We start from the raw sequence: 64,515 nt of genomic DNA, 5'->3' as shown, positions 1-64,515 counted from the left end.
GGCCCCTGAGTTTTGTATGTGTAGGTGTTTAAGTCAAAGACTTACTTTCCAAAATGCTTTATAACCATTTGGAACACTGGTGCCAAATGTCTCGAGTTTTAAGACTCCAGAGAGTAACTGCCAGCAGAAAAGCTGGCTCTCCAGCAAAATTCTTCCCAATAAGTGAGGAAAAATGGCTATAGGCCCTTTGGAAGGAAAAGTCTTTGAATTGATGTTGAAATTAAGTTGAGACTGCATGTAGACCAACAAACACCCTTTTTTTTCTCTTTGCAGTTTTTCTTTCTTCCCTTTCTCTTGTTGCAGGTACTGACGACGGCCGGGACGGGATGTTCTCTACTGAGGGTGCTGTTGGCGGTTTCCGAGTTGAGTTCGTTCCATGTTTAATTTCATGTGTTTTTTTTTCTGGTGTTTTATTGTATCGTGGGGCCCCTGTGTTTTGTAGGTTAGGTGTTGAAGTCAAAGACTTACTTTCCAAAATGCTATATAACTATTTGGAACACTGGTGCCAAATGTCTCGAGTTTTAAGACTCCAGAGAGTAACTGCCAGCAGAAAAGCTGGCTCTCCAGCAAAATTCTTCCAAAAAGTGATGGAAAAATGGCGTTATGGCCTTTGGAAGGAAAAGTCTTTGAATTGATGTTGAGATTAAGTTGAGACTGCATGTAGACTAACAAACACCCTTTTCTTTTTCTCTTTGCAGTTTCTCTTTCTTCCCTTTCTCTTGTTGCAGGTACTGACAATGGCCGGGACGGGATGTTCTCTACTGAGGGTGCTGTTGGCGGTTTCCGAGTTGTTCGTTCCATGTTTAATTTCATGTGTTTTTTTTTTTCTTGGTGTTTTATTGTATCGTGGGGCCCCTGAGTTTTGTATGTGTAGGTGTTGAAGTCAAAGACTTACTTTCCAAAATGCTATATAAATTTGGAACACTGGTGCCCAATGTCTCAAGTTTTAAGACTCCAGAGAGTAACTGCCAGCAGAAAAGCTGGCTCTCCAGCAAAATTCTTCCCAAAAAGTGAGGAAAAATGGCGTTATGGCCTTGGAAGGAAAAGTCTTTGAATTGATGTTGAATTTAAGTTGAGACTGCATGTAGACTAACAAACACCCTTTTCTTTTTCTCTTTGCAGTTTTTCTTTCTTCCCTTTCTCTTGTTGCAGGTACTGACGACGACCGGGACGGGATGTTCTCTACTGAGGGTGCTGTTGGCGGTTTCCGAGTTGTTCGTTCCATGTTTAATTTCATGTGTTTTTTTTTCTTGGTGTTTTATTGTATCGTGGGGCCCCTGAGTTTTGTATGTGTAGGTGTTGAAGTCAAAGACTTACTTTCCAAAATGCTATATAACCATTTGGAACACTGGTGCCAAATGTCTCGAGTTTTAAGACTCCAGAGAGTAACTGCCAGCAGAAAAGCTGGCTCTCCAGCAAAATTCTTCCCAAAAGTGACGAAAAATGGCGTTATGGCCTTTGGAAGGAAAAGTCTTTGAATTGATGTTGAAATTAGGTTGAGACTGCATGTAGACTAACAAACACCTTTTTCTTTTTCTCTTTGCAGTTTCTTTTTCTTCCCTTTCTCTTGTTGCAGGTACTGACGATGGCCGGGACGGGATGTTCTCTACTGAGGGTGCTGTTGGCGGTTCCGAGTTGTTCATTCCATGTTAAATTTCATGTGTTTTTTTTTTCTTGGTGTTTTATTGTATCGTGGGGGCCCCTGAGTTTTGTATGTGTAGGTGTTGAAGTCAAAGACTTTCTTTCCAAAATGCTATATAACTATTTGGAACACTGGTGCCAAATGTCTCAAGTTTTAAGACTCCAGAGAGTAACTGCCAGCAGAAAAGCTGGCTCTCCAGCAAAATTCTTCCAAAAAGTGAGGAAAAATGGCGTTATGGCCTTTGGAAGGAAAAGTCTTTGAATTGATGTTGAGATTCAGTTGAGACTGCATGTAGACTAACAAACACCCTTTCTTTTTTTCTTTGCAGTTTTCTCTTTCTTCCCTTTCTCTTGTTGCAGGTACTGACGATGGCGGGACGGGATGTTCTCTACTGAGGGTGCTGTTGGCGGTTTCCGAGTTGTTCGTTCCATGTTTAATTTCATGTGTTTTTTTTTTCTTGGTGTTTTATAGTATCGTGGGGCCCCTGAGTTTTGTATGTGTAGGTGTTTAAGTCAAAGACTTACTTTCCAAAATGCTATATAACCATTTGGAACACTGGTGCCAAATGTCTCGAGTTTTAAGACTCCAGAGAGTTAACTGCCAGCAGAAAAGCTGGCTCTCCAGCAAATTCTTCCCAATAAGTGACGAAAAATGGCTATATGGCCTTTGGAAGGAAAAGTCTTTGAATTGATGTTGAAATTAAGTTGAGACTGCATGTAGACCAACAAACACCCTTTTTTTTCTCTTTGCATTTTTTCTTTCTTCCCTTTCTCTTGTTGCAGGTACTGACGACGGCCGGGACGGGATGTTCTCTACTGAGGGTGCTGTTGGCGGTTTCCGAGTTGAGTTCGTTCCATGTTTAATTTCATGTGTTTTTTTTTTCTTGGTGTTTTATTGTATCGTGGGGCCCCTGTGTTTTGTAGGTTTAGGTGTTGAAGTCAAAGACTTACTTTCCAAAATGCTATATAACTATTTGGAACACTGGTGCCAAATGTCTCGAGTTTTAAGACTCCAGAGAGTAACTGCCAGCAGAAAAGCTGGCTCTCCAGCAAAATTCTTCCCAAAAAGTGAGAAAAATGGCGTTATGGCCTTTGGAAGGAAAAGTCTTTGAATTGATGTTGAGATTAAGTTGAGACTGCATGTAGACTAACAAACACCCTTTTCTTTTTCTCTTTGCAGTTTCTCTTTCTTCCCTTTCTCTTGTTGCAGGTACTGACAATGGCCGGGACGGGATGTTCTCTACTGAGGGTGCTGTTGGCGGTTTCCGAGTTGTTCGTTCCATGTTTAATTTCATGTGTTTTTTTTTTCTTGGTGTTTTATTGTATCGTGGGGCCCCTGAGTTTTGTATGTGTAGGTGTTGAAGTCAAAGACTTACTTTCCAAAATGCTATATAACTATTTGGAACACTGGTGCCAAATGTCTCAAGTTTTAAGACTCCAGAGAGTAACTGCCAGCAGAAAAGCTGGCTCTCCAGCAAAATTCTTCCCAAAAAGTGAGGAAAAATGGCGTTATGGCCTTTGGAAGGAAAAGTCTTTGAATTGATGTTGAAATTAAGTTGAGACTGGATGTAGACTCACAAACACCGTTTTCGTTTTCTCTTTGCAGTTTTTTTCTTCCCTTTCTCTTGTTGCAGGTACTGACGACGGCCGGGACGGGATGTTCTCTACTGAGGGTGCTGTTGGCGGTTTCCGAGTTGTTCGTTCCATGTTTAATTTCATGTGTTTTTTTTCTTGGTGTTTTATTGTATCGTGGGGCCCCTGAGTTTTGTATGTGTAGGTGTTGAAGTCAAAGACTTACTTTCCAAAATGCTATATAACCATTTGGAACACTGGTGCCAAATGTCTCGAGTTTTAAGACTCCAGAGAGTAACTGCCAGCAGAAAAGCTGGCTCTCCAGCAAAATTCTTCCCAAAAAGTGACGAAAAATGGCGTTATGGCCTTTGGAAGGAAAAGTCTTTGAATTGATGTTGAAATTAGGTTGAGACTGCATGTAGACTAACAAACACCTTTTTCTTTTTCTCTTTGCAGTTTCTTTTCTTCCCTTTCTCTTGTTGCAGGTACTGACGATGGCCGGGACGGGATGTTCTCTACTGAGGGTGCTGTTGGCGGTTTCCGAGTTGTTCATTCCATGTTAAATTTCATGTGTTTTTTTTTTCTTGGTGTTTTATTGTATCGTGGGGCCCCTGAGTTTTGTATGTGTAGGTGTTGAAGTCAAAGACTTTCTTTCCAAAATGCTATATAACCATTTGGAACACTGGTGCCAAATGTCTCAAGTTTTAAGACTCCAGAGAGTAACTGCCAGCAGAAAAGCTGGCTCTCCAGCAAAATTCTTCCCAAAAAGTGAGGAAAAATGGCGTTATGGCCTTTGGAAGGAAAAGTCTTTGAATTGATGTTGAGATTCAGTTGAGACTGCATGTAGACTAACAAACACCCTTTTCTTTTTCTCTTTGCAGTTTCTCTTTCTTCCCTTTCTCTTGTTGCAGGTACTGACGATGGCCGGGACGGGATGTTCTCTACTGAGGGTGCTGTTGGCGGTTTCCGAGTTGTTCGTTCCATGTTTAATTTCATGTGTTTTTTTTTTCTTGGTGTTTTATAGTATCGTGGGGCCCCTGAGTTTTGTATGTGTAGGTGTTTAAGTCAAAGACTTACTTTCCAAAATGCTATATAACCTTTGGAACACTGGTGCCAAATGTCTCGAGTTTTAAGACTCCAGAGAGTAACTGCCAGCAGAAAAGCTGGCTCTCCAGCAAAATTCTTCCCAATAAGTGACGAAAAATGGCTATATGGCCTTTGGAAGGAAAAGTCTTTGAATTGATGTTGAAATTAAGTTGAGACTGCATGTAGACCAACAAACACCCTTTTTTTTCTCTTTGCAGTTTTTCTTTCTTCCCTTTCTCTTGTTGCAGGTACTGACGACTGCCGGGACGGGATGTTTCTATACTGAGGGTGCAGTTGGCAGTTTCCGAGTTGAGTTCGTTCCATGTTTAATTTCATGTGTTTTTTTTTTCTTGGTGTTTTATTGTATCGTGGGGCCCCAGTGTTTTGTATGTGTAGGTGTTGAAGTCAAAGACTTACTTTCCAAAATGCTATATAACTATTTCGAACACTGGTGCCAAATGTCTCAAGTTTTAAGACTCCAGAGAGTAACTTCCAGCAGAAAAGCTGGCTCTCCAGCAAAATTCTTCCAAAAAGTGACGAAAAATGGCGTTATGGCCTTTGGAAGGAAAAGTCTTTGAATTGATATTGAGATTAAGTTGAGACTGCATGTAGACTAACAAACATCTTTTTCTTTTTCTCTTTGCAGTTTCTCTTTCTTCCCTTTCTCTTGTTGCAGGTACTGACGATGGCCGGGACGGGATGTTCTCTACTGAGGGTGCTGTTGGCGGTTTCCTAGTAGTGAGTTCGTTCCATGTTTAATTTCATGTGTTTTTTTTTCTTGGTGTTTTATTGTATCGTGGGCCCCTGTGTTTTGTATGTGTAGGTGTTGAAGTCAAAGACTTACTTTCCAAAATGCTATATAACCATTTGGAACACTGGTGCCAAATGTCTCGAGTTTTAAGACTCCAGAGAGTAACTGCCAGCAGAAAAGCTGGCTCTCCAGCAAAATTCTTCCCAAAAAGTGACGAAAAATGGCTATATGGCCTTTGGAAGGAAAAGTCTTTGAATTGATGTTGAATTTAAGTTGAGACTGCATGTAGACCAACAAACACCCTTTTCTTTTTCTCTTTGCAGTTTTTCTTTCTTCCCTTTCTTTTGTTGCAGGTACTGACGACGGCCGGGACGGGATGTTCTCTACTGAGGGTGCTGTTGGCGGTTTCCGAGTTGAGTTCGTTCCTGCGTTAATTTCATGTGTTTTTTTTTCTTTGTGTTTTATTGTATCGTGGGGCCCTGTGTTTTGTATGTGTAGGTGCTGAAGTCAAAGACTTACTTTCCAAAATGCTATATAACCATTTGGAACACTGGTGCCAAATGTCTCGAGTTTTAAGACTCCAGAGAGTAACTGCCAGCAGAAAAGCTGGCTCTCCAGCAAAATTCTTTCCAAAAAGTGAGGAAAAATGGCGTTATGGCCTTTGGAAGGAAAAGTCTTTGAATTGATGTTGAAATTAAGTTGAGACTGCATGTAGACTAACAAACACCTTTTTCTTTTTCTCTTTGCAGTTTTTCTTTCTTCCCTTTCTCTTGTTGCAGGTACTGACGACGGCTGGGACGGGATGTTCTCTACTGAGGGTGCAGTTGGCGGTTTCCGAGTAGTGAGTTCGTTCCATGTTTAATTTCATGTGGTTTTTTTTTTCTTGGTGTTTTATTGTATCGTGGGGCCCCTGTGTTTTGTATGTGTAGGTGTTGAATTCAAAGACTTACTTTCCAAAATGCTATATAACCATTTGGAACACTGGTGCCAAATGTCTTGAGTTTTAAGACTCCAGAGAGTAACTGCCAGCAGAAAAGCTGGCTCTCCAGCAAAATTCTTCCCAATAAGTGACGAAAAATGGCTATATGGCCTTTGGAAGGAAAAGTCTTTGAATTGATGTTGAAATTAAGTTGAGACTGCATGTAGACCAACAAACACCCTTTTTTTTCTCTTTGCAGTTTTTCTTTCTTCCCTTTCTCTTGTTGCAGGTACTGACGACTGCCGGGACGGGATGTTCTCTACTGAGGGTGCTGTTGGCGGTTTCCGAGTTGAGTTCGTTCCATGTTTAATTTCATGTGTTTTTTTTTTCTTAGTGTTTTATTGTATCGTGGGGCCCCTGTGTTTTGTATGTGTAGGTGTTGAAGTCAAAGACTTACTTTCTAAAATGCTATATAACTATTTGGAACACTGGTGCCAAATGTCTCGAGTTTTAAGACTCCAGAGAGTAACTGCCAGCAGAAAAGCTGGCTCTCCAGCAAAATTCTTCCCAAAAAGTGACGAAAAATGGCGTTATGGCCTTTGGAAGGAAAAGTCTTTGAATTGATGTTGAAATTAAGTTGAGACTGCATGTAGACTAACAAACACCCTTTTCTTTTTCTCTTTGCAGTTTTTCTTTCTTCCCTTTCTCTTGTTGCAGGTACTGACGACGACCGGGACGGGATGTTCTCTACTGAGGGTGCTGTTGGCGGTTTCCGAGTTGAGTTCGTTCCATGTTTAATTTCATGTGTTTTTTTTTTCTTGGTGTTTTATTGTATCGTGGGGCCCCTGTGTTTTGTATGTGTAGGTGTTGAAGTCAAAGACTTACTTTCTAAAATGCTATATAACTATTTGGAACACTGGTGCCAAATGTCTCAAGTTTTAAGACTCCAGAGAGTAACTGCCAGCAGAAAAGCTGGCTCTCCAGCAAAATTCTTCCCAAAAAGTGAGGAAAAATGGCGTTATGGCCTTTGGAAGGAAAAGTCTTTGAATTGATGTTGAGATTAAGTTGAGACTGCATGTAGACTATCAAACACCCTTTTCTTTTTCTCTTTGCAGTTTCTCTTTCTTCCCTTTCTCTTGTTGCAGGTACTGACGATGGCCGGGACGGGATGTTCTCTACTGAGGGTGCTGTTGGCGGTTTCCGAGTTGTTCGTTCCATGTTTAATTTCATGTGTTTTTTTTTCTTGGTGTTTTATTGTATCGTGGGGCCCCTGAGTTTTGTATGTGTAGGTGTTGAAGTCAAAGACTTACTTTCCAAAATGCTATATAACCATTTGGAACACTGGTGCCAAATGTCTCGAGTTTTAAGACTCCAGAGAGTAACTGCCAGCAGAAAAGCTGGCTCTCCAGCAAAATTCTTCCCAAAAAGTGAGGAAAAATGGCGTTATGGCCTTTGGAAGGAAAAGTCTTTGAATTGATGTTGAAATTAAGTTAAGACTGCATGTAGACTAACAAACATCCTTTTCTTTTTCTCTTTGCAGTTTCTCTTTCTTCCCTTTCTCTTGTTGCAGGTACTGACGATGGCCGGGACGGGATGTTCTCTACTGAGGGTGCTGTTGGCGGTTTCCGAGTTGTTCGTTCCATGTTTAATTTCATGTGGTTTTTTTTTCTTGGTGTTTTATTGTATCGTGGGGCCCCTGTGTTTTGTATGTGTAGGTGTTTAAGTCAAAGACTTACTTTCCAAAATGCTATATAACCATTTGGAACACTGGTGCCAAATGTCTCTAGTTTTAAGACTCCAGAGAGTAACTGCCAGCAGAAAAGCTGGCTCTCCAGCAAAATTCTTCCCAAAAAGTGACGAAAAATGGCTATATGGCCTTTGGAAGGAAAAGTCTTTGAATTGATGTTGAAATTAAGTTGAGACTGCATGTAGACTAACAAACCCCCCTTTTCTTTTTCTCTTTGCAGTTTTTCTTTCTTCCCTTTCTCTTGTTGCAGGTACTGACGACGGCCGGGTCGGGATGTTCTCTACTGAGGTTGCTGTTGGCGGTTTCCTAGTTGAGTTCCTTCCATGTTTAATTTCATGTGTTTTTTTTTTCTTGGTGTTTTATTGTATCTTGGGGCCCCTGTGTTTTGTATGTGTAGGTGTTGAATTCAAAGACTTACTTTCCAAAATGCTATATAACCATTTGGAATACTGGTGCCAAATGTCTCGAGTTTTAAGACTCCAGAGAGTAACTGCCAGCAGAAAAGCTGGCTCTCCAGCAAAATTCTTCCCAAAAAGTGAGGAAAAATGGCATTATGCCCTTTGGAAGGAAAAGTCTTTGAATTCATGTTGAAATTAATTTGAGGCTGCATGTAGACTAACAAACACCGTTTTCTTTTTTCTCTTTGCAGTTTTTCTTTTTTCCCTTTCTCTTGTCTGTCTGTGTACTTGCAGGTAATGACGACATCCTGGACTGGATGTTCTCTGAAGGCGCTGTTGTCGGTTTCTGAGTTGAGTTCGCTCCATTTTTAATTTCATGTGTTTTTCTTAGTGCTTTATATTGTATACATTGTAGGGCCCCTGTGTTTTGTAGGTGTAGGTGTTGAAGTCAAAGACTTGCTTTCCAAAATGCTATATAACTATTTGGAACACTGGTGCCAAATGTCTCAAGTTTTAAGACTCCAGAGAGTAACTGCCAGCAGAAAAGTTGGCTCTCCAGCAAAATTCTTCCCAATAAGTGACGAAAAATGGCTATATGGCCTTTGGAAGGAAAAGTCTTTGAATTGATGTTGAAATTAAGTTGAGACTGCATGTAGACTAACAAACACCCTTTTCTTTTTCTCTTTGCAGTTTTTCTTTCTTCCCTTCCTCTTGTTGCAGGTACTGACGACGGCCGGGACGGAATACTGGTGGAATACTGGTGCCAAATGTCTAGAGTTTTAAGACTCCAGAGAGTGAAACCCAGCAGAAAAGCTGGCTCTCAATCAAAATTCTTTGGTGTGATCCATGGACAGAAATTTCAAACGGTGGTTGTATTTTTAATTCCGTAACTTGAAAGGTACCTAGTTGATTTGAATAAAAGAAAGCTTATGATATTACATATCCTAGATTTTGACAGTTCAACATGCAGAACTTCAATAAAACAATAGTCCTGATATTTGGGTTTCGTGTTTTTGACTCGCCCAGTATTTCGTTTCTGTACTTTCTGTGCCGTAAGGCCTGCTGTTATGGTTATTCACATTAATCTAGACAATCATGACAATGTGAATATCCTAAGATGTAATATTGTACTTAATCCTCTGACATGTCTGATGACCATTTAAAATGTAGAGTAGTTCATGTTCGATGACAGCCTGTATATATATTTTCTGTTCCTGATAGACTGTGTTTGGGGCCATTCAATGAGGAAGAATCAGGGCACTGTCGTATAGAACTCCTTCATAGCTCCTACAGGGAATTATTAAGGTAACAGCAGCTTCTCTGTTACTTGTGCATGTAACATGTTTAGTATATCAAATATTTCTACACGCTCACTTAAAGAATGCCTAATGGATTGAAATCTTATTTGTAAAAGTAACTTTTTTTCATTCTCTTAGAGAAATCGAATCTAAAATTGGTGATCTAAGGGTAGTTTGCTTCTATACAGTATGCAAGATTGTGCTAATGGCACCATTTTACTATCATGCATTAAGTTTCATCTGTTTAATACAATTAAAGGCTGGATTGTGTGCAAGTGTTCTTAAGTGTTTTATTTCTGACTTGGATACAAACTACTAACAGCCCGCATTTCAGGTCTTATTATATTGTGGCTCATGTTTAGAAATGATTTGCTTTAATTGACTACAAAAACACATTTTGTATCTACTTCTCTGTCTACATTTATACATGTTTCTATGGAAGAACACTAGCTACGCTAGGCATGTTGTATCAGCCTTTGGTAAACTGTACTGGAAGTTAATTAATGATTTTCATAAACATACATCCCACATGTTCTTTCATTTGACAGCCCTTTGAGTAACCACATATTTGTTTTCCTGTTTTTGTTGTTAAAAATAACATCACATGTATAATGATAACTTGTGTTTTATGTATATGCTTGAAATTTGCTTCAAGAACTACTGCGATTTATTTTCTAAACATATTTAATCCTCTTTAAGCAATAATACTTTTTACATGTTTTCCTAAAATATGACTTTGTATTGTATTCCTTGATTTTGTTATGCTCTAAATTATCTCATTTGGCAGGCTCCATAAACATTATTATAACTGTGTCCATGAACATAAACGACCACTAAAATGATGCATACATCGGAGACGTAATCTTATAAATCCCACATTTTATGTATACAAATACCCAGGCCAATACTGCTGGCACTTTCAATGAATTCAGGTTCAAGGGTATACATCAAATACAATACTAAACTGACCTTTTCATTTTAAATTTGTAAAATATTTTTGGGAAAGATACCACAATAAAGCCAATGTGTTTATGAAATGCTTGTTTTTCTTGTCAAAGGATATATGTTGATTAAAAAAAATTCAAATTCAAATTTTAACAGAATTTATCATCCAGTGTTTAAATCTTTTTACAGAAGATGAATAAACTAGCATTTATGTGTACATCACCTCAAATACATGTGACTCAAATGTTTATTCTTTATTAATGTATGGTGTTATAGGAGGAAATCAACACATGCGTCTGTATGATCCATGGGTTACCATTCACTTGAACCGATGGTATGATCTATTGTATACCATGTAGCGTGTCACCATTGGTGTTATCAACTAGTGGTATACCATTGGAACCATTGGTGGTATCAGTGCAATACTATTGATTTTATCTATAATTATGCATACCATTGAGTGGAACCAGTGGTTAAATCAATGGTATACCATTCAGTGAATCAAATGGTGTTATCAGCAGTTCAAATGGTAAACTCACTGGTATTCCAATGGTAGCGTTCCAATGTCATTAACATAAATAAGAAACAATAACGGTCCTAGAACTGAACCACCACAAATTGTTTTATGTTGCGATGTTAAGGAATCAAATACGACATACTGCTTTCTGTCTTTCAAATAACTCCTAAACCAGTTCAAGGCAAGGCCTTGGAAAGGTCCAAGAAAATTCCCATTGAAAATTCTTTATTTTCAATTTAGCTTCAGTGATTGTGTTGATAACACTTGTAAAAGCCAGCTCAGTTGAGCGTTTAGCTCTGAAACCATACTGTGAATCTGTTATACTGTATTTCTTTTTACAATAAATTCCATCAGTCGTTTGTAGACAATTTTTTTTAAAAACTTTAGACAACACAGATAATATTGATATTGGTATATATAGTAACAAATACTATATTTACTACCATTAATATATATAGATACTATCTTTGGTATTTTCATATTGTCACGCATGCCTTACTTCTTTGATAACAAATGAGCTTAATCCGTCATGGCCTGGAGCTTTCCCATCGGGAAGTTTCGAAATGACGGTTGCCACCTCCGCTTCAGTGACTAGGCAAACGCGAATCTCTTGTTCTCGCGAAACAGAATCTGGGGGTGATGAGGTGTTATAATAGCATCTATAGACCTTTCTGCGCTTGGTTGGCAAACTGCATTTTTGCTAACCACGGCCTGCAAAACTATGGAAGGTCCTACACTGCAAAAATGAAAAAGAGTTATTATACAGATCACCAAAATATTATTTTTTACTATGTGTTGGTGGCGTTATGAGGACTTTTTTGGGAAAATATGTTGCCAACCACGGCTTCAATTTATTCGCTTAAGGCAGCCCCTACAAAATGGCGCCAAAGTTTACAAACAAAAGAAAGGCCTATAGGCCTAGACTTGAGGACAGGTCATTAGGCAGTCGTGTTTTGTCCGCCGGGCCCCCCATATTTACTAGCACGGGGCCTGCTGTGTATCGTGTTGACATTAATTCCTAGTCTCGACATGTCTAACGACTAATATGAATTCGGATGGTTACTCACTTATGCACCCAGCGAAATGATTAAAATATTCAATTATAACGGAAGAAGACATTCTAAATTTCATGTCGGTGAAAAAAAAATGTCGTCAAGGATGCCGAAAAGTCAATATGATAAAGCTGACCTTAAAGTCAGGAAGAAATCGTTCGAAAACGTCCCCAAATCTATGTATTTATCTCAGTATCTGGGAATCTCCTCAAGTTCTTATTTCACGAGTAGTTGAACAATTATCATCTTAGCATATTCCAAATTTCAGCTTGATTTGTTGAACTACCTTGAACTATCTCCAAGCAAAATTTTGTCGAGGTTTTTTTTTCGACCAAACTCATGTGCATGTTTTTTCTAGGTTAGCTTGCATGCTTGGCCGATTTTGAGGCAACAATGACGAAGCGATTATTAGCATATTCATTAGCGTCACTCGGCGTGACTTCGTGTGGGTCTCGGTATCGACCAATGGAAGCTGGCAAAAGGGTGATATTTATTAATAATTAACTTGTGAAGGAGGCTATTCTGCAAATTTTCACTGTATACCATAATTGACAGGAACCTTTTTAATATTCGTGAGGTTTTGAAAAAATTGATAGATGTTGCAAACACCAGTTTTACAACTTTTAAAAAAGCACGTAACCAGGCCTATTTTTCCAATTTCAACGAAAAGTAATAACATATCAAAGCGATATTTTAGCACATAAAGTTGCATGATGATTCGGTCTCCCAAACGGGAGAAATTAATTTTCAAAGATATCGCCCGTCAACGTAAACATGTACGTGTGCATGTTGTTTTATTCAAAATAAAGTGTTACGTAACCTTTACAAATTAGCCTTCGCAACCACACGGCGTTTGGGAAGCATGGGAAAGCATCCATTATTAGAGTGAGATATAGTTCGCATGCATGATTGAACAATGAGCGCTTCTTCTTTTTTCTCTCTCTCTCTGTTTTCGAACGATTTTCGTTAAAATATTGCACTCAGTGGTAAATAAAAAATGAAATGTAAAAATCTTGTTTTCCAAACGACCATTAGCTTTCGAAGCCTCGAGCAAATGATTCGCTATACGTGTTGCATGGTAAAGGCATTCACCACGCAAGTCACGTGTACACGCTTGCGCACGTTCTCCGAGACGTGTAAATGTCATGTGTAATAAAAATATTCGTATCCTTCTGATTCTTAGCCAATCAGAGTGCTCTGTCCAATTTTGGTAGCACGTTCCATGGACTTGTGCAGTCATTGTTAAGCAAAGCTAATCCGATTACGTACGTATAGACGCTATAGCAGAGCAGTGAAATTCATTCATCACATACAAATGGCCCTTTGAACGTTGTGTTTCTCCGGAAATATGCTCAGTATGATTGAAATGTTAAATTATAACGGAAGACAACATTCTAAACTTCAGGTCAGTGAAATAATCGCCGTCATCGATGCCAAAACGTCAATACTGCTTACTGGTAAAGCTGACCTTCAAGTCTGTAAGAAATCGTTCAAAAACTTCCCCAAATCTATGTATTTATATCCATTTCTATGCATTTTCTAAATTGTTATTTCACGAGTAGTTGAAAACTTTTATCACCAAAGTACATGTATATTCCAAATTTCAGCTTAATCTGTTGTTGCAAACGCTAGTGCTACACCTTGAACTATCTCTTAGGAAAATGTCGACGATGATTTTCTGCCGACCCAATTCACGTGCATTGTTCAGCAAAAGCGCCGTAGGCGCTACGGTTGACCGATTCCGGCCAAGCTACATAATAACGTATGGTAGATTAGCATATTCATTACTATCACTCGGCGTGTTTTGGCGTGGGTCTCGGTATTGACCAATGGAAGCCGGCAAAAAGGGTGATATTTATCAATTAATAATTCGTGAAGGAGGCTTTTCTCCAAATTTTCACTGCACACCAGAGGCTTGAAAAGATTGACAGATATTTCAAACGCCAGTGTTACAACTTTCAAAAATGCACGTAGCAGGTCTGTTAAGTCAGAATGCTCTTTTTTTGATAAATAAATTATTTGTTATATTTCATCGATAGAGGGCGCTGTTAAATTGGACCGTCATCTAGAACTTTGCAGTCACGCTTTTGCAGTCGCCATATTTCATGTTTTGTTAACACGTCATCCCAAAGTCGTAAGTGAAATATACATAACTCATCATTTATAATCCCTTTATTTGGTTATTATGGACACGCTTTGGGTTCTGGGATAAGTTTAAGGTATTGAATTTGGAGAAAAACACACACAAGTATAAATAGAGACAGTTTATAATGCACATGTATGTGCATTGTGGTTAATTACATGTGACAATAGGGTTATTGCGTGTAATGGTACAAAATGTACATGTAGACCCACAGACAAGGCTGGTGTCATCGATCCTGTTAATTGCCTGATATTATGTGATTAGTTATGATTGCTTAACTTCAATTATAAAAAAAAATTGTTGTTGATTCATACTTACAATTTACAACTGTTTAAATTAAATTTTGTATTTGTTATGGACAGATTAAACCGTGTTCACCCGATTACACATACAAGCCGTTCAAGTCTGAAGTTGAGATTTGGTACCCGACACCCCGTCACAAGGCCTATTTTTCCAATTTCAACGAAAGTAATGAATGTATCACTACGATTTTAGCACATACTTGGATCATTAAGGGAAATAAATCCTGAAAGTTGCATGAAGATCCGGTCTTCCAAACTGGAGAAATTAGTTTTCACTCGCCAACGTGAAGATGTCTGTGTACATTTAGTTTTATTCAAAATAAAGTGTTATGTAACCTTTAGAAATCTCCCTTCGCAACCACAAGGCTGTGTGTACAAACGCGGGTGCAGATTATTCAAGTCGGTATTGGAATCGACGTACGCGTATATTGGGGCCGAGGATGAATCCCGTGTGTTATTATACCGCGCGCTACACGTAACCCCGGAACGGTATGCGGTAGTCAACCCCGGTGGTTTCGCTCGTACCCCCACCCTGCAAACAGGGCGCTGGGAAGGGCTGATGAGCTTCACAGAATCTTGTGAAGGGAGTGGGGATGGCATTCTGGGTAATTTATCATGACCTATGCATAAAGCATGTAGCTGCAGCTGTTTAAGACCGTATAGTTACCCAATGCGCGCAAGTGCTATCCGAAAACCTCATAGAAATTAACACATTCCATACCGGATGTGATTTCTTTTTCATTGCAGACCATGCACGTGGACAAAATTTGAGCAGTCGCATGATATGCAAGTTGACCCTTCGTGAATTCAAAACGGAGCCGAGCGAGTGACGGGAATTGAAAATGTACATTACATTTGAAGATCTTTCTATACATTATTACGCTTTTCAACCCTAAAAGAATGTGATGACCCAGTCTTAACGGCCGTTTAAAACCTTGCAGGGTCGTGGCCGCGAAGACTTGCATGTCACAGGTAAGGCAAAATCTATCCAATCAGAGCGTAAATTAATCAGCCCTTCCCAGCGTCCTGTTTGAAGGGCGGGGGGGGGGGGGCTATACGCGCGGCCATCTTTATTTTTGCCCATTCAAATCAACGTAACCTAAGCGAGGCTGGAAGGAATCATTAAGAGCCTTTTGCACAAACAAACCCCGTATCATTCAGTACTGTTATTGGATACAGAGAACATGACCCAAACTGAGCAGACTTCGATCTCACATTGGCAAGTCAAACAAGATAACATCTCATCTGATGACCTTGTGGATTTGTTCAGTCTTTTTTGAGGAGGGTAACCCACATAAGCAGCAATAGAACTGGGATACTGATCCACACTTTGTAACGGGTGGGTAATGAGTTGAACCTTGGCCGGTAACCGGAGTTCCAGTAAGCGAGTGAATGTTACCACCTGCCCGACTTTTATCTTTTAGTTTGCCTATTTTTTTTTATTCTCCTCTCGAAACTCCCACCGTGAGGTATTAGCCTGTGAGTCATGGAACGTTACGAAACGCCTGATCTACGAGTAACTCTTTATGAAAATGGAACCTCGATTCGAGACATTGCTAACGAGAAGGTTAAAGACGAAGACCAAGATGAACCAAAAAGAGAGGTAAGAAATGAGAGCAGAATACAGTGGCGTAGCAAGGTCAGTTGGAAAGGGCACTTGCACCTCCGTGCTGAAATGTAGACACATTTTTATTCTACAAACATAACAACACACACAAACTCCAAAGCGAGCAGTGACTGGGAAGTGTTGAAAACAAAAGAGTTAAAAGTCCAAAATCCGGCAGCTAGGCAGCTAGCCAGTATAGAGGGTCAGGGATTGGTTTTTAGACTTTATTTGAGTGGTAGAAGGTTGATTGCGAGCAAGTTGAACGTGACCACAGCTTTGCAACCAGCTACCCGGTGGTTACACGAGTTGCGGGGTATTCTGAAACGACGTTTTGAGCTCACGCACACTCACACACACGCACGGCGGAAGCTCACTCACACGACGTTTAAGCTCACGCACACGATGTTTCATACTCACGACGTTTGCCTGTCCCTTTTAATAATTCCCATAATTCTGAGTTCAGGCAAATACAATTTTTTTTAACCAGAATTAATTTCTTGGGCTGAAATTTGGACTTAATATTACTTACATAAAATACTTCAATTTGCGACACATCAACACACCTTGGAAATTCCCAGGTTTTTCTTTAGTAAAATCCATATAAACATTTCATGATAACCTTGTGGAGACGTATTCACCTATAGAAATTGCTCTGTGGAGACTTACACAGTCTTTTGTTTCCTATTGTGCACATGTCTCCAGAGGGTACCGTGTAACAGATCACGACGTTTGAAACTCACACACAGGACGGAAGCTCACGCACACGACGTTTCAAACTCACGCACACGACATTTGTCTGTCCTTTTTAGAACACCATAATAATTATTCTGAGTTTAGGCCAATAAAATAAATAGGCCCGAAATTGCCTACGCCGGAAATCAAGATTTGCATGCCCTCCAATTCTCCGTTATTATTAGAGTATTTTGAGGGCCATGACTCTTGAGGGTTTGTACAACAGAAGGCTGGAAGCCAGAGGACTGCGAGCTTTTATTTCTGTTAAATTCGGATGAAATTAGCCTCCAACATTGGTCTATTTTGCAAAAATGGTTCGAGCGTAGGCGTCATTTTAGGGTTGATCATCTTTGGATGGAGTTGTCGCCCAAAAGTAATATTTGTTCAACCCTAAAAAACGAACAGAAAATGAAAGATGATGAAATAAGCTTAAATTTGATGTATATTTCAAACACCTTGGAGAGTTGTAAGTATTCCTAAGTGCGCATAACTATCATTGAGGTCTATAGAAGTTTATTTACTGGTCTGTTTATTTACTGGTCTTTTAATTTAAAATAAAATGACGTACCGGTAACGATTTAATAAAATCGACTCCGATTGGTCGCGGAAATCAGAAAAGCAGATTGAACGTTTTGTTGAAGTGCACTTTTCTACTTTTTCTGGGTTTTTTTTGGCTACCAGAAAAGCAGATTGAACATTTTGCTTAAATGCATATTTCTACTTGTCTGCTTTTCTGCTACAAGAAAAGCATGTTTAGCTTTTAGCCCTTCCCTGGCGGTTCAAAATGGAACATCTGCTTTTCTGCTACCAGATTGAACGTTTTGTCACGGTGGTTCAATTTAGTGGCCATCTGCTTTTCTGCTACAGAAACTGAGCAGATTGAACGTTCCCGAACGCAACTATGCCAATGTAGTACCCACCAAAAATGGACAGTTCTAAATATCACAATGTTATCATTGTTCACATATTTTCCATTTGGTTTGAATAGGGAAACTGGGCCAGTTAGCAACTTAGTGAATTTGAAGCTCATCAATACTAAGGTTTGGGAAGACTTCTTGATGATATCTGGAGACAACGTAAATGCGCACAATTTTCGGGTCAAAAAAGTTGCCATTTTGGATCGTTACAATGTCCTCATGATTATTAAGTCACTTATATGTTTAAGAAAATGTTATTTAAGTAAGGTTTTTTATTAGAATCACCAAAATAAGGCTTTTCAAAAAATAAAAAATAAAGAATATACCCTAATATGGGAATTAATATAGGCCTATTACACTGCAGAGATTAACAATTTATGCAAATTAGGTATATTTAGGGTCAAAATTAAGGGTGGCATCCACCTACATTGTCTTCTCCACCCTTTGACTGATTGATCTGACATGGTTGCCTGCTATTACCACAAAATGCCGTCCAAAATGTAATATTCCACTTTGGCTGGTCCACTATAAGCCACGAAAAGACTAGAGTTTGTTTAGCGACAGATGCAGAAACCCCTTCTAGGCCTTATCGGTAGTTGGCACCGATTTTACTACAGTATAAGACATTCTATTTGAAACGTCTTGGTTTTTTTTAAGGACGTAGATGATCCATTCTACCTCTACGACCTCGGCGATGTAGTGACCAAAGACAAGTTGTGGGCGAAGTTATTGCCAAACGTCGAAGTATTCTTTGGTAAGTGGACTTTAAATACGCACCCACGTGCTTCATATGCTACACGGTCGCTCTTCTGCCTCCCTCGTTTGTTGCTCGAAATATTTACAAAATTGCTCGAAATATATATAAGGGTGTATGAAACTAATTTGTTGATGTTTTAGCTTAGCTGTACTAGACATCTCGTAACTGAGTTCCGTTACTTTATTTCATTGTCATGTTTTCACTGTGAGCAAGGCTTTCTCATTAAATTGGTAAGTATACATTTGGAGGATAATTACCAAAGTTCCTACGTGCCTTTAATTCCAGTCCTGTTTTTTTGTTCCTTTAATTGCTGTTGTATGCATTTTTTCCAGCCGTGAAAAGCAACCCGGATCCAGTGATCATTCGTCTCTTGATTGGACTTGGTAAATCGTTTGATTGTGCTAGCAAGGTACGCATCTTAGATTTTTTTTTGTGTCAAAAGTAATTATCTGAACTTCGAGCGTACAGATATATATCAGGGGTTGAAAATAACGTGTTGACAACAACCCTGATAGTATAAAGATACACACAAGTACTTAGAAAGTTCGTGATTTCCATCAGATTTATTTTAATGGTTGGCCATGATATTCGAAATGTTCAAGAATGATAAGTAGAAATGTTCCAAAAGATCTAATTTCATCAAACGGGCACTCAAAATCACTGATCATCTCTTCACCACATCTAAAATGTAAAACTTACAATCGTCAAAGACCAAACGGTCAAAACCGCTTAATTCGAATCTGCAGAATACAATGTTGCCCAAGAATATGATTGAGCTTCGAATTCAAGTTCATCTGCCCAAGTAACAACATCAGTTTATCGGGATTTACTCGCTTTTAACGATGGGTATACTTATAGAGGTTTTCAAGCCGAGAGGATTTATCGCCTTGCGTTTGAGTTTGCAAGTGGTATTAGTCATTATGCGTAACGGCCATCTTACAGGGCATCTGTTGTTAGTTATTTTCATTCAGTAACTTTGAATGCACAAACAGTTCTCTCATGCATATCCCAGCAAGACAAAGGCATTGCCCTCTAAGATGGCTGCTATGTATAATGTCTATTTGTTGTAAAGTTTACTAATCTCATTACTATAGGTTAACCGGTTGGGCCTATACTATCCAGTAATGTATTTTGTTTTAACCGTTCCTTGAAGAAAGAGATCAAAATGGTTCTAGATCTAGGAGCAAGCGCTGATCGCATTATCTTCGCTCATCCCTACAAACAAGAATCACATCTTCGTTTTGCGAAAGAGAAAGGAGTACGACTCATGACATTTGACACGGCGGAAGAACTGCAGAAAGTCAAACGGGTTCACCCTAAAGCGCAGTAAGTTTTGACTAAGGATTGTAACCCATAAATGACATTTGGATTCATCATAATTGCAAAGTATTCACAAAACATCGTATGGAATAGAATTAACTACGCTTTACATAGGCCTACCAACGTACAGAGTGAGTCATAAAAAGCCCAAAAATTATATTTCATATCTAAAAAATATGTAGCACTAAAACAAAATAATGACTGGAAAGCCAATTTCATTAGCTACTTTAAAATAACAAAATTACTGAAATTGTTCAATACGTTCTAAGAATATCACCATTTAAACCCAATGACTCGAAAATCTCTTTCGTCCATAAATGCGATGTCAAGAATCGTCGTCACAGTGTCTTCAAACATCACCAGCGATAAAACCTCCTTTTAAAAAGCAAAAATATTTAGCCAAACCCTTTTGAAGGCCCGTCTTTTAAAAAAAAAGGTGGATTTTATAAATCATATGGTTTGCCTAAGCAGGGTTGTTAATCAAGATATTGTGTACTACAGTTATTGACAGTTGTTGAAACAAGTATTCTGTGTCATTATTGTCGTTGTTTGAAACAGTAAGAATGCACAATAAATTGCTTTTTTCTCTTTTTTTTTGCTGGACGAAAGAGGTTTTAGGGTCATTGCGTTTAACTCTTGATATTCTTTGAACGGATTGAGCAATTTCAGTATTTTTTTCATCTAAAAGTAGTGTATGAAATTGGCTTTCCAGTCATTATTATTTTTGGGAAAATATGAAATATAATTTTGGGGGTGTGGGTTCCGCTTTTTTGACTCACCCTGTATTATAATTATTGTGTTCATTTATTTACGCGAAGCGAATAAAAGTTGATTCAGACAAATGCACCAAAGCCCTTTCAAGGGTCGGCTGTGAGGTAAAAACAAAACCCTGGTTATGCTGATGTTTTTTGGATGCCTTTTCCCGATACTTTTTATTCTCTTTGTACATAGGCTCGTACTTCGTATACGTTATGACGACAGCACGGCTACATTTAATTATGGATCAAAATTTGGTTGTCGCGGGGAAGAAGTACGCCCCCTCCTGGAGATTGCCAAGAAACTAGGACTAGATGTCGTTGGTATCAGGTGAAACTATTTTACATGTAAATTATCAGAAATTTGCTGAATATTTCAGAAGGAGGCAACAAGAAAGAAAAAAGGCCAGCATGTCCTCTATCCAATGATATTAATTTCAATACGTTATTGTCATGGATGGATGAGAAAACTATGAAAGAGGTCAAAATCAGCATTGTGACAAGTTAGTGCACATTGGAAAAGTGATGATATAGGGACAATGATTAGGTACCTCATGGAAGGAATGAAAATGAAAGAATCTTTCTGATCACTAATAATACACGTAATCACTGGTAATACACAGCTCACATCGTCGTCTCTGACCGCACGTTTTACCATTCCTTGGTCTTGACTCTGATTCACCTTACCCACTATCCCGGTACTTAACTCCTGAAAAAGGCACAAGGGGAGAGATCTGGTGATCTTGGGACCATTTAACTCGGTGGGAAAAAATCACTCTGTCACCATAAGCCGTATACAGTTTCCATAAAGAAAACACTAACCAGTTAACCAAAGATATTTCACGTTTAATTTTATACTGAGAAAGCAAAAGAGAGCAAAAAAACAATCAAAATACAACCAGAGTACAACTTGGTCCGTGGGTTAATTGCCGGTTCCGAAAATCGCCAATTCTCGATGAATTTGTACACCGTCCTGTTTACTTATTAAAAGCAGTTACATGCTATCCCAGTATTTTCCCAAACATCAGTGGGCTTAAGCGGGCCACATTAAAGAAAAAGTTCCGATTAGGAATTTAGTTGGACGCGAAGCAATGTTTTTTTCAGGTACATGTACCGGTATAAATTGTTAAAGTTATTCCGAGTTAAACCTATCGCACTTCTTTTTCAACAGGGCATGATTTAGGCATGCCATAGCCTGGCCAAGCTATATGCGATTTGGTATATAACAAGAAATAATTTACGATTTAATAATAATTTATTAATAATAGAAATAATTTATTTCAGTCGGCATGTATAGCCTTAGTCGGCATATGAAACACCAAATGAATATACCACTTAGCACAAGTTGGTTTTTTTCATGGGTGCCGCTAAAGACGTGTCTTGGGGTGTCACACCCCCACCCCTTTGTCGTTTCTGTTGGCAAAAGCAACATGTGTCCTTTCGGCAAATGTGCTGCAAAGAAGAGCGCTACCTTTTGTCCCTGTTTATGATCATCTTGAAAAATGCTTGATTTTTCATAGTGAAGCTACCACTTGGAAAAGTCTATCATCTTTTGTTTATTTATTAATTAATTATTTTATTTATTTATTTCAAAATCGTTATACAGAATACAAAAATATCAGATCAAAGGCTGTTTCACATTATGGTCCTGTGATAGGAAATTAAAACACTAAAAATAGTGAGAGAAAAAACAGCAATTTAAATGATAAAATAGAAAAATGAACAATTAAGTAATTGTAATTATGTTCTTTACTTTTCGTTGAAATTGGAAAAATAGGCCTGGCTGCGTGCATATTTGAAAACTGTAACACTGGCGTAAGCAATGTCTGTCAATCTTTTAAAGCCTCATAAATATTAATAAGGTTCCTATCCATTATGGTGTGCATTAAAATTTTGCATAAAAGCCTCCTTCACGAGTTATTAATTGATAAATATCACCCTTTTTGCCGGCTTCCCTTGGTCGATACTGAGACCCACGCCAAGTCACGCCAGGTGACGCTAATGAATATGCTGATATAGGCTACCCGTCGTTATTGTGCTGTGCCAGGCCGAAATCGGTCAACTGTAGCGCCTACGGCGCTATGAAAACCATGCAAGTGGGTTGGGTTGGAAAAGATTTTCGTCGAGATTTTCCTTATAGCTAGTTCGAGCTGTAACACAAGCGTTGGCAACAACAGATTAAGCTGAAATTCGTAATATACTTAGATGATATAAGTGTTCAACTACTCGTGAAATAACAACTTTCGTAAATTCATAGAAATTGATATAAATATATAGGTTTGGGGACGTTTTCGAACGATTTCTTCCAGACTTGAAGGTCTGCTTTTCCAGTAACCAGTTTTTGAGATTTCGGCATCGATGACGACGATTTTTTTCACTGACATGAAATAACATTTCAATCATACTGAGCATATTTTCTGAGTAACACAACGTTCAAAAGACCATGTTTTGGGGGGTTCACGAATTTCACTGCTCTGTTACAGCGTCTAAGTACGTAATCGGATGGACTATAAACGCATCAATTAAAATGGTTATAAGACACTTACACATGCATTCGGTGCACATTATCAGTATTAAAAGCAATATATAGGCCGATAAACATGTCTAGGCCCAATGATTTTTTTTTTTAAATTGAGTCAGGTCTACCTTCACAGAAGAAGGCCTTTTCAATTGTTTTCTCACCACTTTGTTCTTATCAATATTCATGTTTTTTTCCTGCTACAGTTTCCATGTAGGCAGTGAGTCTTCCAACCCTCAGATTTTCAGCGATGCAATTCGTTTCACTCGGCCGTTGTTTGATATTGGCACATCTCTCGGATTTAACATGAAGCTGCTAGACCTGGGTGGTGGGTTTCCCGGAAGATTGTACCCAAAGGCAACCTTCGATAAGGTAAGGGATGAAATGTATGCTTTCAGAAATGTGACATTCGAATTATCAAGTTTTCCTGCAAAAGAGAGGCACGTTTAATTTTCCTTACTCAAAGTTTCCTACACAAAAGGTTTCCTTTGGGCAAAATATATGAGTTGCGAACGTTTCGATGAAGTTGTCTCCTTACATGCACAGTTATACAAGTTTCACGATACGGTTCCATTGTAGAATACTCGTAGACCAAGTTCACTATTAAAAACATGAACTTCTTCAGCATGGCACCTAGTCTATGTAATAGACCATGGCTAAAGCAACCGTCGAGGCAACCGCATACTGACCAACCTCGTCCCCAGGGTGTCGAGCAGTACGCGCCCACCACTACCTGCTCTCTTACCCTGGTATTGGATCATTTGCATGTGTAAGATTTTTGAACACGTATGCAAATTAGAAGTAGTCTGGTGCCTGCCTGTGCGTTACATTTGCGTTTGTTTTTGTATGCGGTGTCTGGGGTAAAACAAAATCAATTCGTCGCAGCGCGAGCATGGCGTGAGTTACGAAAACATGATTTTATTTTAATTAAACTGTTACGATCTTAACGAGACAACATGCAGTATCACATTTCATATTAATATTAACAAACTGGAAAGGAAATTAATATTTTCGAGAAGGCGTGGACGAATGATCGCGAAAACACGTACTGCACGTTGTGAATAACAACACCAAGTACACGATATAAATCCATTTCTAGCCAATTGCGGTATCGAATCAGGATGCAGGAAGGAAGTTTCCTATCCAGGGTTTACTATTGGAAACAACATTGGAAATAAAGTAAGCACTGGGGACGAGGTTGCATACTGACCGCTAGATTTTGCCTAATCAGCGGGCGCTTTCTGTATTGGGTCTACAGTCATTCACCCGGCTGCTGTTATATTATAAATCACTGCATTCCGACCAATCACATGTTTAGTCCTGATTTGGGAATGAAATGACGGCACGATTTAGTAAAGTCGACTCCGCTTGGCTGAAGCACGAGATCGCTTAAATCTGCATGCTTTGACATATCAGACGTTATACAGGAGACTTGGCTCTGTGGATAACGGGTGATAGTCAGAATACATGGCACCCCGGTTCATTGGTAAAAAGGTTTAAAAATTGTGGGTTTTTTTAAAACACTCAAAAAAGTCAAGAGACGGGCAGCGAGGTTCATCACAGGAAACTACAGGAAAAAGGAAAGTGTCGCATGCATGATAACCAACTCAGATGGTCATCCATCGAGGAAGTGAGACAACCCATCAACACAGATGACTACTGCAAACCAAAGCCGGGAAATTATAGGGAAATTTGAGATGATTGGAGTGAGACGACGGACCCTAGAACGTTCACCATACGTTTTCAGTACAGATTTGAGAAACTAGTCATTGTTTGATACTGGTTTTTATTAGTATTGGTATAAAAGATTCATTCATGCATGCGCACATTTCCTTTCAAGGGAATTTTTTTCTGTGTGTGTAAGTCCCCCTTTGTAGGAAAATTTCACCCGTAACTTTTAAGGTTGGAATATATCATGTAGTATTGAAGTACCGTGGCCTCGTGGTCTGGAGCATTGAATTCGTGGTCTGCGGGCAATTCTGCAGGTTGTGGGTTCGAGTTCAGCCTGGGGTCATGGTGCGTGTGCCCTTGGGCAAGGCACTTTGTCACCCATTGCTTCTCTCTACCCAGGAGTAAATGGGAACATGACTGTGAGGGCAGAGATGGTTATTGTGATCGATTCTAGCTTCCTTGCGCCTAACAGGCTGCATCCAGCTGTATACTCCCCATGGAGCTGGGATGGTATTTGGAATGTTTAATTGGCCCAATGATCAGGGGTAATAATAATGTAGAGCGCTCTAATCATAGTTAAAAGCGTTATATATAAAAACCCGTCATTTTTGTTATTATTAAGTAACTTGATTTCGTTGTTGTGTTGCCAGTTTGCAGACGTCATCACCCGGGCACTAGACGAACATTTCCCCGCCAGCAGTGGCGTGCGAATTATTGCCGAACCGGGAACATTTCACACTCGTTCAGCAGGATACCTAGTGGCGAATGTCATTGCCAAACGTGTGAACAAAGTTGACATCAATGAACGGCGTGAAAGAGTATCAGGTAAGCTGGCCTCGAGTCCATTGGTAGACATTGTACTATTTTTGAGAAGCTATCGTTTAGCTGTCGTCTTGTCTATCATTCTGTAAGTTGTTTCCGTGTTAACTTCTGTTATTCTAGTCCTCCATACCCCCAAACGTTAGTTTCCGTACACCACTTTTGCTGTATCGCGTAGAAAGAAAGCACATAGTGATAACGTTACTCAGACGTGAAAACGGTAAGGATACCTGAAACAGCTAAAAACGCCCTTGTATAACAATGCTTTTGAACGCTTGGACAAGAAACACTTGGCATTCTTATATATATATTTTTTGCTATATATTAATTTTTTTAATTTACCTATCACCATATTACATCTGCAAACAAAATATCATTTCATATACATCATTCATCTACGGTTTTGGAAAGCTGGCAGTTCTGGAATAACAAGAAGAAGATTCCTAAATATTTGCTTTGTCTTTATTTCAGATGGCGATGAACCGTTCATTTGGATATACTACTTGAACGTTGGTGTTTTCAATGGATTGATTGGGAATTTGTTCGACCCCGAATATTTCGACCTTCCAGAACCCTTACACGTAATGTATAATCATAACATTAGAAACGGGTTTAATGTGATTTATGCATGTGAATTTCGGCAATAGTTGTTCAAAAACACTTTAGGCGCATGCCCCAAGTTCACGTCCCCTTCCAAATTCACTATGGCTACGAGCAATTTTAAAAGATGTAACACTGACATTTGCAATATCTGTCAATCTGTTCAAGCCTCACGAATACTAGGCGGGCTATTTTTTTGGCAGTATAATATCAGACGCCTGCTGGGAATCCATCCATGACATGTAATTTGAGCTACCCGGCCCTCAAAGTTCACCATTCACCCCAGATTAACCCCTGGTATCCCTCAGGCCCTAAACAGTCAATAAAACCAGACACTAACCTCCTCAATGCCAATTGACAGTTCCATTTTGGTTACAGGGGTGATCGAGGTAATCCCTATGTGAACAATGCATTTGTACACAAGCCTATGTAGATGCGCACAAGCACACTAGGTTTTCCCGCCAACTTCCAACCCCTCCAGTAGGATCACAAGACTGACACCCCCTCTGGTGGATGTACCATGGTCCATACTAGGATCTAGTGATAGATGACCTGGACATGGCTACCACGTGGCTGGGACAATAAAAGAATTTTAAAAAATGTGGAAGCGATTTTATTCACACCGACTCCAACTAAGGTTTTTAATAAGGGTCCTATCCATTATGGTGTGCATTAAAAAAAATTGAGAAAAGCCTCCTTCACGAGTTATTAATTGATAAATATCACCCTTTTTGCCGGCTTTCATTGGTCGATACCGAGACCCACACCAAAACAGGCTGAGTGACGCTAATAAATTTCGCTCGTACCCCCGCCCTGCAAACAGGACGCTGGGATACGCTGGTGAGCTTTACAGAATCTTGTGAAGGAAGTGGCCTATGACCCTTGTATAAAGCATCTGGCTGCAGATGTTCAAGACCGCAGTTAGACAATGTGCGCAAATGCTATCCGAAAACTTCCCATAGAAATGCACACGTTTCATACCGGATGTGATTTCTGTTTCATTGCGGGCCATGTGGACAAAATGTGGATTTTGTGGACATTATGTGGACATTATGTGGACATTATGTGGACAAAATGTGGACATTATGTGGATTGCATAATGCAATCCGACCGTTCGTGATTCGAAACGGAGCCTGAGCAAGTGACGGGAATTGTAAATGTACATCAAAGATAAACTTTACAGGATTTCCTACAAATTACGCTTTTCAACGAAAAAAAAAAATCTCTAAACTTGAATAAAAGAGTAATGAAAGTTCGTCTTAATGGCCGTCCAGTTCAAACCTTGCAGAGTCATGACCGTGATGACGCGCAGATTACAGGTCACGTAAATTCCAACTAATCAGAGCTTGAATTCATCAGAGTATTCCAGCGTCCGTTTTCAGGGCGGGGGGTACGAGCGAACTAATGAATATGCTAATCTACAATACGTTATTGTGTGGCTTGGCCGAAATCGGTCAATGAACAATGCATGTGGGTTGGGTCGGCAGAAATCATCGTCGAAATTTGCCATGGAGATGGTTCAAAGTGTAACACTAGCGTTTGCAACAACAGATTTAGCTGAAATTCGGTGTATAAAAGTTGATATAATAATTACTCTTTTCGCCACAATAGGGTGACTTTCCCATAGACTTGTGCACAAACCTAAACTGTCACCTAACCCAAGTTTACCTTACCTTCCACGAAATTTAGTATTTATACTAATTGGACCATGAGGAATCGATCTAGATGGTTAGCGACAGCAAAATTCCGTGTCCTAAGGGTCGTTTTCATAAAAGGGCCACAGTCATTTTGTCGCCTCAATAAGGTGTATCGCCCTATTGTGGACGGAGTTCGCAAAACCTGTCGCCCTATGACAGTAATAGTAGTAGTAAGTGTTCAACTACTCCTGAAATAATTATTTTGATATAAATAGAGAGAAGTTTACAAACGATTTCTTCCAGACTTGGAGGTCAGCTATACCAGTAACTACTATTGACGTTTCGGCATCGATGACGGCGATTTTTTGACATGAAGTTTAGAATTTCTTCTTCCGTTATAATTTAACATTTCAATTATACTGTGCATATTTTCTGAGAAACACAACTTTCAAAAGGCCATCTTTTTTGTGGTGCATGAATTTCACTGCTCTGCTTTAGCGTCTAAGTACGTAATCGGATTAGCTTTGCTTAACAACGGCAGACGCTTTGCCTTAGCAACCACATGACTGCTAGGCACCAGTGTTGCGTAGGCCCTTCTCCGCCCTAGTAACCGGCAACAAATTCAGCGTACAAAGCACTGTACAAATCAAACCAGACCAAACTGGTATAGGTCCTAGCTGTAAAAGCCTGTTGGCACCAACGGCGTCAATCGATTCTCAAAAGTGGGGGGCGGGGGAGCGGGGGGGGGGTACAAACGTGTATCATGATGAGAAGTACTTCGAGGGCGAAGCCTAAACGGCGTGGGGTTAGATGAGCAAAGGTGTTGGCCTTTATTTATTCACATCATAATTATAAGTAATATCGGCCCGAATTATTTTCATTTGCACGACGAAACTGGGCCAATGCTACCAAAACAGGCTCCAAAAGGAATGAAAACTCGCCTTAATTAAAGGAGAAAAATATTTAAGGTTGAAAATGATGTAAAATATTTGCTTTATCAAAATTTAGAAACTTCAAAACCTACAAATTCTGAAAAACACATTTTCAAAACCAGAAACGTAGTTGCCATGATTGGGAGCCACCTTTATTTCTGTCTGGTCTTAAACACTTCCAGCCCAGCCAGTGTTTTATAAAACCGTTTAAGACCCGCCACGTGACGGGCTTTCGACCAATAGGAATGGGTAAAATATCTTAGGTATTTATGAATAGCCTATAATGGGAAGACCACAACTATTATTAATGTTCGTAGGGCCTCCTTGCATCAGTCCCGGCTTCGTTCCGAATTCGTGTTAGTCGCTGCTGCCAGAAATATTCCAAACAGAAAGACTCCAAAATGTTGTTTCGTATTCAGAGGATTTCGTAGCAGAATATGTACCGACAAAGTGATCAATATTCTCTCAAGGCAAGGGACCCAGTGACGTTAAAGCTCGTTCCCGGAACGAAGCCCGTAGTTGAGAAATGGGGGGGGGGGGGGGGGGGGGGGAGAGAGAGAGAGAGAGGGGGAGGGGGGGGGGAGAGAGAGGCAAAAGTCAACAGTAATAACCACAAGTTGGTGCAAGGAGTATTGGTCTCGCCGAAGTTGTTACGACCTCTCCGATTTCATATGACGTTTTCTCCAATGTTACCTAATCAACACACAGGAACCACTTAGAAACCGCGATTTGAAGCCATCTACAATTTTCGGGCCGACTTGTGATTCTAATGACGTCATCATGGCTAACTGTATGTTTCCTGAGATGGACACCGGAGAGTTTGTCTTGTTCCATGGTGAGTATACGTCTTTCTTGGAAAAAAATGGGAATTATGTTCTATAAAAGTGTATAATGTTCACGTTAGGCATATTTGTTCTTGTCTTGTACAGTGAACAATTCGCCAAAGATGGCCATTTTTTCTGATCACTCATTGGATGTATTCTGCATGCATTATGAGAGGGACGCACATAATCTCTGCCATTAACATACATTTTTTATGACAAATAAGTGATGCGCATAGGCGTAAATAATGCTTGCGACACCTTAAAGCTGGTACGAGATTTTTTCAAAATGTTCAAGACCTATAACACATTAAAGACATAGTTCATCATTTGTAATTTGTGCATTTTGTTCGTTTGACGCAACAAGTGTTCAAAATCTAATGAAGGATACTGAACAACTAACCTGATGAAGTTGCAGCTCAGCTTCAGCTGTATATTCCGAGAAAAACAGTATTCTATGATCTTAATTTCAAATCAAAAGTTGCTAAATCATGTTTTGAATTGTTTTGAACTGCAGCTATACGTGATGTCGCGCACTGATCCGACGAATTATAGCAACCGCGCGCGCCTGTACTTGCGTCGTGCCAGTGCTTGCGCGCACTGCGCCGAATAACAAAACTAACTACTATAGTTTAAATTTGCCTACCGTGCTTCTTAAGACGCACCGTTGGAAATGCCTTCTTTCGTTGATTTCTTCAAAATGAGAGCTTGCCAGAAAGAATAATTCCACAGGGAGTTTGGTCCCCTTACTATCTTTCAACGTTTTTCAACAATAATTACGCCAGTTACTTTTTTGGATAGCTGCAAATGATGGACTCCGGCTTTAATGTGCTTGTTTGCGTCAGTTTTAAATGGCGCGCTCCATTTCAGAAAGTTTTGAGCGAATATTCATATCTATAGTGACGTATAAGCTCATCTATGTTGATTTTGGAATCACGCGAAAAATATTCGCGTGTTCCGATCGCGGCCGGTTCACCCACAACTACATATAAATCTTTTGCCAATGGGGCACACCTTAAAGGGGCTCACTAAACGCTCGAAGTTACTTTCAATACGCAAAATCATGTGATTATGAAACTCGAGCATGGGCGTGACCAGGTTTTTTTCTTGAGGGGGGGGCAAACCCTCACCAGAGCGAAGTGACCGGCCGTGGAAAAATCGAGAGTGTACAGATTCTGACTCTTCGACGCTTTGTAAGAAAAACGTCCATCATGTCCATATTGTAAAATTTACATTAAATTAACAATAATATGCTTTGCCCTTCGTTTTTTTTTCCCCTCTTTCTCCTTTCCCCTCCTTTTTCTCTTTCTGTACTTTTTGCTTTTCTAGCCCCGCCCCCTTACTGCAACTTTGAACTCAAGGCATTCTTTACAAGTAATTTGTCAACCCAAGAATGTTTTACACAAACAGTAACTATGATAACCTAGGTATGCAAAAGGAACGCCTATTAACGTAGGTAATCAATCGACTACACCTGTCGGATGGGGCCAAATAAGAAACAGCTAACTTACCAGTATACATAAATTCAAAACAGTAAATTCTGGTTAGTACCGTTTTGAATTTATTTCTAATGCAGCTACATAATATTGGATGATAGATTACTTGTTTTGATCTGAAATATTTTGCCCAATTTTGTGTATTTTTTTTTCTTCTGTCATCAGATATGGGAGGCTATACCGCTACGTGTGCATGCGATTTTAACGGTTTCAGCCTGCCGCCAACGTGGTACATTGCACCCAAAGAGATCCGGTAAACTATACAAATCGATCTTTTCATTCAAGGAAAGTACTTTAGACTAGAATTGATTTGTTACGGAGATGCTGCATACAACCTTTGCATGTCCTATTCCCGGCATTTCTGCAACGCTGAAAATGCAAGGTCAGACGCGGTTCTACGAAAGGGGGGGGGGGGGGCTATATCCCCAAACTTTTGTCTAGCGCCCCCGAAAAAAAATTTCATATAAAAAATGGCAGTAGCAAATGTTAGAAGGTGACGTCACATGTTAATGGTCTCCCCCTAAAAAACATAGTTGTGAAAAGGGTGCATTTTGTACACTATTAGGTAAAATAGTGTGCATGATTGTACGAATTTATCAGCGCTCCCAATGAAAATCTGGCAAGAGCCTACCCCCACCCCAACTTCCCTATTGATTTTCGGAGGCCTAAGTGTCCGGAGGCACGCTTCCCTGCACATATTTCTGGAGCCACCCTGCTAACCCCCCCCCCCCCTAAAATATAGGCTCTAGAACTGCGCCTGTGCAGTGGCGTCACCAGACTTTTCAGTCTGGGGGGGCACGGGGGGGGCACCAGCATTTGATGGGGGGGGGCACTTAGGTGGATACGGATCGCCGTCCTGGGGGAGGGGTCTAAGGGGAGGGGGTGCCCCCTCCCTTTGGAAAATTTTCGCATACGGAGGATGGGCTAGATGCAAAATGGTGCCACATTTGATGCTAAATTCGATCTGAAGATATCTCCAGAAATTGCTATTTTTGAGGTAATGATTTTAACAACGCGCAGAATTTTGCAGAGGATAGGGGGGCACCAGCATTTGATGGGGGCACTCGGGGGGGGCACTAGGTTTTCCAGGGGGGCACGTGCCCCCTGCCCCCCCCCCCCCCCCTTGGCGACGCCACTGCGCCTGTGCAAGGTACATTTTGTTCTTTTCCATTAACAACGGGAACACGAGATGTCGCTGTGATGACTTCTCGCACATAAGCTCTGTTCTCACCAAACAAATCCCGGCGAACGACACTATGCCCTCAGCGGCGTAGCCAAGGGGGAGGGGGGGGGGGGGGACGGGTCCCCCATAAAAAAAAATCGTCCCCCCCCCCAGTCGCCCTTGGAAATTTGTTATATAAGTGACCACCAACGGGTTGAACCGAAATTGGGCGCCCCCAACCCCACACTGTAACATTCATCCCCTTCCCACACACACACACACATACTGTATTTGCCTGTAATCGGGGATCCCCTTTTGTTCCTCTTTTGTTTGTTCACCAACTTTTTAGGAAGACCTCCCATATGTTTTGTACATGAATCCAAATTGGGGACCTCCCGGGAAAAGGGGCCCCTATTGTCCTCTATTGTTCAACGTCCCCTATTGAATGCAGAAACAAACTCACACACACTCACCCATGTTTACGTTATATATACCTATAGTGTGGACATTCTTTTGATTTCGCGTAGTTAAGAAAAACCTGTGAAAAAAAATCATTTTACTACATTGTGAAAACTCTTTCAACCCACTTTTTTTTCTTCTATGACTCCCTTTAGTGTTCTCTTCATTTTGCCACGGTTAAACCTTAACCCCAAAATGCCTCTAAACCTGTTTTCCAGAGAGAGGAAAACATTGTGTGGATGTGGGAAAGTCCACACAACATTTTTTTGTTCTCGTGCTGCTACTTGCTGGTTTATGTGGACATCTTTTGTTCGGAAGTCCACACAGTGAATGTAATGTTTGTACATTGTGTAACAGCAGGCATTGTTATTAAGTCTTTGGTAGCGTTTATTGGTCCACTGATATGTTTGGAAACATGTATAACTACTCTGTTGTTGCGATGTTGACGTTCTTGAGTTTGGCAACCCGTGGTTGGCAACAAAGTGCCATCCACGGGTTGGCAAGAAAAGTCTGTTTAGTGTGGGCGATAGAGAACGCACTTCAGCGTATAACTTAATGGCGCTGAAGTGCCAATCAAAATCGGCGCTCTTAAAGTTGTCCAATGAATGTACAAATTGCTCCTTTCAACGTTTTATCATTCATAATCAAAGCTTTACCGTCTGTGCTTGCGAACAAATTATAACATCAATTTGTATAATTATTTCATTTAAGCGAAAAAAACAAAACTGTTTTTAGTTCTATCGTCCGCAACTTACAAAATGCAATTGAAATTTGTATTACACCTTTGTGTAAACAAGGGTGGATTTTCCTTTGATGTTTCAATCAAAAGTGAATAACGTTTGAATGAGGGAATAACAACTTTAGCATTAATATTATTCGCTCGATATCTTATTTGCAGAGTCGTTCTGGAGAAGAATTTTCCAGCACATTGGACTTTTGGTTTAGGCTTAAGCCAGAAGTCAGTTCCCGAGTGAAAGTCTGACGTTGCAATAGGGTGTGCAACCAATTCCCAGCTTTTCGTCATGATGGATGTTCATGGTCGGGGCAGTATATTGTTGATGTACCCTATATAAACGTGGCGCGGCCCCTATAACGTGGCACACTATGATTTTTTGCCTGTAGCGCCTAGCTATAGAGTAAAAGTTTTAATTCAAATTTCACAGAAAGAGAAATTTCATTAAGTTCTAAACACTCCCGTTGATAACTCACGAGTTTATCTACCTGTTACAAAGTTAGAAGAACAATTTAGTTCGGCGTGATTTTCCGATTTATTTCGAAGTGAAAAGTAAACCCATTGAAATGCCCCCCAAAAATAAGAAAATAATTTTCTGACAAACATTTAGTTGGCTTTGTAAGTAGAGATAAAAAATGATTATCAGAATTTATCAACTTTACAGAAATTCTTAAATGTTAATTTGAAATTTTCCGAGATTTATTCTAGTGCGCCACGTTGGGGAACACTCAGACGATTTTGTGCCCAATTTCCGGACACCACCGGTTTTTTTTTTAAATTTCGGATTAAATTTCATGACACCGAACTTGTTCACAAAGGTGAAACAGCAAGCCTTATTAAGGCTGTTTTCAACGCACTATTTTTGCTATTGGGTTTTACTAGTTTTTTCGGTTAAATTCTTGTTCTGAGTTTTGTTGTATACAATTTTTTTTTCAGTCAATAAATTCTTTTGGATTTTTTTTCGGCAACTTAGAATTAATCTCATGTAGTATCAATTCAATTCCTTGCGACTTTTACTTCCCTTAAAAAACTGAGATAAGTAAAGTTTGGTTAGTTGTTGGTAGACCTTGGCAATGCTACTGTTCAGAGCGATCATGCGAAAGTTGGGCGGCAGCGATGGATCTCCTTTCTTGTATACAGGGTGGTTAAAAAAAAAGACACCCACATTTGACAGCAATTTTCACCTATTTTTGAAAATTATTTTTAACTGTCGATTAGTAGCTATTAAAGTATTAATTGTAATTACCACGTTGTTTTCTGTGTTAAGTAAAGGAGAAGTTCTACCGGATGAATTTATCATGGGAGTTTAGTTAGGCCTATGCCCTTCACTTGTTTTTAGTAGCGTGTCTCCCTGTTTCCAGAAGTCAGACCTCTAGAAATGAGACCCATGTGCCCTGCGTTGATAAGGAACCATATGCGTTGCCCAATCTTGACCTCAGTCAAAACCAGACCAGCGGAGATGAGAGTACAATGTGCATGTGTCCCTTACACTAGACGCCATGCTAATTAATTAGAGTGGTGTGTCGATCCTGTTCGGGTTCTAACACCATCAAGTAATTGATTTTTAGCCAGATTGTACTTTTAAGATAAATCATTTTACACTACTTTTTGGTCTTTTCTGGTGATTTTTTAACATACTGTTTTTGCTATTGGTTTTGGGTTTTTTCGGTTAAAGTCTTGTTCAGTTTTGCTGTAGGTTGTTTCAGTCAATAAAGTCTTTTTGCTTCTGGTTTGGCAACTACGAATGACTTTCATGTCTCTATTCATTCAATTCCTTGTGACTCTTCCCAAAAATCAGGGATTAGTAAAGTTTGGTTAGTTATCCCGATAGAGAGTTTCTTTTGGGCGTGTTCCCCCAGTTTCCAGAACACACAAGCATCACGGAAAAATTGTGGTTGTAAAATTGTGGTTCTCAAGAGAATAAAGTGATCGAGGGCGTATCCAGAACAAAATTTGGGTGGGGGCCAGAAGTAATTTTCGTCTCTCAAAAAGTGGGTCAAAAAATTAGGGCGTGGGGTGCGGGCCCGCTTAAGGGCCCCGAATTTTGTTTTGATTCTAGATGCTCTGTGGTGCGATCTGAGGCAATTTCCAACCACAATTTCTGAACATTTTTTTTGAGGAAATGATGGTGGTGTACGCTGTACCTGCCTTTATTGCGACGTCACTTAAAAACAAAATTTGGGTTCTTTTTTGGGGGGGGGAGGGGGGGGCACGGCCCCCGTTGGCCGCCCCCCCCGGAACCGCCCTTGAAAATGGTATTATAACATCACTTCTCGTGATGTTAAAAATGACATTTTGTAATAGTGAAAGTACCGTGTAATATTTCACAGTAAAAGAGTTAAGAAATGCAAAAGAGTATCACCCGTAATAGAATAAAATATAAACCAATAATATGCAAAAAATAGAAACTGATTCAAAATGAAGCTTTAGCCGCCATGAATGACATACGGTACGTTAAAGTGCTATTTAAATGGAAATGTTTGTAACCTGTGAAATCTCAAACCTTGATTTGACGAGTGGCGTTAAACAGTATATAAGTCCCGTTGTATCCTGAGCATGATGGGACGTATTTCTATTGAAGTGCCCCAGAAGATTACCGCGCGACCAGAAATATATCGGTATCCGTCAAACTGAATAGGGCTTGATATTTATTATTTATTTATTTATTGTTTTATTTAGACAGGGTAGCCTCATCAGTTAAAAACTGCTATTACTGAGGGCCCTGTATAAAATGATGAGAATAAAATGAAATAACAGAAAAATATTATGTAAAATCACTAAGAGCATTAAGTAAAAGTAAAAACTAGAATGAAGAAACAAAAATGCAAATATGCAAAATATAGGGTGTGAATACAAAAATAAGAACAAATTTAAACACAAAGATACACATATAAACACTGACGAAATACAACACAGAAATTAAATTAACATAGCAAAAACAAAAACAAATTTTAACTTTATATTACGAATTGAAATTAAAAAAAAAAGGAAAAACTTGCAAAAAAAATCGTCCAAAAAACAAAAGAACAAACACCCCAACAACCCAACACCCCAACAAACAAACAAACAAACAAACAAACAAAAACAAAACAGATACGTAAAAGATAGGAATGGGAATAAAAATTAAACTTCAATATTAAAATACTGAAATAAACAGTAACTAACGACAGCACAGAAATAAAATTGAGCTAAGCAAACAAAAACCAAAATACAAATAAAAAATATTACTATATGAAGATTACTATATGAAATAAACAAGAAATGAATAATAATAAAAAAAACTTTTTTAAAAGTAACTATAGGTATTCTCGTAAATTAATACCATAAAAAAACTTTAGAAAACTTTAAAAGTAATGAAGTAAAATGAGAAAGCCATGCAAAATTAGTTTAAAAGAGATTTAAAAATATTTTAAGACTTGGCCTTTCGCTGGGCTGTGGTAAGGTTGTTCCATCCCAGGGTCCCTCAATACTGAAATGTGTGCTTGGCGGCATTTGTTTTGGGAACAATGGGCATTGCCTAACGGGATGGTATTGATGACCAAGAGAGTGCCTCATGTCAGTCGCTATTATGTGTTCTAGGATGAGCATTAAGAATTGTTCTGGCAAGACGATTATGCAGTTTTATCAATTGGTCGGAATGACAGTGTGCACAATTGGACCTTTGGAAAGCAAGTCTTTGACTTCAACACCTACACATACAAAACACAGGGCCCCACAATATATACACAATAAAGCACTAAGAAAAACACATGAAATTAAACATGGAAGGAACTCAACTCAGAAACCGCCAACAGCACCCTCAGAGAACATCCAGTCCAGGCCGTCGTCATTACCTGCAAGTACACAGACACACAAGAGAAAGGGAAGAAAGAAAAACTGCAAAGAGAAAAACCGTGTTTGTTAGTCTACATGCAGTCTCAACTTGATTTCAACATCAATTCAAAGACTTTTCCTTCAAAAGGCCATAACGCCATTTTCCGTCACTTTTTGGGAAGAATTTTGCTTGAGAGCCAGCTTTTATGCTGGATGCACTCTCTGGAGTCTTAAAACTCTAGACATTTGGCACCAGTATTCCAAATGGCTATATTGCATTTTGGAAAGCAAGTCTTTGACTTCAACATCTACACATACAAACACCAAGAGGACCTGCCCGTTGCTTTATTTAGTTCCCTTTTGTTTGTGCACCAATTTTTCCTAGACAGCTCCTATTAGGTTTGTTCATGAATTCCCCCGAGGACTAGTGTCCAGCGTCAAGCCCATTGATATCACACACATGGTATTGTCCTATGTCCTCAGTCGTATACGATAACCTGTACATCCTACGCTCTCTTTTTTGTAAGCACTGGCAATAGTCCACCCCCATTGTCAATGATCCCCATTCCTTTGTTTATACCCCAACATTTTAGCAATAGCTCTCATTGGTTTTGTACACGAATTTCAATCGTGTTCTAGCCGTCAATCATGGCCCCTGTGCTTGTGCCTCAATCCTTTCGTCCCTATTCCACGACTACCGGTGTTAATAATCACAACTAAGTACGGCCAAGAGGCACAAACTAAATTAAATTAAAACTTCCATCCAATAGTACGAAGATAATCACCCCCTCTGTAAAGTACTAAAGTCCATCGTGATGATGATGCATATACGCTCAATTGCAAAATAGAGCAACTGCAGGGCCCGATTTCATCAAACAAATACAGAAATACAAGCTAACAGTCCTGTACATGGCTTCCACTCTACTGTTTTACAAAACTTTAAGTTCATAGTTTACAAAATGCTCTAATACCGGAGAATTTGAGGGCATGCAAATCCGGCGTAGGCAATTTGGGCCTATTTACAGTCTGCACCCTGGATGCTGGCACGACCAAAGACTATACGGGCGCTCTCGTATATATAGAGAACACGGTCATAAACAGTGACATGCAGACCAGAATAAGAAAGTTCCAATTGGCCCAAAAGAGCCAAAATAAGGACAAATGCCAGGTGAAATGAGACAAAAATGTGTGGGTCAGTCAGTGTGAACATAATACATGCTGGAAATAGCCAAAAATACGCAGTCTTGCAACTTGTTTTTCGAGAAAAAGTGGTTTAGGCCTACTTTTCTTGGAAATCACCAGCGGTAAAAGTAATTGATCAGATTTTGGATGCGGATGCAAAAAATATTAAACTCATCAATATTGAAAAATATTAAAACACGTGACAAATAACTTGGCAGTTCCATTTCGTCCCCTCTGTATGCGTGGGATTTAGTGAATTATCTGTAGTCGCCACGCATTTGTAAAAATATTAAAACATATAAATACAAACTAAAAAAATAAGCACACAAATTCCAGTTAAATGGGCTTTATATATATTTTCAGGACCCTTGTCTCTCAAGAATGTGTTTCATTGTGAAATCTCTTGATCTTTTGAAGAAAAAAAATGATAACTCGGGGAAATAGAACAAGTGGAAACCCTATATACCAAACGTAAAAAATGTGATTGGAGATCAAACCGATTGATAGGTCGGCTATCTGCATACACGTACACAGCACAGTTGCACAATGCCAGCACAAAAATTGTAGTTTGGATTATTATGCGCCTATCAATTGTTTCCCCCACCCCTCCCCCCCCCCCGGCTGCCCCAGCCAAGACGAGGGGAATGTCACTTTTGAGCCCTCGGGCAAAATTTAAGTGACAATCCCCGACCATGCCCTTGCGGGGGGAGGGGTGGGAGAAACATTTGATAGGCGCATTACAGTTGAGTCTTAGTATGACCCCCTCCCCCCCCCAAAAAAAAAAGTACATGTATTTGGATAAAATCTTCAAACCTCACGCCACTTCGGCGATTGTGTACAAGGTCTAGAGAATCAAAAAAAAATCTGAGTATTTTCTAACAAAATTGGAACTATTTCTCAGTCCCTAATTCGTGTCTTAACTTCATATTTGCAATGAATGACCTTCATTGAGATGATATGTGAAGAAAAAAGTGGCGTCAGATTGCAACATTTTTATCCAAATGACCCCGGCCAGAGCTTAAAACTGCGACGCCGATAGCACACATGGAACACCATGCATAATTTTGGTCAATTTTCGGTGACTGACAGACTGGCCACCAAGTGACACATAGAAGCTCCTACCATAACTTGAAAACTCACTGACCCCAAAAAAATCAAAAATAGGGGAAAATGCGACGACAAGACTTTGTTTCCTAACAGTACAAAAATGCCCAGTGATATCCTCAAAACTGCACACGGTGTAAAACCCACATAAGGGGGGGGGGGGTCTACACGAAGTGTACATTATCATTATCCATCTCCATGGAAAGAATATTGCATCCCGACACCACCTTTGTCATTATAAAGTATATTATCTCAATAAACGTCGGTCATTTCAAAAATGTTGAAAATAAATCTGAAATTGAGAAAATGCTTTGAAAAGCAGCTTTCCATAGACTTTGTGCACACCGAAAAGAAGTGCACATTCGTTCCCAAGCAATGTTCGGACTTTAAATTAAATTACACTTTACCTACAAAAATAATGTCGATTTTTTTTTTTACTGGTTCTTCATCATCTCAATGAAGATCAGCCATTGAAAAAAAATGGTGATAAGACATGAATCTCGGACTGAGAAATATTTTCCAATTTTGTTAGGAAATACTTAGAAAATGTTCTTCACTTTCCATAGATTTTGTACACAGCTGCTGAAATCATGGGCGTCGCGAGGGGGGGGGGGCAAGGGGGCACTTGCCCCCCCCCCCTGGAAAATCCAAAAAAAAAAAAAAAAAGGAAGAAAAAAAAAGAGAAAAAAGAAAGAAAAAAGAGGCGCGAAGACAAAGTGGTGTAAATTTAATGAGTGGGGGGGGGCAAAATGTCCCTGCCCCCCTCTAAAACTGATAAATCGAGAATGTGTTGAGAAATACAAGCATTTTTTGGCAAAAATATTGTTTTGCCCCCCTCTAGAAAAATCCTGGCGACGCCCATGGCTGAAGTGGCGACAGGTTGCAATATTCTTTCCTCAATCCTTAGTTCCCCAACCCCTTGTAAACCTGTATAATCCCATGTAAACCTGTAGACCCCTTGTAAACCTGTTTGGCAGGAAGGACTATGGACAGCCATGAAACACCTAGGGTACCCACGCAAGATTGTCTCCTACAGGCTCTCTACAAGACTTCGAAAAGCGCAGTGAGAGTCGACAACAACACAACACAGTGGTTCGAGACTCTAACAGGAGTAAGACAAGGATGTATCCTATCGCCCCAGTTATTTAACATTCTACTGGAAGTCGTCATCAACTTGGCAATAAATGATGTGGACATCGGTTTCAATTTACAGGGTCTCATTATCAACAATTTTCGCTATGCCGACGACATTGTCGTAATGGCTGATTCCAAAGAAGATCTGCAAACTCTTGTATCCAAAGTCCACATGGTGAGCAAGCAGTTTGGCCTGACAATCAACATCGGCAAATCTGAAGTCCAAGTGATTGGCAGACAAAGACATGATATATCAATCTGCATCGGAAGTAAGAAGCTAAACCAGGTACAAACCTTCACTTATCTTGGTGGTGTCATATCCGACAATTCCACAAGCTCGGACGACATAAAACGGAGAATTGGCCTAGCAATGGGAGGAATGCAAAAACTGACATCAATTTGGAAACCCAAAGAAATAACACCAGCACAAAAATGGAGCTCTACAGAGTACTCATCTTATCAATTGCAACATATGGCTCTGAGTCTTGGACCCTGAAGAAAAAAGATGAACACAGACTACTGGTGTCCGAAATGTCATGCTTGAGAAGAATCATGGGCGTTTCCAGAAGGGACAAGATAAGAAATACTAACATCAGAGAAAAAAAAAAACTCCCAGACCACCATAGTAGACAAGATCCAAGCCAAATAACTGTCCTACTTTGGACATATCATCAGGTTGACACACGACATATTTCGTAAGCTAGCAGTTGAGGGAAGGATCCAAGGTCACCGACCCAGAGGTAGACCCCCTAAACGTTGGTTAGACAATATCAAATTGGGATACCAACTGTATGTGCAGCGAGACGTCTGGTTCAGGCGCGGTTCTACGGGGGGGGGGGGGGGGGGGGCTGGGGGGTGGGGGGGGCTTTCCCCCACCAAAAAAAATTGTGTCAAGCCCCTCAAAAATAAATTCCGTAAAAAGAAATAGCATTATAGCAAAAAGAAGGATTGTGATGTATATGCGAACGGTCTCCCCCTAAAGAAATAGTCGTGACAAGGGTGCATTTGTAGTTAATATAGTGTGAATGATTTTAGGATTTATTGGCGCTCCCCATTGAAAATATGGCATGAGCCCCCCCACCCCCCCCCCACCCCCCCCCCCCCCCTATTGATTTTCGGAGGCGTGGGAGAGAAAATAACCGGTCTACATTTCAGCACGCCTCCCTGAACAAATTCTGGATCCACCTGCTAGCCCCCCCCCCCCCCCCCCCCCAAATATTGGTTCTAGAACCGCGCCTGGTCTGGTGGTAAACAGAAGGGAATGGTCCTTCATAGTGAAGCGGCTGCTAGCTCCAAGGATTCTTACAGAAGCCAAGGGAGGACAGCATTAAGTCAAGTAAGTCAAGTAAGTCAATCCTTAGTTTACCATTCAGAATATATGAGGATAATCATGACTGTAAAATCCTTCCAATAGGTCGAGGGGATAAACACATGTGTAGGTGATTGATTTAATTTTCAAATCCAAGATGGCGTTTCCCGCGATGTGGAGTGCCGTATTCGTCCAGGTTGTTTGTCAAAGACCAACTAAAACATCAACAAAAGCATCTAATTACGACAAAAACTTACCGGCAAGAATATTAGCAATCATTACACCGGGAATAATGAAAGAGCAAGGTTACATTAATATCAAATTCAAGATAAAAATACTGCACACGAACACGGAGAAACCTATGGCGGCGAAACTCGGGAACAGGTCTCAGCAGGAAACGCTATGCAGCTGGGAAGGAAACAATGGAACCAATTGCTTATTATTCAGAGTATCAACTGTACCGCGTGTGTAGTCAGACAATTGACATATCTTGTACTGTGCTACCCGATCACAGCATCTCGATACGCGTCTTTAAAAAGACAAAACAAAACATGAAATGAATATGTTTTACTTTACAATTGTTGATGGAATGTAACTTTACATCTGCAAGGAGATTTCGCAAAACGTAACCAATGCGTGCCTGGACGAAACAAAACTGGACATTCCAGTCCGGGGGGGGGGGGGGAGGCGGGGGTATATAACTATAGTATCAAATAAAATAACTATAATAAAACTCATCTGGCGCAGGCTCCGGTGAGAAAAAAAAATGCCTAGAAGGAGGATTCATATTTTAGGATAGGCTGGACACTCGGAACGGAAATAATGGTACTCGGGTGGTACAAAAAAACGTTAGGTCCAGGTTCCAATTAAAAAAAATCTTGAAGGGGAGGGTTAACTTACCGTTTGGAAGACTGAATTCTGGGAATGAATATAATGCGCCTATCAATTGTTTCCCCCACCCCTCCCCCCCCCCCCGGGCTGCCCCACCCAAGACGTGGGGATTGTCACTTTTGAAGTGACAAAATCCCCACCCCTCGGGCAAAATTTAAGTGACAATCCCCGACCATGCCTCGACATAAATACGTGGGGCGCACTAGTAAATGCATTTCCGTGTAGTGCGCCAATGGTAACAATATAATTTGAGTGACCAAAATCCCCACAATGGGGCATTAAAAACGTGACCAAATCCCGACATCGGACCTGGGGCTGGGGGGGGGAGGGGGGGAACATATGATAGGCGCGTAATCACAAAGAAATACTCTGGATACTCTGATTAAATATAATATCGCGGTCCGGCCGGGCGCGAATTTTTTCCCATACGACATCCGCATTACATGTACATGGTTGTTGAGCGCCGTGTACGATACTTTTATGATACGCACGCAGGTATTACCATGAATTTCCAGAATTTGTCGAGCAGTGCGATAGCTCAGTTGCAAAGGATCGTGATTTTGTACCACGAGGAATGCCCGCGGTATGGGTTCGGATCACCATTTTAACCCGATTTTTTGTCTTTTCTAATCTGAGGCTTTGGAGGATTTTTTTCAAAGGGAAATAAAGTCCGAATTTCATTACGTTCGAATTCATTTTTATTCTTCTAATTTTAATTTTTTTTTCATGTTTTAAGAGTAGCAAAGTCCATAACATCATAGCGTACACCCAAACGGATGTCGTTTTGGGGAAAAATCGCCGGCCAGGCAAGGGAGGGGATATGTGGTTTAAACTCGAATAAACCAGAATTGTGTTTGTGGACGAATATTGCTGTTTCGGCTGTTTGAAATGACTCTGTGACATGTGATGATGACGCTTCAAATTTCATCGATACCACAGTCATGATGTCACTAAATATCAATACTATACACCAAGTACAACTGAATCGAACCTTTATAGTTCTCTATATTATAGGCCCAGTTAAGTTGTCCTTTTAAGCGAGGTCACATGAAATTCGATTACGTCATCACGACGTCACTCAAATTTACATCTATATATTCTTTTCCAAATAATGATTCAACCCAATCGGATTTGTACTTTAGAAGATATATAGGGTGATCATCAAAGACAACAGATCACGTGATGGTCAAATTGGGTTCCCCAACGTCATCCCCAGGGCATACTTTAACTTTGTTTTCAACCTCGTGTATACTGAGCAGGTAGTAGGAGCGTCCTACTCGACAGTTGGTGGCCCTAATGTTTGCTCGTACTCTCTAAATTCAAAAGAGAGAAAATTCACTCCCACAGTCGGAAACTAGGTACTAGACGTTTGAGAGTGAAGTTCATTCAATCGAAAAGATCGAATTTTCACTCGCGCTTCGACCGGGAGTGGTTCTTTTTTATATTTCAATCCTAAATGAGAGTGATTTTTACTCTAAAACGTCTAGGCCCTCATTAAATTCACTCTCTGGAATTTATAAGAGAGTGCCCAGTGCCCTCAACAGGAGTGGTGCGCTGCAAGGGGATACGAGCGAAGCCCCTAATATGTAGACCAAATGTTGCAGATAACGACCGGCCAAAAAACTGCGATAGACTTCAGTGACAAATACGGCCACTTGAGATCAGGGGGGAAAATGCCCATAACTCTCTACGGTGTTTGAGACACCCATCAAAATAAACCTTATCTCGTCAGTTTATTTTTTGTTCAATTTTTAAGGGGTAATTTGACTGATGACTTTTGGGAGAAAATTCAACCCAAAGATAATCACGCCCAGTTAAAGTTGTCATGAAGTCCATTGCCATTTGATGCCTACGCTCCATAATCCATTGCAAACTGGAGCAAATTACGGGCCTAATTTCATCTTTCATTCTTCTTTGCTGACCATGCACATAGTAGCGCACCCAGGATTTGGCTGGGGGGCTCAAAATGTTGTTCATTTTTTTTTTTTTAGAAATTTGAATTTTTTCCAAAATGTTGCCCAACATTTTTTTTTTAAATGGGGAGACGGACTGTTTTGACTTTGGTGGCGCCATTTATACCCTTATTATACTACTCGAAAATAGGACACATACATAAAAAATTGACCTAGTGATCGATAGTGGACGGTGCATAGTGCGCCCTCTAATGGCACACCAATTAGACTAGCGGGCCTTCGCTCGTACCTCCCGCCCTGTTTGCAGGGCGGTAGGTACGAGCGAATAGCTGGCCGCCAATTTTTTTTTTCCGAACGACATCCGCATGGGGTATACGCCATGGCGTTTTGGACTTTACTTCTCTAAAAATATGAGAAGAAAATATGAAATTAGGGGGAAAAATTGAGTTCGAACGTAATGAAATTGGGATTTTTATTCCCTTTTAAAAAAATCCTCCGAAGCCTCAGATTAGAAAGAAAAATAAAATCGGATACAAAACGGTGTCTCGAACCCACAACATTGCGGTGCAAAATCGCGACCCTATCGACTCAAGCCCGTTTTTTTGTATTACTATCAATAATTATTATCTGGCCTTAAACACATGTGTTGTTTCATTCAACCTTCGGCCGCCATTTCATATTTTGGAAACAAAACTCAAGAAACCAGCCCCAAAGGGCATTCATTTGGCGGGGGAAAAGTAGATTACCCAGGCCCAAGATGCTGAGAGATATTAGCCTGTAGCAGCACCAAGAAGCAATCACTAAAATAAGCAAAGCTACTGAAAGCAAGTGGCAATAAGGTTGGAACAAGTGCACATCACACCGGACCTAACGTTCAAGGAGAGTGAAGAGAACAGAAAGCTTAGAGCAGAGCTACTGAGCATCCAGAAAGAGGCGTGACTGATCTTATCAGACATGGAGTATTCTAACAGATTGCAAGTCACTGTAGAGGATGAAAGAGCAACTGAAGAACTTTAATTGGGTAGACAAATTAATCCCGGGGTTGGATGGTATCCGTCCCCACGTGTTGTCGCGTTAAGTATGCGGCTGATGAAATGGCCGAACCACTGTACATCATTTATCTCTTGACGAAGGTAAACCAAGAGAATGGAGAAATGGTTGGCGTAGCGGTACTTTCCACGCCTTCCACCGCTGTGACCCGGGTTCGAATCCCGGCCGGGCCAATATGTGGATTGGGTTTCAGTCCCTGCTGATTCCGTGGGTTTTCCCAGAAACTTCTGGGCTTTTCCTCCCACCTAAAACTGTAATTTCTTCTCATTGTCTTCTCACTACAGGTTTCTTCAGGCTTTCGAGCTTACAGTGCCTAGGGCGCTATTCGGGAATCCTAATGGTTTCAGTACCAGAAGTAATAAAAAATAAAATAAAAATGCCCGCGTTGTGTCCTATCTACCAGAGAGGCTCAAAGAAGTATTAAGGGAACTACAGACCAATGAGCCTCACATCAACTACATGTAAAACGATTATACAAAAAAAATTGTCTTCAATCACGTTAAAAACATCTTGGTCTACCATCAAAAGATCACATGGTTTTATGAAAGGCCGCTCATGTCTCACCAACCTGTTAGAAACCCTTGAAGATATCAGAAGAATGATTGACGAGGAGGAGGCATAGACATGATCTACCTCGACTACTCAAAGGCATTGACTCCGCCCCACACAGGAAACTACTGTAGCTGAAGTCATATGGAGTAGAAAAGAAAATATGGAGTTGGATTGAAATGTCCCTGTCGGAAGGATGCAGCAAATTACTGTGAGAGACGCCGAGACTGAATTGGGACCGTTGTGAGCAGTGGATTGCCCATAGGCTCAGTCCTAGGCCTGATTTTATTTGTCCTGTATGACTCGCCTGATAACGTGGATTCAGAAGTTAAGTTGTTTGCTGATGACACGCATAGAGTCAGCGAAGAGGACAGCAACATTCTTCAGGAGGACCTTCATGCCTTACAATCTTGGTCCGAGACCTGGCCGCTTGTAGGTTAAATGCGGGAAGTGCAAAGGATGCACATGGGCCACTCCAACAGTGGACAGAATACCACCTAGCAGATGGAGTGATACCGGTTACACGCCTATATGTTTCGACACCCCTATGTTCCGACACCCCTACGATCCAACACCCCGTTGTTCCGACACCCCTATGGTTTGTGTTGCGTTATTTCACTTTTCTAAAACTTAGGTAAACGAAGGAGAAAAAAACCTTGATCTAGGCCTATTCTAAATTTCCATGTAGGCTTTTGCCTGCGCCATTGTGTTTCTAGTCAGGTGGCCTAGACCAATTTTTGACAAGATCGTGACCGACTGGTCCAAAGCACCAAACTTGGCAGATGGACTCTTATAGTCCTAGAGAAGATATTTAGAAGGGTGACACCTGAAATATTTGGGAAGGGGGCCTAATTTGCACAAATCGTAAATACCCGACGTAAAATATATCGTCACCGACACCACGAAGTAACACTCCACCGTGTTAAACCATATTTTTTTCGATTTTCAGTTTTTTGGATTTTTAAACATTATTCATCAAGGCCTACCATTGCACGAAGTTTCAAAGTTTCAAGAGCTTTACTTTAATAATTACGCTGATTATCCATGGCAACTTTTGCGCAAGAGTGACAATTTTCGTTTTCACGAAGTAACACTCAAGTTCCATTTACCATGATTGCAATGCATGGCGCGCACTCTGCTCAAAAGTGAGCAAAAACGTTTTCACGAAGAAAACCTCCTTGTATGAGCGCGCGCGCTGACCTGAAGTTGCACTTTCCTCGTGTTATTTACATTGAAGAGTGTTACTTCGTGAAAACGAAAATGTACAGTTTCGCAGCTTTTCGGTTTTAGGAACTAACACACACCTTTTTCCTCTTATTTCTTGTTGATTTAATACACAAACGGGTGAAAAAAACAGCAGATTTAATACATTCAATTCATCAAGTGTCCACAACGAGAAACCCAACTGAAAATACTCTGTCCTGTTGACGCAAAGTGTTGGTTTAGAAGACGTTCAACTTTAGCTGCCGTTTTCTCCGATTGCTAGTTTTTACTGGTATGTACATGGGTGTTACTTCGTGGTGTTGCTGACGATATTGTTCTCATATTTGGGTATATTTTTATTTATTTTTTATTTTTTTGAAAAGTAAATTTTGGTGATTCTACTTACACATCCTTACTGCAATGACATTTTCTAAAACATATAAGTGACTGAATAATTACGAGGACAAAGTAACGATCCAAAATGGTTACTCTTATACCCTAAAGTTGCGCGCATTTATACCTTGTTTCCAGATATCATCAAGTAGTTTTACCAAACCTTAGTATTGATGAGCTTCAAATTCACCAAGTTGCTTACTGGCACACAGGCGCGGATTCAGAGGGGGGGGGGGGGTCATATGCACGTAAAACATCTGTCACGTCGATGACAGCCATTTTGAATGTAAGAAGCATGAACCCAATTCCAAAGCTGTGACATCGTGTTATGCAAATCGATCTTATCATGCCGGTTGCGCCAGTTGCGATGCGGACTATGCCAAACATTTTGCAGTAAGGCCTAGGTTTCATTGGGTTAATTACTCACCATCTAATCTAGCTCAATTTAGTCGAAACCGCCCCTCCCCGTCGAATTTGAACAGCGCCCCCTATTGAAATATGGTATCAGGCCCCCCCCCCCCTTAGTTTTTGATTTTACGGAGGCCAAGTGTCCGGAGAAAAAAAACCTGTGTACATTTACAGATTTTTTGGCTGATGACCCCCCCCCCCCCCCCCATCCGCGAAATTCCTGGATCCGCCCCTGGGCACAGTTACCCTATTAAAACTTTTCTGGAAAATCATGATTGTGAACAACGATTACATTGTGATATAAGCCAAGAAAAACGTGGAAAAATGAGGTGTCCGTGAATTGGGCTAAAAAGTGGGTGAATGGTTGCCTAACGTCGGATACTTCATCAAGTTCAAGGAAACTCCCAATATTACTGGTAAGAAAACGTGTTGACGTAGACATAATTATTGTAAGCAAAAATAATCTCTTATTTTGGGGGATTTCCTTGAACTCGTTTTAAGTACTCCACGTTAGGCAACCCTTCGCCTAATTTTTAGCCCAATTTACGGACACCTCACTCCCCCCCCCCCTTGAGTTTTGGGCTAAATATCAAGATGTTATCGTTTTTTTAAACATGATTTCCCATTTATTTTTGGTAGGGCAACTGTGCCAGTAAGTAACTTTGCGAATTTAAAGTTCATCAATACTGACGTTTAGCGAGACTACTTGATGATATCTGAGGAAGAGGTAAATGCGCGCAACCTTAAGGTATAATGGTAGCCATGTTTGATCTTTATTATGTCTTCATAATCATCCGGTCTCTGATTTTCTTTAATAAATGTTATTGAACTAAGGATGTGTAAGTAGAATTCACTAAATATACTTTAAAAAAAAAGTAAAAAAATAAAGATATACCAACATATGGGATTAAATATATTTCACGGCAAGTATTAACGATTTATGCAAATTAGACACCCTTCCAAAAGAATTGTAGGTGTCATCCCTTCTAAATATCTTCTCTAGGGCTATAAAGAATCTATCTGCCAAGAAGGAAGCAAGTGCTTTAAAGATCAGACAATGCCAGTTTATGGCTCTGTTGATAAGATTATCCCTATGGGTGTAAGACAAACATTCCATTCACACGACAACATAGGGTTTTGTTCTTATGTTGAAACAATATAACAGTACACACAGGTTCACTTCTTTAAAACTTCAATGAAAGAATTTAATTAAATATAAATAAATATTGCACACTCTGCTTAAAAATGTTAAAATCACTAACAGTATTGTGATTTGGTTTTAGACTAGTACTATATTGATTTAACTGCTTCACAGAAAGTGGCACAAAATGGGTATCTTGGCTTTGCCATTATTCAAACATATCTTTGGATTTACAAAAGCAATCTCAAAGCAAACGGTATTCTCAAGCTAAATCTATTACCTTGAAGATGGTGTAAAACATCCTGGTTGTAAATTAGCAAAAATGGAGGGGTTTACATGCACCATTTTTTTTTCAGGACGCCCTGTATAGGCCTACAACTAAAGATTTCAAAGCAATTTTTTCTGCGATACCCGGGCTGGGCGAAAATTATTTGAGATTGGATTGATGAAAGGCCCGGTGAATGAACAATAAATGCTATAATAGATGCAACTTTGTTGAGAACAGACGAGGTGCCAAGTTACATCACGTTAAAGGTGGTGTTCTCTCCATTGGATTTGTACACGTTTTTGTTCCACTAATACACTTTGGCACTTTTGTAAATCCGATTGACTTCAGACGTAGTAGGCCTACACACATAGACTAACACCCGCAGATGGTCCCCAACGATTCTCCGGCGTCACGATGACGTTATAAGTTACGCCACATTAAAGGCGCATATTTCAAAGCCCTATATCTTCTTCAGTACAGGTCCGATCGGGTTGAATAGTTATTTGGAAAAGGAAAATATAGATGTAAATTTGAGTGACGTCGTGATGACGCATTCACATTTCATGTGACCTCGCTTAAAAGGACAACTTATCTGGGGCCTATAATATAGAGAACTAAAGGTTATATTCAGTTGTACTTGGTGTATAGTGTTGATATTTAGTGACATCATGTCTGTGTTATCGATGAAATTTGTAGCGTCGTCATCACATGTCACAGAGTCATTTCAAACAGCCGAAACAGCAATATTTGTCCACAAACACAATTCTGGGTTTCTATTCGAGTTCAAACCACATCCTCCCCCTGCCCGGCCGGCAATTTTTTTCCCCAAACGACATCCGCATTGGGTGTACGCCATGACGTTTTGGACTTTGTTTCTCTTAAAACTTGAGAAAAAAATATAAAATTAAAAGAAAAAAATGAAATTCGGACTTTATTTCCCTTTAGAAACGTCCTCCAAAGCCTCAGATTAGAAAAGACAAAAATCGTGTTAAAATGGTGATCCAAACCCATACCGCGGACACCCCTCACAGTGCAAAATCACGATCCTTTTGCACTGCTCGACAAATTCTGGAAATTCATGGTAATACCTGCGTGCGTATCGTTAAAGTATCGTACAGGGCGCTCATACAAATACCATGTACATGCACATGTACATGTAAATCCGGATGTCGTTTGGGGAAAAAAATCGCGCCCGCTGGGCCGCGATATTGTTTTAATCAGAGTCTCCAGAGTATTTCTTTGTGATTATATCATCCCCAGAATTCAGCCTACCAAACAATAAGTTAACCCTCCCCCTCTAGGATTTTTTTTAAAATTGGAACCTGGACCAAACGTTTTTTTTTGTACCACCCGACTACGTTATTGTTTCCATTCCAAGTGTCCAGCCTATCCTAAAATAATTATGAATCCCCCTTCTCTAAGCATTTTTTCTCATCGGAGCCTGCGCCAGATGAGTTTTATAAGTCCGATAATAGTTATATACCCCCCCCCCCCCCCCATTGGAACGCCTAGTTTTGTGTCGTCCAGGCACGCATTGGTTACGTTTTGCGAAATCTTTTTGCAGATGTAAAGTTACATTCCATCAACAATTGTAAAGTAAAACATGTCTTTTGTCTTTTATGACGCGGATGTCTATTGTGATTGGGTAGCGCAGTACAATTGTCTGACTACACACGCGACACAGGTGATACTCTGAATAATAAGCAATTGGCTCCATTGTTTCCTTCCCAGTTTCACGCTGCATAGCGTTTCCTGCTGATACCGGTTCTCGAGTTTCGCCGCCATAGATCTCTCCGTGTTTGCGTGGAATATTTTATCTTGAATTTGGTATTAATATAACCTTGCTCTTTCATTATACCCGGTGTAATGATGGCTAATATTCTTGCCGGTAAGTGTTTGTCGTAATTGTATGCTTTTGTTGATGTTTTAGTTGGTCTTTGACAAACAACCTGGACGAATACGGCACTCCACATCGCGGGAAACGCCATCTTAGATTTGAATAATAAATCAATCATCTACACATGTGTTTATCCCTTCGACCTATTGGAAGGATTTTACAGCCATGATTATCCTCATATATTCTGAATGGTAAACTAAGGATCGAGGAAAGAATATTGCAACCTGCCGCCACTTCAGCGGCTGTGTACAAAATCTATGGAAAGTGAAGATCATTTTCTAAGTATTTCCTAACAAAATTTGAAAATATTTCTCAGTCCGATGTCTTATCACCATTTTTTCAATGACAAACCTTCATTGATGATGAAGAAAAAGGCAGCTTCAGCTTGCAACATTTTTTTCATGATTGAAAATCACCAACGCACATTGAGCCAGAAATGTCTGAAAACCAGTAAAAAAAATCAACCTTTGTGTAAGGCCTAATTGAATTTAAAATCCGAACTTTGCTTGGAAAAGAATGTGCATGTACTTCTTTTTGGTGTGCACAAAGTCTATGGAGAGCTGATTTTCAAAGTATTTTCTCAATTTCAGGTTTATTTTCAACATTTTTGAAATGACCGACGTTCATTGAGATAATATACTTTATAATGACAAAGGTGGTTGTCGGGATGCGATATTCTTTCCATGGAGCTGGATAATGATTATGTACATTTCGTGTAGACCCCCCCCCCCCCTTATGTGGGTTTTACACCGTGTGCAGTTTTGAGGATATCACTGGGCATTTTTGGGATCAGTGAGTTTTCAAATTATGGTAGGAGCTTCTATGTGTCACTTGGTTCCCAGTCTGTTAGTCACCGAAAATTGACCAAAGTATGCATGGTGTTCCATGTGTGCTATATAGGCGTCGCAGTTTTAAGCTCTGGCCGGGGTCATTTGGAAAAAAATGTTGCAACCTGACGCCACTTTTTTCTTCATATATCATCTCAATGAAGGTCATTCATTGCAAATATGATGATAAGACACTAATCTGGGACTGAGAAATTTACTAGGAAATACTTAGAAAATGTTCTTGACTCTCCATAGAGCTTGTACACAATCGCCGAAGTGGCGTGAGGTTGGAAGATTTTATCCAAATACATGTACTTTTTTGGGGGGGGGGGGTCATACTAAGACTCAACTGTAATGCGCCTATCAAATGTTTCCCCACCCCTCCCCCGCGCGCAGTCCCAGGTCCGATGTCGGGATTTGGTCACGTTTTTCATGCCCCATGGTGGTGATTTTGGTCACTCAAATTACATTGTTACCATTGGCGTGCTACATGGAAATGCATTTACTAGTGCGCCCCACGTATGTATGTCGGGGCATGGTTGGGGATCGTCACTTAAATTTTGCCCGAGGGGTGGGGATTTTGTCACTTCAAAAGTGACAATCCCCACGTCTTGGCTGGGACAGCCCGGGGGGGGGGTGGGGGAAACAATTGATAGGCGCATAATAATCCAAACTACAGTTTTTTTGTGCTGGCATTGTGCAACAGTGCTGTGCGCGTGTATGCAGATAGCTGACCTATCAATCGGTTTGATCTCCAATCACATTTTTTACGTTTGGTATATAGAGTTTCCACTTGTTTTTTTTCCCCGAGTTATCATTTTTTTCAAAAGATCAAGAGATTTCACAATGAAAACACATTCTTGAGAGACAAGGGTCCTGAAAATAAATAAATCCCATTTAACTGGAATTTGTGTGCTAATTTTTTTAGTTTGTATTTATATGTTGTTATTATTTTTACGAATGCGTGGCGACTATATAATTCACTAAATCCCCACGCATACAGAGGGGAGGAAATGGAACTGCCAAGTTATTTGTCACGTGTTTTAATATTTTTCAATATTGATGGTTTAATTATTTTTGCATCCGCATCCAAAATCTGATCAATTAGCCTACTTTTAACCGCTGGTGATTCCAAGAAAAGTAGTCCAAAACTACTTTTTCTCGAAAAACAAGTTGCAAGACTGCGTATTTTGGGCTATTTCCAGCATGGATTATGTCCACACTGACTGACCCACACATTTTGGTCTCATTTCACCTGGAATTTGTTCGGGCCAATTGGAACCTTCTTATTCGTGTCTGCATGACACTGTTTATCTACCGTGTTCTCTATATATACGAGAGCGCCCTCGCAGTATAGTCTTTGGTCGTGCCAGCGCAGCATTCAGGGTGCAGACTGTAAATAGGCCCACATTGCCTACGCCGGCCGAATCACGATTTGCATGCCCTCAAATTCTCCAGTATTAGAGCATTTTGTGAACTATGAACTTAAGGTTTTGTAAAACAGTAGAGTGGAAACCATGTACAGGACTGTTAGGTTGTATTTCTGTAGTAGTTTGGTGAAATCGGGCCCTGCAGGTGCTCTATTTTGCAATGGAGCGTATATGCATCATCATCACGATGGACTTTGGTACTTTACAGAGGGGGTGATTATCTTCGTACTATTGGATGGAAGTTTTAATTCAATTTAGTTTGTGCCTCTTGGCCGTACTTAGTTCTGATTATTAACACCGACAGTCGTGGAGTAGGGACAAAATGGTTGAGGCACAAGTTTTTTTCTTCCCTTTCTCTTGTTGCAGGTACTGACGACGACCGGGACGGGATGTTCTCTACTGAGGTAGCCCCATCAATGTGGACTATTTACTGGACTGCCTCCGTAAACATAGGCCACACATCCACATGTACAAAAAACGTGTCGACTTTGCCAAATTTTGATTTTCACATTTAGGCTTACTTTTTACGTTTTTTTTTGCTTTAGAAGCATTCTCACCCTCTATATAGGCTAATCAGAAAGTGCTGCCTTTTTCAGATGTCCATTTTTTCGTGAAATTTCCAGATACATTTGCACACGTTTGCGTATCAAAATTTCAACATGAAATTTCACAAAAATGAAATATCTGAAAAAGGCAGCACTTTCTGATTAGCCTACATAGAGGGTGAGAATGCTTCTAAAGCAAAAAAAATCTACAAAGTAAGCCTAAATGTGAAAATCAAAATTTGGCAAAGTCGACACGTTTTTTGTACCTGTGGATGTGTGGCCTATGTTTACGGAGGCAGTCCAGTAAATAGGCCACATTTATGGGGCTACTACTGAGGGTGCTGTTGCCGGTTTCCGAGTTGAGTTGTTGAAGTCAAAGACTTACTTTCCAAAATGCAATATAGCCATTTGGAATACTGGTGCCAAATGTCCCGAGTTTTAAGACTCCAGAGATTAACTGCCAGTAGAAAAGCTGGCTCTCAAGCAAAATTCTTGCCAAAAAGTGAGGAAAAATGGCGTTATGGCCTTTGGAAGGAAAAGTCTTTGAATTGATGTTGAAATTAAGTTGAGAATGGATGTAGACTAACAAACACCGTTTTCTTTTTCTCTTTGCAGTTTTTTTTCTTCCCTTTCTCTTGTTGCAGGTACTGACGACGGCGGGACGGGATGTTCTCTACTGAGGGTGCTGTTGGCGGTTTCCGAGTTGAGTTCGTTCCATGTTTAATTTCATGTGCTTTTTTTCCTGAGTGTTTTATTGTATCGTGGGGCCCCTGTGTTTTGTATGTGTAGGTGTTGAAGTCAAAGACTTACTTTCCAAAATGCAATATAGCCATTTGGAATACTGGTGCCAAATGTCCCGAGTTTTAAGACTCCAGAGATTAACTGCCAGTAGAAAAGCTGGCTCTCAAGCAAAATTCTTCCCAAAAAGTGAGGAAAAATGGCGTTATGGCCTTTGGAAGGAAAAGTCTTTGAATTGATGTTGAAATTAAGTTGAGAATGGATGTAGACTAACAAACACCGTTTTCTTTTTCTCTTTGCAGTTTTTTTCTTCCCTTTCTCTTGTTGCAGGTACTGACGACGGCCGGGACGGGATGTTCTCTACTGAGGGTGCTGTTGGCGGTTTCCGAGTTGAGTTCGTTCCATGTTTAATTTCATGTGCTTTTTTTTCCTGAGTGTTTTATTGTATCGTGGGGCCCTGTGTTTTGTATGTGTAGGTGTTGAAGTCAAAGACTTACTTTCCAAAATGCAATATAGCCATTTGGAATACTGGTGCCAAATGTCCCGAGTTTTAAGACTCCAGAGATTAACTGCCAGTAGAAAAGCTGGCTCTCAAGCAAAATTCTTCCAAAAAGTGAGGAAAAATGGCGTTATGGCCTTTGGAAGGAAAAGTCTTTGAATTGATGTTGAAATTAAGTTGAGAATGGATGTAGACTAACAAACACCGTTTTCTTTTTCTCTTTGCAGTTTTTTTTCTTCCCTTTCTCTTGTTGCAGGTACTGACGACGGCCGGGACGGGATGTTCTCTACTGAGGGTGCTGTTGGCGGTTTCCGAGTTGAGTTCGTTCCATGTTTAATTTCATGTGCTTTTTTTTCCTGAGTGTTTTATTGTATCGTGGGGCCCCTGTGTTTTGTATGTGTAGGTGTTGAAGTCAAAGACTTACTTTCCAAAATGCAATATAGCCATTTGGAATACTGGTGCCAAATGTCCCGAGTTTTAAGACTCCAGAGATTAACTGCCAGTAGAAAAGCTGGCTCTCAAGCAAAATTCTTCCCAAAAAGTGAGGAAAAATGGCGTTATGGCCTTTGGAAGGAAAAGTCTTTGAATTGATGTTGAAATTAAGTTGAGAATGGATGTAGACTAACAAACACCGTTTTCTTTTTCTCTTTGCAGTTTTTTTTCTTCCCTTTCTCTTGTTGCAGGTACTGACGACGGCCGGGACGGGATGTTCTCTACTGAGGGTGCTGTTGGCGGTTTCCGAGTTGAGTTCGTTCCATGTTTAATTTCATGTGCTTTTTTTTCCTGAGTGTTTTATTGTATCGTGGGGCCCCTGTGTTTTGTATGTGTAGGTGTTGAAGTCAAAGACTTACTTTCCAAAATGCAATATAGCCATTTGGAATACTGGTGCCAAATGTCTCGAGTTTTAAGACTCCAGAGATTAACTGCCAGTAGAAAAGCTGGCTCTCAAGCAAAATTCTTCCCAAAAAGTGAGGAAAAATGGCGTTATGGCCTTTGGAAGGAAAAGTCTTTGAATTGATGTTGAAATTAAGTTGAGAATGGATGTAGACTAACAAACACCGTTTTCTTTTTCTCTTTGCAGTTTTTTTTCTTCCCTTTTCTTGTTGCAGGTACTGACGACGGCCGGGACGGGATGTTCTCTACTGAGGGTGCTGTTGGCGGTTTCCGAGTTGAGTTCGTTCCATGTTTAATTTCATGTGCTTTTTTCCTGAGTGTTTTATTGTATCGTGGGGCCCCTGTGTTTTGTATGTGTAGGTGTTGAAGTCAAAGACTTACTTTCCAAAATGCAATATAGCCATTTGGAATACTGGTGCCAAATGTCCCGAGTTTTAAGACTCCAGAGATTAACTGCCAGTAGAAAAGCTGGCTCTCAAGCAAAATTCTTCCCAAAAAGTGAGGAAAAATGGCGTTATGGCCTTTGGAAGGAAAAGTCTTTGAATTGATGTTGAAATTAAGTTGAGAATGGATGTAGACTAACAAACACCGTTTTCTTTTTCTCTTTGCAGTTTTTTTTCTTCCCTTTCTCTTGTTGCAGGTACTGACGACGGCCGGGACGGGATGTTCTCTACTGAGGGTGCTGTTGGCGGTTTCCGAGTTGAGTTCGTTCCATGTTTAATTTCATGTGCTTTTTTTTCCTTAGTGTTTTATTGTATCGTGGGGCCCCTGTGTTTTGTATGTGTAGGTGTTGAAGTCAAAGACTTACTTTCCAAAATGCAATATAGCCATTTGGAATACTGGTGCCAAATGTCCCGAGTTTTAAGACTCCAGAGATTAACTGCCAGTAGAAAAGCTGGCTCTCAAGCAAAATTCTTGCCAAAAAGTGAGGAAAAATGGCGTTATGGCCTTTGGAAGGAAAAGTCTTTGAATTGATGTTGAAATTAAGTTGAGAATGGATGTAGACTAACAAACACCGTTTTCTTTTCTCTTTGCAGTTTTTTTTCTTCCCTTTCTCTTGTTGCAGGTACTGACGACGGCCGGGACGGGATGTTCTCTACTGAGGGTGCTGTTGGCGGTTTCCGAGTTGAGTTCGTTCCATGTTTAATTTCATGTGCTTTTTTTCCTGAGTGTTTTATTGTATCGTGGGGCCCCTGTGTTTTGTATGTGTAGGTGTTGAAGTCAAAGACTTACTTTCCAAAATGCAATATAGCCATTTGGAATACTGGTGCCAAATGTCCCGAGTTTTAAGACTCCAGAGATTAACTGCCAGTAGAAAAGCTGGCTCTCAAGCAAAATTCTTCCCAAAAAGTGAGGAAAAATGGCGTTATGGCCTTTGGAAGGAAAAGTCTTTGAATTGATGTTGAAATTAAGTTGAGAATGGATGTAGACTAACAAACACCGTTTTCTTTTTCTCTTTGCAGTTTTTTTTCTTCCCTTTCTCTTGTTGCAGGTACTGACGACGGCCGGGACGGGATGTTCTCTACTGAGGGTGCTGTTGGCGGTTTCCGAGTTGAGTTCGTTCCATGTTTAATTTCATGTGCTTTTTTTTTCTGAGTGTTTTATTGTATCGTGGGGCCCCTGTGTTTTGTATGTGTAGGTGTTGAAGTCAAAGACTTACTTTCCAAAATGCAATATAGCCATTTGGAATACTGGTGCCAAATGTCCCGAGTTTTAAGACTCCAGAGATTAACTGCCAGTAGAAAAGCTGGCTCTCAAGCAAAATTCTTGCCAAAAAGTGAGGAAAAATGGCGTTATGGCCTTTGGAAGGAAAAGTCTTTGAATTGATGTTGAAATTAAGTTGAGAATGGATGTAGACTAACAAACACCGTTTTCTTTTTCTCTTTGCAGTTTTTTTTCTTCCCTTTCTCTTGTTGCAGGTACTGACGACGGCGGGACGGGATGTTCTCTACTGAGGGTGCTGTTGGCGGTTTCCGAGTTGAGTTCGTTCCATGTTTAATTTCATGTGCTTTTTTTTCCTGAGTGTTTTATTGTATCGTGGGGCCCCTGTGTTTTGTATGTGTAGGTGTTGAAGTCAAAGACTTACTTTCCAAAATGCAATATAGCCATTTGGAATACTGGTGCCAAATGTCCGAGTTTTAAGACTCCAGAGATTAACTGCCAGTAGAAAAGCTGGCTCTCAAGCAAAATCTTCCCCAAAAAGTGAGGAAAAATGGCGTTATGGCCTTTGGAAGGAAAAGTCTTTGAATTGATGTTGAAATTAAGTTGAGAATGGATGTAGACTAACAAACACCGTTTTCTTTTTCTCTTTGCAGTTTTTTTTCTTCCCTTTCTCTTGTTGCAGGTACTGACGACGGCCGGGACGGGATGTTCTCTACTGAGGGTGCTGTTGGCGGTTTCCGAGTTGAGTTCGTTCCATGTTTAATTTCATGTGCTTTTTTCCTGAGTGTTTTATTGTATGTGGGGCCCCTGTGTTTTGTATGTGTAGGTGTTGAAGTCAAAGACTTACTTTCCAAAATGCAATATAGCCATTTGGAATACTGGTGCCAAATGTCTCGAGTTTTAAGACTCCAGAGATTAACTGCCAGTAGAAAAGCTGGCTCTCAAGCAAAATTCTTCCCAAAAAGTGAGGAAAAATGGCGTTATGGCCTTTGGAAGGAAAAGTCTTTGAATTGATGTTGAAATTAAGTTGAGAATGGATGTAGACTAACAAACACCGTTTTCTTTTTCTCTTTGCAGTTTTTTTTCTTCCCTTTCTCTTGTTGCAGGTACTGACGACGGCCGGGACGGGATGTTCTCTACTGAGGGTGCTGTTGGCGGTTTCCGAGTTGAGTTCGTTCCATGTTTAATTTCATGTGCTTTTTTCCTGAGTGTTTTATTGTATCGTGGGGCCCCTGTGTTTTGTATGTGTAGGTGTTGAAGTCAAAGACTTACTTTCCAAAATGCAATATAGCCATTTGGAATACTGGTGCCAAATGTCTCGAGTTTTAAGACTCCAGAGATTAACTGCCAGTAGAAAAGCTGGCTCTCAAGCAAAATTCTTCCCAAAAAGTGAGGAAAAATGGCGTTATGGCCTTTGGAAGGAAAAGTCTTTGAATTGATGTTGAAATTAAGTTGAGAATGGATGTAGACTAACAAACACCGTTTTCTTTTTCTCTTTGCAGTTTTTTTTTCTTCCCTTTCTCTTGTTGCAGGTACTGACGACGGCCGGGACGGGATGTTCTCTACTGAGGGTGCTGTTGGCGGTTTCCGAGTTGAGTTCGTTCCATGTTTAATTTCATGTGCTTTTTTTTTCTTAGTGTTTTATTGTATCGTGGGGCCCCTGTGTTTTGTATGTGTAGGTGTTGAAGTCAAAGACTTACTTTCCAAAATGCAATATAGCCATTTGGAATACTGGTGCCAAATGTCCGAGTTTTAAGACTCCAGAGATTAACTGCCAGTAGAAAAGCTGGCTCTCAAGCAAAATTCTTCCCAAAAAGTGAGGAAAAATGGCGTTATGGCCTTTGGAAGGAAAAGTCTTTGAATTGATGTTGAAATTAAGTTGAGAATGGATGTAGACTAACAAACACCGTTTTCTTTTCTCTTTGCAGTTTTTTTTCTTCCCTTTCTCTTGTTGCAGGTACTGACGACGGCCGGGACGGGATGTTCTCTACTGAGGGTGCTGTTGGCGGTTTCCGAGTTGAGTTCGTTCCATGTTTAATTTCATGTGCTTTTTTTCCTGAGTGTTTTATTGTATCGTGGGGCCCCTGTGTTTGTATGTGTAGGTGTTGAAGTCAAAGACTTACTTTCCAAAATGCAATATAGCCATTTGGAATACTGGTGCCAAATGTCCCGAGTTTTAAGACTCCAGAGATTAACTGCCAGTAGAAAAGCTGGCTCTCAAGCAAAATTCTTCCCAAAAAGTGAGGAAAAATGGCGTTATGGCCTTTGGAAGGAAAAGTCTTTGAATTGATGTTGAAATTAAGTTGAGAATGGATGTAGACTAACAAACACCGTTTTCTTTTTCTCTTTGCAGTTTTTTTTCTTCCCTTTCTCTTGTTGCAGGTACTGACGACGGCCGGGACGGGATGTTCTCTACTGAGGGTGCTGTTGGCGGTTTACGAGTTGAGTTCGTTCCATGTTTAATTTCATGTGCTTTTTTTCCTGAGTGTTTTATTGTATCGTGGGGCCCCTGTGTTTTGTATGTGTAGGTGTTGAAGTCAAAGACTTACTTTCCAAAATGCAATATAGCCATTTGGAATACTGGTGCCAAATGTCCGAGTTTTAAGACTCCAGAGATTAACTGCCAGTAGAAAAGCTGGCTCTCAAGCAAAATTCTTCCCAAAAAGTGAGGAAAAATGGCGTTATGGCCTTTGGAAGGAAAAGTCTTTGAATTGATGTTGAAATTAAGTTGAGAATGGATGTAGACTAACAAACACCGTTTTCTTTTTCTCTTTGCAGTTTTTTTCTTCCCTTTCTCTTGTTGCAGGTACTGACGACGGCCGGGACGGGATGTTCTCTACTGAGGGTGCTTGGCGGTTTCCGAGTTGAGTTCGTTCCATGTTTAATTTCATGTGCTTTTTTTCCTGAGTGTTTTATTGTATCGTGGGGCCCCTGTGTTTTGTATGTGTAGGTGTTGAAGTCAAAGACTTACTTTCCAAAATGCAATATAGCCATTTGGAATACTGGTGCAAATGTCCCGAGTTTTAAGACTCCAGAGATTAACTGCCAGTAGAAAAGCTGGCTCTCAAGCAAAATTCTTCCCAAAAAGTGAGGAAAAATGGCGTTATGGCCTTTGGAAGGAAAAGTCTTTGAATTGATGTTGAAATTAAGTTGAGAATGGATGTAGACTAACAAACACCGTTCTTTTTCTCTTTGCAGTTTTTCTTCCTTTCTCTTGTTGCAGGTAGTACTGACGACGGCCGGGACGGGATGTTCTCTACTGAGGGTGCTGTTGGCGGTTTCCGAGTTGAGTTCGTTCCATGTTTAATTTCATGTGCTTTTTTTCCTTAGTGTTTTATTGTATCGTGGGGCCCCTGTGTTTTGTATGTGTAGGTGTTGAAGTCAAAGACTTACTTTCCAAAATGCAATATAGCCATTTGGAATACTGGTGCCAAATGTCCGAGTTTTAAGACTCCAGAGATTAACTGCCAGTAGAAAAGCTGGCTCTCAAGCAAAATTCTTCCCAAAAAGTGAGGAAAAATGGCGTTATGGCCTTTGGAAGGAAAAGTCTTTGAATTGATGTTGAAATTAAGTTGAGAATGGATGTAGACTAACAAACACCGTTTTCTTTTTCTCTTTGCAGTTTTTTTTTCTTCCCTTTCTCTTGTTGCAGGTACTGACGACGGCCGGGACGGGATGTTCTCTACTGAGGGTGCTGTTGGCGGTTTCCGAGTTGAGTTCGTTCCATGTTTAATTTCATGTGCTTTTTTTTCCTGAGTGTTTTATTGTATCGTGGGCCCCTGTGTTTTGTATGTGTAGGTGTTGAAGTCAAAGACTTACTTTCCCAAAATGCAATATAGCCATTTGGAATACTGGTGCCAAATGTCCCGAGTTTTAAGACTCCAGAGATTAACTGCCAGTAGAAAAGCTGGCTCTCAAGCAAAATTCTTCCCAAAAAGTGAGGAAAAATGGCGTTATGGCCTTTGGAAGGAAAAGTCTTTGAATTGATGTTGAAATTAAGTTGAGAATGGATGATGTAGACTAACAAACACCGTTTTCTTTTTCTCTTTGCATTTTTCTTCCCTTTCTCTTGTTGCAGGTACTGACGACGGCCGGGACGGGATGTTCTCTACTGAGGGTGCTGTTGGCGGTTTCCGAGTTGAGTTCGTTCCATGTTTAATTTCATGTGCTTTTTTTTCTTAGTGTTTTATTGTATCGTGGGGCCCCTGTGTTTTGTATGTGTAGGTGTTGAAGTCAAAGACTTACTTTCCAAAATGCAATATAGCCATTTGGAATACTGGTGCCAAATGTCGAGTTTTAAGACTCCAGAGATTAACTGCCAGTAGAAAAGCTGGCTCTCAAGCAAAATTCTTCCCAAAAAGTGAGGAAAAATGGCGTTATGGCCGTTGGAAGGAAAAGTCTTTGAATTGATGTTGAAATTAAGTTGAGAATGGATGTAGACTAACAAACACCGTTTTCTTTTTCTCTTTGCAGTTTTTTTTCTTCCCTTTCTCTTGTTGCAGGTACTGACGACGGCCGGGACGGGATGTTCTCTACTGAGGGTGCTGTTGGCGGTTTCCGAGTTGAGTTCGTTCCATGTTTAATTTCATGTGCTTTTTTTTCCTGAGTGTTTTATTGTATCGTGGGGCCCTGTGTTTTGTATGTGTAGGTGTTGAAGTCAAAGACTTACTTTCCAAAATGCAATATAGCCATTTGGAATACTGGTGCCAAATGTCTCGAGTTTTAAGACTCCAGAGATTAACTGCCAGTAGAAAAGCTGGCTCTCAAGCAAAATTCTTCCCAAAAAGTGAGGAAAAATGGCGTTATGGCCTTTGGAAGGAAAAGTCTTTGAATTGATGTTGAAATTAAGTTGAGAATGGATGTAGACTAACAAACACCGTTTTCTTTTTCTCTTTGCAGTTTTTTTCTTCCCTTTCTCTTGTTGCAGGTACTGACGACGGCCGGGACGGGATGTTCTCTACTGAGGGTGCTGTTGGCGGTTTCCGAGTTGAGTTCGTTCCATGTTTAATTTCATGTGCTTTTTTTCCTGAGTGTTTTATTGTATCGTGGGGCCCTGTGTTTTGTATGTGTAGGTGTTGAAGTCAAAGACTTACTTTCCAAAATGCAATATAGCCATTTGGAATACTGGTGCCAAATGTCCCGAGTTTTAAGACTCCAGAGATTAACTGCCAGTAGAAAAGCTGGCTCTCAAGCAAAATTCTTCCCAAAAAGTGAGGAAAAATGGCGTTATGGCCTTTGGAAGGAAAAGTCTTTGAATTGATGTTGAAATTAAGTTGAGAATGGATGTAGACTAACAAACACCGTTTTCTTTTCTCTTTGCAGTTTTTTTTCTTCCCTTTTCTTGTTGCAGGTACTGACGACGGCCGGGACGGGATGTTCTCTACTGAGGGTGCTGTTGGCGGTTTCCGAGTTGAGTTCGTTCCATGTTTAATTTCATGTGCTTTTTTTTCCTGAGTGTTTTATTGTATCGTGGGGCCCCTGTGTTTTGTATGTGTAGGTGTTGAAGTCAAAGACTTACTTTCCAAAATGCAATATAGCCATTTGGAATACTGGTGCCACAATGTCCGAGTTTTAAGACTCCAGAGATTAACTGCCAGTAGAAAAGCTGGCTCTCAAGCAAAATTCTTCCCAAAAAGTGAGGAAAAATGGCGTTATGGCCTTTGGAAGGAAAAGTCTTTGAATTGATGTTGAAATTAAGTTGAGAATGGATGTAGACTAACAAACACCGTTTTCTTTTTCTCTTTGCAGTTTTTTTCTTTCTTTTCTCTTGTTGCAGGTACTGACGAGGCCGGGACGGGATGTTCTTACTGAGGGTGCTGTTGGCGGTTTCCGAGTTGAGTTCGTTCCATGTTTAATTTCATGTGCTTTTTTTTCCTGAGTGTTTTATTGTATCGTGGGGCCCCTGTGTTTTGTATGTGTAGGTGTTGAAGTCAAAGACTTACTTTCCAAAATGCAATATAGCCATTTGGAATACTGGTGCCAAATGTCCCGAGTTTTAAGACTCCAGAGATTAACTGCCAGTAGAAAAGCTGGCTCTTAAGCAAAATTCTTCCCAAAAGTGAGGAAAAATGGCGTTGTGGCCGTGGAAGGAAAAGTCTTTGAATTGATGTTGAAATTAAGTTGAGAATGGATGTAGACTAACAAACACCGTTCTTTTTCTCTTTGCAGTTTTTTTTCTTCCCTTTCTCTTGTTGCAGGTACTGACGACGGCCGGGACGGGATGTTCTCTACTGAGGGTGCTGTTGGCGGTTTCCGAGTTGAGTTCGTTCCATGTTTAATTTCATGTGCTTTTTTTCCTGAGTGTTTTTTGTATTGTGGGGCCCCTGTGTTTTGTATGTGTAGGTGTTGAAGTCAAAGAC

The 64,515-nt window shown here is 40.2% G+C and overlaps 2 protein-coding genes and 1 long non-coding RNA gene across 3 annotated transcripts; all 3 read left to right on the top strand.

Moving 5' to 3' along the window:
* The first annotated feature begins 15,833 nt into the window (after positions 1–15,833).
* LOC119722196 (ornithine decarboxylase-like) lies at positions 15,834–20,793 on the top strand. Its single transcript, XM_038192242.1, has 5 exons — positions 15,834–15,974; positions 18,284–18,380; positions 18,716–18,792; positions 19,537–19,709; positions 20,655–20,793. Exons 1-5 carry the CDS (start codon positions 15,858–15,860, stop codon positions 20,791–20,793), a joined length of 603 nt encoding a protein of 200 aa, XP_038048170.1. The 5' UTR covers positions 15,834–15,857.
* Positions 20,794–23,196: 2,403 nt separating this feature from the next.
* Positions 23,197–25,993, top strand: LOC119722194 (ornithine decarboxylase 1-like; the record flags this gene model as incomplete). The annotated part of the gene is made up of 3 exons (XM_038192241.1): positions 23,197–23,348; positions 25,298–25,472; positions 25,938–25,993. Coding segments are annotated over exons 1-3 (297 nt in total), but the record flags the coding sequence as incomplete, so codon positions are not given.
* Positions 25,994–26,006: 13 nt separating this feature from the next.
* Positions 26,007–31,200, top strand: LOC119721869. Its single transcript, XR_005270327.1, has 3 exons — positions 26,007–26,047; positions 29,344–29,470; positions 31,118–31,200. It is a non-coding gene; the product is annotated as an uncharacterized LOC119721869 (long non-coding RNA).
* Positions 31,201–64,515: the final 33,315 nt, after the last annotated feature.

The sequence above is a fragment of the Patiria miniata genome, unplaced genomic scaffold (genome assembly GCF_015706575.1).
Source record: "Patiria miniata isolate m_02_andy unplaced genomic scaffold, ASM1570657v1 HiC_scaffold_14, whole genome shotgun sequence".
NCBI lineage: Eukaryota > Metazoa > Echinodermata > Asteroidea > Valvatida > Asterinidae > Patiria > Patiria miniata.
This window is presented reverse-complemented; position numbering and strand designations above follow the sequence as displayed.

Coding starts and splice junctions, on each gene's coding strand:
- LOC119722196 (XM_038192242.1), top strand. CDS start 15,858: ATGGAACGTTACGAAACGCCTGATCTACGAGTAACTCTTTATGAAAAT. Junction 18,381..18,715: donor AAACGTCGAAGTATTCTTTG/GTAAGTGGACTT, acceptor CATTTTTTCCAG/CCGTGAAAAGCAACCCGGAT. Junction 19,710..20,654: donor CGGGTTCACCCTAAAGCGCA/GTAAGTTTTGAC, acceptor CTTTGTACATAG/GCTCGTACTTCGTATACGTT.